Source organism: Spermophilus citellus (genome assembly GCF_964194105.1).
Source record: "Spermophilus citellus genome assembly, chromosome: 17".
Lineage (NCBI taxonomy): Eukaryota > Metazoa > Chordata > Mammalia > Rodentia > Sciuridae > Spermophilus > Spermophilus citellus.
Genome location: NC_138199.1, coordinates 11,225,257 through 11,296,869, shown reverse-complemented (window position 1 = coordinate 11,296,869; position 71,613 = coordinate 11,225,257). Strand labels below are relative to the sequence as shown.

Below are 71,613 nucleotides of genomic sequence, written 5' to 3'. Positions count from 1 at the left end.
CAAGGCTGACTTCATGCCTGATGGAGCTCCACTCAAAGCATTTAGGCTGGGAAAATCAAATTGGCACATATTTATTGAGTAGCTACTCCATGCAAAAGGCATAGACATTATTTAATCCCAACTACTTAGTTCTCTCCATTTACTGAACGGGTCCTAGAGATGAGCACTACTCTCTAGACCTTATTTTCCTCTTCTGAAATACCCGTGTGTGGCAGAGGGAATATTTTAAAATAAACACCATGGAGAAACAAAGGCATTCGTCAAAGAGAGTGTGCAGCTCCTTCAGTGGCTAAGAATAGAAGTGAGTCTCTGCCTACAGCCCCTGTGTGGAAGGTCACAGTGCTGCCACCTTTCCGGACTCTGTACCTCATCTCTCCTGCTTAAGCTTTGTAGCTTCAGAGGGCCACTGGGAAGAGGGAGTAATGGGTAACCTGGAACCACCCAGAAACTTTCAAGTAGCCCAGGGACATGGCTGATTCTTACCTGAGAGTCACACCCGCAGGAGGACAGCAGAAGGCCGCAGCAGCCGAGGAACTATGGACCTGTGACAGTACACACACAGAGGAGCTTAGGTACAGTTGGGACTGCCTGGTATAGTTCTGTTTGGAATCAGCTCTTGATGGGAGTTAACTAATAAGAATAAAGGACAAGAAATTAAAAAAAAAGAAAAGAAAGCATTAGCCCAGAGGCGAGCGGGAGGAATGGATAGGGATGACCCACAAGGAGGCCATTAAGGAAGGAAAGCCTCCAAATATCCAGCAGTTCAGCTCCCCTAGTTCATTCTGGCACCTTCTTCAGTCTGCAATGTCTTCCATTTAGAAGCAGGAATTGGGACAGAGCCCTTGATAAAAACACTTGTAGTAACAGGCTTCCTTGTTATCTGCAAATGGAAGAAATCTCTGAAATTGGCTGATTTACACCTGGTGGTCATAGCCAGTGTGATCCTCAGGGAAGAGACGCTTGACAGGTGTACAGCCCAAGTAGGGAAGACACTGGCCCAGTTCCTCTATCAGAGAGGCAACAGGAGAACATCAGCCCATGGACAGACTCACGGGGGTCCATGGGGATCCTGCCCACAAAGGCAGGAAGAGTGGGAGGAGGAGAGAGCCCCAACTTCGGTGAGGTGTTGGAGGCAGAGCATGGCTAAGCATTTGGGCCCAGGGAGATTTAACTCTACATCGAAATAATTCTGTGGAAACACTGGGGAGGAAAAGTGAGGGCCACCATATAAAAGCCAGGCAGGGCCACAGCACAGAGCAATGGACCTTTGCCAGGTTAGTATCCTCCAAGGAGCAGGGGGCTGAGAGGAGGCATGAGAGAGGAGTGTTGGGACTTACCTCCACCCACGCCCACGAGAGAGGAGCCACAGAGGGGCGGCTGCTCCCTTGGGCTTTTATAGGCCATCACTAACCCCCTCAGCTCATTCTTTCTCTATATTTGGAAAGAGAATGACCGACGCCACAAGCTGAGAACAAGCTCCTTCCACACGTATTTTTGGTTGTTGCCAAGGGAAAGGTATATATAGAAATGAGCAGGATCCATGACCATTTTCCAACTGTAGAAAGTTGGGAGTTTGAGATGCCTTTCTCTAAACTTGGGGTTGGTGCTTCCCCCACTGGATGCAAGGGAGCAGCCTCACTGGGGAGGCCCCTCATTCCCTTCCTCGGTTGTCACCTCCCTGAGCAGTCAGTGTCCCTCACCTCATGGGAAGAGGGGGCATGCAGCCAGGCAGTTTGATTAGGAATCTCATCGTATGGAAAAACAAATCTAATAGAGGATGAAAAAGTTGAAATCCTCTTGGAGGATTTCACAGAGACTTTTGTCACTACGCAGGCTGCCGCAGAACTGTGTGACTGAAAAACTTACGCCAGGAATAATAACAATCATAGATAATAATAATAATTCCTAATTCTTCCCCTTTTCCTCTTCTCCCTCCTCTTCTCTTTCACCCTGTAACTGTCTGTCTCATTAGTATCATTATTAACTAAATCCTTTCTTAAGCTCTTGTAGGACCAACAAGTAAATTAATGACAGGGAACTATGCCATCAGCCAGTATTCACAGCGACAGCTGCTTAAGGGCCCGTTGTTACTGTGATATATTACCAAGTAGCAAAGACCAGCTGCTGGCCTGGATGGGAGGTCGTGGGGGAAGGTGGTGGCCTGCAGAGGAGGGGGAACTGGACGGCTGTCTAACAAATGTGGTCATTTCTAAATCCGGATTGGAAAAATCAAGCCTTAAGAAAAGAATAAGGATATATTTGAAGCTTGTCTCCATTCCCACTCTACTTTTTATTTATTTTCCAACTGAATCTTTGGGAGGGTGCTGCGTGAGCATCCCATAGTTGACCGTTCTAAAGAGAACATGTCCCACTTCAGAAAAAAGACTGTCCCCTCCCATAGCACCCATATCCAGTTCAGACGTACAGGCTTCTCAAAGAGCGGAGGGTGGGAAGGGTAAGCAGGACAGTAGTCCTCGTGGTGAGGGGGCATTTATTAAACACCCTCTGTATTCTTGGCTCCTATCCAGAGTACTTCAAGAAGACACAAAGGAAATGGAAGATTCGGGCTTTCTCCTGAATAGATTATATCGTAAATGATGAGTCATGTGGACCATATAGACTCCCTTCCAAGATTTAGGCAATTTCAGATCAAAGCAGTGCATGGTTATCAAATGCCAGTTCTGTAAACGCTGGGCAAGGTGAGTGAGTTGCCAAGGGAATAAGAAGGGCTGGCCCCATCTCACCCACCCAATTTTATTTCAAATAGCTGTGCCTCTCTAGCACTGTCACTTCTTAAAGTACATTCATGTCCTGGACGGAAGCTGTCTCCAGAGCTCTGTCCTGCCTTTCCAGGGGCACATCAACCCTAGTTATCAGGCTATTGACTGCTTGCCTCCTTGGGAAACCTAGTCAGGACAGCCGCAGGACAGGTAGATGTCAGCTAGGAGAGCAGCAGTGTTAACAAGCCCCATGCAGCCAAGGGACGGTGCAAGGGGCCCTGTCTATATCTTGGGCAGAGACTCACTCAGGGCAGGCCATGGGATGCTTGGAGGGTGGGGGTCTGCAGTTCCTTCTTTAACACCCAGATTTGTTGGGCAAGATGTTATGGACATGAAATATGGGCTAATTCTGCTTTTTCCTGTGTGGTCACCAGTTCACCCATCCTTTTAACTACATCCATACTCCAGGAGTCTAAGAAATAATCTGTGCTTCTGAGTTTCTTGTAAGACAGAACCCATGTCATGTTACTGAACCTAGTGCAAACTTTAAATGCTGGTGGCTTCCCATCCCAGCTTTTCCAAAATTACCCATCCTTTCTTCCTTCTATCACATTTCTTATCCTCAGCAAGCAGATGTAAGGGAAACTAGAAGAAAACATGGCAGAGACATGGAACAGAATGTTCAGCTGGAAGATCTTAGGGGCTCATTTGTGAATCACTTTTCTTCTGTCTGTGAGAAAATGGAGGATGGGGAGAGGGAGGAAACTTCCGGAGGCCACAAAGAGAAGCATCAGGGATAGAACTCAACTCTATAGAAGATATCATGAGGAAGAAAGAAGTGAAGATAACTGCAGTATTAAAAAAAAAAACAATATAAAAGCTAGATGTCAGGAATCAAAGATCCAGTCATTTGGGAAATCATCTGTAGGAGAGGGGAGAATCACCACAGTGGCAGTGGCTGTAGGTTGTGGCAGAAAAAAAACAGAGTCTGCTTGTGGCTCCCAGCTCCCCCACTGCTAAGCACCACTCTCCTCAGTTTCCTCATCTGTGAAATGGGGAGGATACACCTGCCTCACAGACTAGTTATGTGTGTTCAGTAGGATATTCAAATCTCAGGCCCACCATGCTGCATTTGGCACATTGATGTTTGACAAATATAAATTTTCTTTTCTTCCTGAAGGTATTATATCCCAGTATGAGTGGCTTTCTTCATCATAATGGTGAATAGATTATACTGAATATGTTTTTATTGTCATGTGATGAGGTAAAGAGATAGTCATACATTTTTACTTTATTATTATTTTTTTAAAAGATGTCTCTCCCAAGAGAAAATCCTGAGGAAGAGAACATCTAGCTACTTCAAGAAGCAGCTTCAGGAGCAAACTGATACTCTCCTGGTGTGGAATTCTCCCTTTGATAAAAGGGGACAGATGACCTATTGGTATATTATTAGCTGCCTTTTGGGAACAGAAGGAGCCCTTGTCCTTTGAGCCATTCCACAGCCATAGCTAATCCCCAGGCAGAGCAGAGGGCTGCATTTATTCCCATGAGCTGCAAAAAAAAAAAAAAAAAATGTATTGTGTCTCAAGAATGCAGGCCCATTTGGGAAGCACCGAATGGAGCCCACTTTGCCCTTCCTGGCAGCTTCTTCCCTAGCTATTTTCCCTGTTTGATGTCTGGCTCCACAGCATGGACACAGGGGCTCCCAGCCAGGCAGCAGCATTCCCAGACCCGCTCTCTGCCAGGGCATGAAGTCAGCATCAGTGGGCACATAACCTTCAGGATCAAATGCCTTCTCCATGTCCCACTGTGAGAGGGATTAGGTGTCACTGGATATGAGGAACTCGCTTATTCTGAGCCAAGATGGTTCCCTGGCACTGAGGTGTTAGGTAGGGGTCCTGAGCCAGTATTCAGAGCCCCAGAGAGAAGTTCCAACAGGGAGAGGCCATAAGTCTTCTTTTAGTTCAGTTCAACAATAGGCATGACTCCGTATTTTTCTGTTATGAAAACTGTCAAACATACAGGTAAGTACAAAGCATAATAAACACACACTCATATCTAAATGAAACAACTGTTAACACTTGGCCAACTTGCTTTGTCCCTCTCTCCCTTTGCTCCTGTCCCTCCATCTCACTCTCCTCTTGTTCTCACTCTCTTGTCCATCATCTTTGGCTATAGCAATTGTGAATAAATAGCAGATATTATGAAACCTCACCCTTAAATACTTCAGTGTGTATCTCCTAGGAATAAGGATGGTCTCCACAATGCCATTCTCACTTAATCAAATGGAAAATAATTCTGTATCATTTCTTATGTAGTCCATACTCAAATTTCTCCAGTTCTTCCCACAAGTACATCACTGGGTTCATTCCTCCCAAAATTATGATGGAGTTTGGTTTTGGACATTATCTTGGTTTGCTTTGACTTTCTAGCTTCTTTTGGTCTAGAACATTCCTTCTATATTGTTAATTTTATTTTTTTTAATAACATAAACATTAAACTAAGCACTTCTTATGTGCCCAGTGAAGAACACGGAGGTCTCTGTCTCTAGGGATGAGCAGAGGGTAAGACATTTACCCATTTCCAGTGTAGTACAAGGTAAAAAATGATGAGTGCCACCAAAATGCACAAAGGCTATGGTGTTTGAATGAGGGAAAAGTAAGTTCCAGCTGGACACAGCGGATGAGGGCCCTGGGATCCTTTGTGAAGAGGCATTGGTCCTCCCTGGTCCATGGTTTCTCTTTCCATGGTTCAGTTACTCAAGGTCAACTTTGGTCTGAAGATATTAATGTGGCGTGTGTCTGGATTCTTTCAAGGTAGAGTCCATATTCACAGAATTTTTATTGCAGCGTATTGTTATAGTCACTCTATTGCCGTCAGTGTGTCTCCTATATAAATGCAACTTGAGCACAGGTATGCATGTGCAGGAAAACAGTGTATCTGGAGTTTGATACTCTCCATGACTTCAGGCATCCCCTGGGAGTCTGGGAATGCATCCCACCTAGATGAGTGGGAACTACTGTGATACGAAAAAATGAAGTCGAGAGAAGGTTTTTGGTGAGGGGAGCAGCAGGGCAAAGACAAAAGGTGGATACTTTCAGGGAGTGAGAAAAGCCAAGTCCATAGGAAACAAGCATTTATTGATCTCTCAAAAGTTTTCTTTCCCTGGGAGGGGGACCAGGTAGCTGAGAGGGCATAGAGGAGAGGGAGATATCCTTTTGGTTTTTTAAATTTCTCTTATAAATTTTGAAATATGTGTTTGATCTATGTGTTAGCTAGTCTAAGAATTTGCTAAGTTTCAAAAGATATAGTATGAAAAATGCCAATAAAATTAAAACGAGTTATCACGTCTGCCTTCAAGACATGATATAGCCTGTTATAAGAGGTCGCTAGTATTGCAAGGATAAAAATTGCTAGCTTTAAAAAAAAAAATTTCTGCCAGGCACTGTTCTAATGGATTTTGTGATCATAGTTCATCCGATGCTTTTTTAAACTCAGTGAGGAAGGTGACAGAGGAACTGTGATGAGCTGTGTTCCAGAAGAGGGGGCCAAGGCTGAAGACAGGAAAAGTAATTTGCTAAGGGCAGGCAGCTAGTATTAAAATTCAGTTCTATTTGATGTCAAAGCCGTGGTATGAACCACTTCATTAACTATATGAGAAGAGATCATGGGATGGATGGCTTGGGAATTATGATATTAGTTGGGAAGTTTGCAAGGTGGATCAGAGCAAACTTCTTGAAAACACCAGACCCCAATTGGTAAGTGAGACATAACTGAGGCTGAAGAATGACCAGGTAAGGTCACAATTCTGCACACCCTGGAAAATTTAAGGAGAGAACTAAGGAGGAGAGTGCCTATCGAGTTTGAGACATTCAGCTGGCGAAGAGAAGATGCTCTGCCGTGCCTAATTACTGGCAGCTACCATCGAAAGGCCTCATTAGACTCAGATGATTGATGGGCTCATGTGGTTGGCAGCATGAAGCAACATGACGGAAGCAGGGAAGAATGCTTTGAGTGGGACAGGAGAAGACAGGGATTCCAAGGGAAAGAAGGTTGCAAAGAGTCAGGCATGGCCCAGGGCCTCGCCAGGGGATTTAGAGATGGGACTGAAGAGTAACCATGAGTCTGAACAATGTCAAGGAGAAGGAAGCAGATAACTTAGTTCACTGGCTAAATGCAGGGCATGGAAGAGAAAGATCAAAGATTACCAGGACATTACCAGAGGGATGGAATGGAGAACAAATGGGACTATGACAATAGTGAACACGGAAAAAAAAGTGACAAGTTTGGAGGGTTGGGGGTCAATTATCACTTAAATCATAACCTTTAATTTGAAGGTTGATGCTGACTTTTCATTTAAAGTAGTGTTTTTTAAACCCAGCTACATATGAGAATCACCTGGTGAGCTGTTAAAAAGAAAAAGCTTCGCATAATCAATTGGAAGATCAATTGTACCAATCAAAGCAACAAGATAAATTACTTACTTAAGAATAAACTTAGCTGGGTGCGCTGGTGCACACCTGTAATCCCAGCAGCTCAGGAGGCTGAGGCAGGAGGATTGAGAAGTCAAAGCCAGCCTCAGCAAAAGTGAGGTGCTAAACAACTTAGTGAGACTCTATCTCTAAATAAAATACAAAAAAAATCAGGCTGGGAATGTAGGTCAGTGATCGAATTCCCCTAAGTTCAATCCCTGGAACCACCTCACCCAAAACAAAAGAATAAACCTAACAAGTTATGTGCAAAACCTGAAAGTATTGCTGAGACACAAAAGTGGATTTGTTCCTTGCTATCGGATAGGATGATTCAACAGCATAACAATGCTGGATACCCCCCATTAATATATGAATTTAATGTAATCCCAAGAAAAATAGCAACATTTTTCCTCTCTGAAGCTAGAAATTTGATTCCAAATTTCATGTGGTTTTGGTAAGAAAATCAGAAAAAAGAAGAGCCATAGAAAGCGTTTGGGCAGATACTAAAACATACTTTATACATATCACGAAGACTGTCTTGTAGGTGCATGAAGAGAGACTGGCCAAACAAACAGGATATAAAGCCCAGAGAGAGGCTTTTGAAAAACCTATAGAAATATATATATATATATATATATATATATATATATATATATATATATATATATATGGAAGTTTGACACACGAAAATAGCATCTTAAGTCAGTGAGGCAAAGAGGGACTTGTTAATAAGTGCTGGTGGTATCACAAGAGTGAGTTGCTAAGGCTCCAAACCCTTAGTTCTTGTATTTGGTTGAAAGAAAATTTAAAGTCAGAAACTAAAAGTTTTTCAAGAAAACTTTATTGTAAGTGAAAGTAAAGTAAGGCTCAAGCAAAGAGCACTGGAGTGTAGGGGGCAAGAGAGAGAGGGAGAGAGAGAGGGAGGTGTGTCTCTGGGCAGAGAATGACAAAGGAAGTAATACTGTCTCCAAACTTATTACTGTTTGATGTTTGCCTTGAGAACTGGGGACCACTTTCGGCACTCTTTGCCAATCAGGTGTTCAACTAACTCTTCTTCATAGTCAGGAGGTGGAATTTTGTTTTGTTTTGTTTTGGAATACTGGGGATTGAACTCAGGGGCACTCGACCCCTGAGCCACATCCCCCACCCTATTTTGTATTTTATTTAGAGACAGGGTCTCCCTGAGTTGCTTAGTGCCTCTCTGTGGCTGAGGTTGGCTTTGAACTCATGATCCTCCTGCCTCCGTCTCCCAGGCTGCTGGGATTACAGGCATGGGCCACTGCTCCTGGTGGGTAGTGGAGTTTTTGACCCCAATTATTCCTCTATGGAATTGTCATTATGGTGGCCATCCTATTAGTGTGGCTTCATCTATAAGTCAATCCTATGTTAATGTGGGTCTGGGGTCAGTGGCTAGTCTAAAGCTACCTTAGTGCATCTGTGTTCCTAGAGAAACCTCCTTTTTGAACTATATGGAAACACCTATGGCTATAACTCTAATTTTACCCTGACCTCAGTGGACTCTATCAAGAGTAAGTTCCGTTAATTCTTTCCTCTTGGATTCCCCCAATTAGCTCCTTTTGTTTCTGTTTGCTTACTCTCAAGGTCTGTGTATAGACATTTTTCTATACACAGGCTATCTTCTATAAGTTACTTTCCCATCTGCCTTAGCAGTAACTTAAAGAAAACCTTAAGAGTAAATTAAACCTTGACCTTGTTACTCATTCCACTGCTCATTACTAACTACCACCTAAGAGTGGGACAACCAGATGGCCATTTGGAAAAAGATAAATTGGGATCATACTTCATATCATATGTCAGATTAAACAACCAGTGTTATCAGATCCAAATGTAAAGAAATGAAACAAGTACTATGAAAAACATGGATGTCTTCCCATGACTCAACAGTCAGAAGAGCAGAATAAAAAATAGATAAATTGTGGGAGATCCACTGTAGGTGTCTCTACCTCCTCATCTACCCTCCTCCCTCAAGCTGTGAAAAAAAAGAAGTTTATTTCCCCATGTCATTCCAATTCTGGGTATCTTCACTATAATTTTTGCCCCTTGTATAGATAAAGATATATTTTACTGATGCTTTAATTTGCTTTTCTTCCATTATAAGTAAGGTCTGAGGTTGAGCCTCCTATTTGCTGGTCATCTGTGGTTCTTCTATGAATAGTCTTCATATCCTTTGTCTTTTTTCTCTTAAGATTTAATATTTTTCTATTTTAAGATCTTTCATATGTCAAAGATTTTAGTAATCTCTCGTGTATATTGCCAATGTTTTCCTCCATTTGTTCCTGATCTCTTTGAGCCTTGCAGCAATCCTAGGGGATAGTCCAAGCAGGTGGAATTATCCCCATTTAATTGGTGGGGAAACTATGACTCAGTGGAGACAGTTGGTCCAGGTTAACTGGGCTCTGGGAGGACCTTGGTTTCCTTGCTCTGAGCTTGGGACTCTGAGCTGTCTCAATGCTCCAACAGAGACATGGAGCCTGGATGACGTCTTTTAGGACTATGAGGGGAATCATTAACTAAAAGACCTCTTAAGTCCTCTTCAGCTCTGCTATTTTCTGATTCTGTAATCTAAGGCATAAGAGACACTTCGGCAAAAACATTGAACTTATCCTTAAGGCTTATGCATGTGTTGAAGGTGGGTGGGGGAGGCAGCTGGCTGATCCATCCCCATGTCTGACATTCTCCAGGGCAGATGTCTGCAACAGTATGTCACCAAAGGCATTTCCTTCCTGTCCTTTCCTGGACTGTGAGTGAGGAGCTTGATGCCTCATGCTGCCTCCATGCAATCAAAAGCAACCAAAGACCTAGAGCAACAAGAACTCCAGCGGCTCAGTTTTATGGCTGGAGAGGACTAGATCAAGGTAGCCATTGCCGCTTCCGCCAACCCTTTCAGACACGGTGGATCATAGCACACACCACCTGAGCTTGGCTGCAGCTTCATAATCCTGCTTAGCATTGTTTTGTAGAAAGCAACTAACATTTGATTTAAATAAACACAGGGATTAAACTATTTGTCTTCCTGTCACTCAGCTATTTTTCCTAATAGTGACTCTTCTTACAAAAGAATATATGTTCATTTAAGCAGGTTTAGAAAATAACTCAAAAATAAGAAAATAAAAAATATTTATGAGCATATTGCCATTGTTAACCACTATTAACACGGGATTATAAAAAAAAGTGGGATCAAACTTCTGCAGTTTATTTACTCACTGAAATAGCTTTCTATATAAGTAAATATTAAACCAACATTTCCCATTTAATGGACTCAGGTACTCCATTCATGAATGTAACCACTGTTTATCTTCTGTAGCTGGGCATCTAGTTGCTATTCCCATTAGCTCTATTACAAAAATGTTGTGGCAAACAAATCTTTGTGCATTTTAATGTACCCCCCACCATAGATAAACACACAAAGATAGTATAGTTGGCTCGCTCTATATTGACAAATTCCATCTAGAATGGCAGCCACACTTGCTACCAGTTCTATGTGATGGCCAGTTTCTACTCACCCTCATCCTTAAGGGCTGACATCATTCTTTTTAGTGAATCTGAGACAAAAATGGCACTGTTTGAATTTGCTAATAATCTTCCGTATGGGTATCATCTATCTGATATTTTTCTTTTGCCAATTTATATCCTTTTTATTAGGGGTTCATATTTTATTTCCTATGGGTCTGTAAATAATCCTTATATATTGGGGCTAGTAGTTCTTTGTTATATATGATTTTGATCGAGCCTAGCAAAGACTTACTTTCTGCCTTTAATGTCGGGTTTACAAAAGTATTCCCTACTATCTCAGTCTGAATTTTATGGTTGAAAGCAACAGAGGCTCATTCAGAACCTCCAGAGAAAGAAGGGGGAGGAAAAGTGTTGTAATAAGGTAGATGGGATCTAAAACTGGATGCACACACAGGAACTGGGCTTGGTGGCACACTCCTATCATTCCAGCAACTCGGGAGCCAGAAGAAGAATTGAAAGTTCCAGGCCAGCCTCAGCAACTTAGGAACAAAAAGTGCTGAGGATGTAGCTAAGTGGTCGAGTACCCCTGGGTTCTACCCCCCGAGTTCCAAAACCAAATAAGCAGGAATTTCATATAACATGGCTCTGTTTCCATACTGCTGTGTCTAATTTGTTCTTCCTGCCAAATGCTAAGTACTACATTTAAAAAAAAATCAAGGCTTAGTAACATACAATATTGATAAGGCCAGTCCTTTCTACTTGCCCTTATTTTCACTAACTTCCTTTTTTCTTTCATATCTTTTCCGTAACTATTTTTATTGTGTTTATTTTTCCAGATTGATTTCAGAATCTTTTTGTTGCACTCACCCAAAATGCCACTGCAGATTTTTTTTTTAATGCAAAGCTTGTTTAGGTATAAATTAAAATTCATCTCCAAAGAATACAGGTGGATGAGTCCTATCAGATGTATGCAGTCACACACAGACATAGGTCTTGTTCATCACCTCCCTAAATTCCCTTGTGCCCCTGTCAACCACTTGCCATTATAATATTATTGAAATTGTGTTAAAGATTTAATAGGAGAAAATTAACCTATTTATATTATTGAGTGTTCTCATCAAGGAAAATAATGCTACATCTTTATTCATTAATATCTTATATTTTCCCCCAAATTTTATAATTTTCTTATGGATCCTGAATCATGATTACATTTATTATGTTTATTATAAGTTCTGCATGGCTATTGCAAATTTAATAATCTTTTCATTACATTTACTATGTGGATGTCATAGTGTATAGTAACCTTGTTGATTTTTGCAAACTTATTATTAGATGCTGATTAGATACAAAAAACACCCCAAAGAGAATTTAACATTAGGTATACTGGTTGGCAAACTGACGGGGGCAGAATATCTAAACACCATCCTATTCTTTGTTTATGTTTTATAAGGTTATTTTATTCTAGTGGCATTCTCCAAGGACAGAGTCTATCTGTACATTCCAAGTATTTAACCTGACTTAGATGCTCCCAAAGTGTAACCTGAATCAATGATTAGTGAACTACTGCCCACATGCTTTCTGCACCTGGTTTGGTGCCTTCTGCACGTGCATGGGCCCACATGAGATCCTCAAGGCCAGCAGACAGTCAAGCAAGCCATTCAAAGAAAAGCCTGCCCTGATTTTCACACTAAAGACTTGCCTGTTCAGAAAGGGATTTGACCCTTGCAGGGCACCATGGCCCCACTTTCTTCTGTAACAAATTGTGTCTTATCAGAGCCTGAGCTGACCCAGGGATCAAATGGTCCTCCGTTTGATTTCTATTGAGTGTTTCAAAATGCCTAATGAAAGTAGGGCATTGAGACCTGATAAGCTTCCCGAGACTGACCAAACAGCATCTCTCTTTCCTTTTTGCAGAAATTATATCAACTCAGTGGAGAAACTTGCTATCTTGGGCTGAAGAGAAGTTCTGACAAGGAGTGACAGACAGGATTGATTAAAAATTTTTAAATGGAGTGATAAAGTAATGATCATAAAATGGATTTTGTTTACTTGAAAGACTCTCCAAATTGTTTTGTGGAAGAGAAATTGATTAAAGAGCTTCCTGATTGAGAAATGATTAATTACTTTATTATCTAAGTCTGGGTGGGAGGTGGCGGGGGAGTGGGAATTGATGTGCATAGGAATTACTTGGAGATCTTGTTAAAAATCCAGATTCTGATTAAAGAGCTCAGCAATGGAGGCGGAGACTGCATGTTCAGTGAGCTCCCAGGTGCTGTGACCCTGCAGGTCCAGCAAGGCCATATTCACTTCACTCCAAACTTGCAGCCAAGTCCTATTTGGGCCCTTCTTCCCCTGCCCAGCAGGGTAAGGTTTGGACACACCCAATACCATGATGGCAAAATCACCTCAAGGTCATCACAAGATCTTGGAGCCCAGCAGATGCAGGTCAAGACTCAGTACCTCTTCCTCTAGAGACTGGAAAGCTCTCACGCCTCTACAAAGCTCAGCCTGGGTCCCTTACCTTTGTGTCATCCTTGAATGGAAAACCGACAATGGACCACCAACTATGGACCTGCCTGGGAATACCTGAGGTGGCTCAGGTACGAGGGTGATGTACCCTACACTTGGTGGTGTTTTTGCTTCATAAAGTGGGACTCTAGTGGGCACAAGAATCACTGGAGTCATCTCAACTTGACCGACAAGCACCGCTGCTCACTGCAGCAGGTAACAGGGAACGGGCCTGTTCTCCCCCGGCTTGTTCTTACCTCAGTATCCTGGGTCCCTGAAAGCCTGCAAATGTCTCAGGAGAAAACTTCTCTGCCTCTCAAAGCAGGGCCAGCTTTAGTGGCTATCCTGCACATGGGGGTGGGGTAGGGTGGGTGGGCACTGAAGCTATGGATTTCCGGTACCTGACAGTGGGGTGAGAAGAAAGATCTTGAACACCGGGCTTAAGTGCAGCTACTGTGCTGTGACTGCCTCGTCACACCTCAGTCCTACTTCTCTGTCTGCATTCCTTTGATTTCCTCAGAGCTTGCTGAAGGTTCCACCTTCTGTGCATCTCCGTTCACTCCCTCTCCTCCATGGGCAATCTGGGCAGGAGCTCGCATCACTGTCCAAACTCGCAAGTCGCTGAGTGTTACTGATGCTTTCTTCATATCACAGACCCGTTTCCTTTCAAGTCTGTCTGTCACAGGAACTCATCTTCCCCTCCATTTTTTTTTTTTGGAGGTATCAATTTTACAGAGTGAAGTTCATAAATCTTAAGTTTAAAGCTTAATACACTTTTAAGTATGTAAGTCATCACATGGATCAAGCTATTTAGAATATTTCCATTGCTCTGGAAGATTCCGTTGGACACTTTTCAATCAATAACCATCCAACTCTGTCCCAGCTGAGTTCTATTTTGACTTCTGTTTCGGGAGGTTAGTCTTCCCCGTTCTCCCAGCATCTTATTTCAACATAATAGAGTTATCCCTGTTTTATACAAAAATAAATAAATAAATAAATAAATAAATAAATAAACAAACCCCACAAAACAACACACACACACACACACACACAAAAAAAAAAAACCCAAACACAAGTAGGTTGGTCTTTCTAACCAAGCCCAAACTGAATACCACCCCCCATGATTGGGAATGGAAGGGGAGATCTGGGGGATTTGCTTTCTAACCCCCTCATGTCCTCCTTGGCCTGGGTGTAAACAAGGACATACATGTCAACATGAACAGAACACACCTCCATGATGAACAGTGTCATGGCTCCTTCAAGTCCAAGATGTTCTTAAAGTCCAATAACTCATGTTGTTACTGATTGGATAGCTGATGGCATTAAGCAATTCTATGGTTTGGATTTAAATGTCCCCCAAAGGCCTTGTGCTTAAGGTTTGGTCACCAGCCTGTAGCAATATTGGGAAATGGTATCACCTTTAGGAAGTGGGAACAGATGGGAGAACTTAGGAAGAAGGGAATGTACTCTTTGCTTGGGACTGCTGGGAGGTGAGCTGTTTGGTTCCACCATGTTCTCCCTGCCATGATGTTTTGACACAATGGAGCCAAGAGACCAAGGACTGCAACCTCTGGAACCATAAGCAAAAATAAAACTTTTTTTCTTTTATTTCCTGACAGCAACAGAAAACAAGAACAAGGAAATACTAACACAAATACTAATATCTAATACAAAGCAGATTTTTGGCATTGGGATTGTGGTTGTGCTATTAAAAGACAGAAATGGTCTCTTTTAGAGATATAGGCTGCAATTGAACTATGGGGGAGGGTAGACGAAACAAGATAAGTCATTGTGTTAAGTATTGGTGATGGTGTATCAAGTTGATCATTCTATTCTTTGAATAGGTTGGAAAATTTCCAAATAAAAAAACCCTGGAGTTACATTGTCTCACATGAGCTTTGGTGGACACCTCACATCCAAACCATAACAGTCCTTGGATTGATGGACTGGGTTAGGCTCCTGTTCTCAGTGGTTCTAGGGCTTCTCCCAACACTTAAAAATAGAACCAAAGTCCGGTGATTCCCAGAATCCTCTGGATTGTGGCTCCTGGACTCTTCTCTGATCTCCTCATTCTCATGGTTCTGACTCCCTTTTGTCTTTTGAATTCTCAATACTTATGTTAAACCTAAAGAAGTATTTTTTGGGCTGGGGATGTGGCTCAAGCGGTAGCGCGCTCGCCTGGCATGCGTGCGGCCCGGGTTCGATTCTCAGCACCACATACCAACAAAGATGTTGTGTCTGCCGAGAACTAAAAAATAAAATATTAAAATTCTCTCTCTCTCTCTCTCTTAAAAAAAAAAGAAGTATTTTTATTAAAGAAAACAAGAACTACAGCTAAAACTGAATGATGATCTCCCATGACTTGAGTCATGCTGGGCTTCCTGCTGTTCCTTGAGCATCATCCCAAGCACACTCCAGTGGGTATGTGTGCATGTTGGGGTGAGGGGAAAATAAAAATTTACCTTGCCAACTACTTTTTCCTCTTGACAACCCACTATCTAGCCTTGGCAAGGGAGAGGGGGACCTTCAATACTCACCAAAACCAGTAATTATAAAAATTGAGTAGTATCAGTGTGTCAGGACAATAACACTTTTTACTAAGTCTTAGTATTAAAAATTGATCCTGGGCATCCAGCCTAAGTGGATTCTAAACATTCTGAGAAGATTCACACAGAACACAAAACAGTAGTTACTTGTGAGGAGGGGTCAAGGATGGGGGAGACAGAGACTTGAGCTCCATCTATCATGTCTAATTGTTTTAAAGGAATGCTTTTGTGAATTTCTGGGTACAAAAAAAGATTTATACAAAAATGCTGAAGACTGAAAGGAAATGCATCCAAATAGTATTTTTCCACAGTGGAACAACAATGATTTTAAGTGTTCTTCCTTCAAGTTTTCTGCACAATCCAAACTTTCTCTATTGAGGACATGGTATAATTATGAAAGCAGAATGAAAGATCTTTAAATACACTTAGAAAATAAACAAATAATTACCTCCTAACTTTTAAAAATGTTATTAATGAAGACATGGCTACAGAGGTTATTACTTGCACCTCATTAGTAACAGGAATGAATACCCATATCATCAGTCATGTCACTCATAACTAACATTACAAAGTATAAACCAAACGGATGAAAAATGCTTACATGAACAACTGATCTTTCAAAAGCAATTCATATACACACAATTTAATTTTTTATATGTAAAAAAAATAAAGTTGTTTGGGAGGTTATGGTTGAAAATTTTAATTTGTTTTAACCTTATGTTCAAAAATGAGATACTTAAATCCTATGTAGACACATTTCAATTTCATATCATATTCCTGGGTTCCTATGAGCCTCCCGACTCAATAAATCTCAGCTCTTCTACCCCAGGCATCAGTTGCCTCGCAAACCCATGTACAGTAAGTACTTTCATGCCTGTTCCATTGACAGGATTCTTATATTTTTCAAATAAACAAAAAGTATTTTAAAAAATATTAATTCTATTTAAGAGCCCAGTGAAAACACTCTAACCTACTCAGATAAAGATCTTCAAGTGAGAATCCATTGAAAGGCAGCCTGGAACCCCCAGTTTGGGCTTAATTTATGTGATCACCATATGCACACCATAGCCATGGAACATGCAGGGACCAGAATATAAATTGGGACCTGAGTTTTACACCTTTATTATCTAGAAGTGGATACTTCATGAATAAAAATTTCAGGGGCCCCCTTTCCTGCTTCTATCATCCTGACTCTAAGCCTTTAAACTCGACACTGGAATGAAGAGCAAATAAAACATTTCTTCAAAAGTTGCTGTTCCCTTTCTGGATCATTTCACAAGCTCTATCTGGCAACAGCTGAGAATGAAGGCCACATTTTATCCAAGAGCAAGCTTGCTGCAAAGTGAGCCACACAAATGGCTTGGGGCTTAAAACAGACCATCTTTTTAAATGTTTGGCATTTCAGATATTTAATATCTGTCTTGTTACCCAAGACTAGTCTTTTAATAAGTTCCTCCTTGCTTTCTTGATAAGATTACTGAGAAAGTCATTCCAAACCAACTACCGATGAGGTAAGTGAACATCTTGTAGCTGTTTAAGGAATGGGCTACTGCACTGGTTTCCTAGGCCTGCCCTAACGAAGTGCCAGTAGTTTAAACTCGTATCTTCTCACCATTCTGGAGCTTGGTATTCTAAGAACAAGGTGTTGGCAGGTTGGTTTCTTCTGGAGACCTCTCTCTCTGACCGTCAAAGGGTCTTGCTGTGCATGTGTCCCTAGCTCTTATTAAGGAAATCAGTAATATTGGCTAAGGGAGGACCTACCCTAATGGTCTCATTTTAATCACCTCTTTAATTACTATCTCCAAATACAATCACATTTGGAAGTTCGGTGGTTTGACTATGACACAGGAATCATGCTTCAGTTTTAACTATAGTTTTTTAAAATTTTCTTTCACTTTGATAAAAATACTTCTATTGTTTAACATTAAGTATTAAGAATTTAATACATTTTTTTAAAGAGAGAGTGGGAGAGGAGAGAGAGAGAATTTTTAAATATTTATTTTTTAGTTCTCGGCGGACACAACATCTTTGTTGGTATGTGGTGCTGAGGATCGAACCCGGGCCGCACGCATGCCAGGCGAGCGCGCTACCGCTTGAGCCACATCCCCAGCCCAAGTATTAAGAATTTAAAAGCCAAAAGATAGGCCTACCTCATGTGTACGTAAAACACAATTGATGTGTAAAAAGAATGTTTTTCAACTAGGCATTATACTTGTTGTAGCTTAGGATTGAATGAAAACATTCAGAGAACTTGGCCTAGAGCAGAAGTTTCAAATAGAAAATGGTAATGGTCCAACCCGGGAGCAGGGAAGTCAAAATTAGGAACAAAAGCCAAAATTCATTTCTTCACTCAAGAATCATTTTCTTGAATGGCCAACAGACATCCAACCAAAGGATGGCTTATCATTATTTCTCTATAAACTCTTACTGCAGGTGTGGTCGCCAGATCACCAGCATCTTGTTCAGCAGGGATGTCTGTTCAGAATGAAGCTCCAGCCCTGGAACCCTGTGTTTTAACATGCACCCACCCACCCACCTGAGTTTATGGGTCTCTGCCCTGAGAGATGTGTGCTGCCATTACACACCCACGCTCTACCCAGAAGAAAAGTCATGCTTGTTCAAGTTGGAAAGCTAAATATATCTTTATTTTACACTCAGTGCAATGTGGAACACATACATAGTCTGCGTCACACCTAGTATCTATGTCCTCTGATTTTCATTTGGTATATCACTGAAAACCTGGCAAATCATTTAGCTTAAAAAAAAATCATAAAAAAGACCCCTAGAGGAAATGAACTAACAGTTTAGTCCAAATGACAGATTATTCGTCTTCATTAGTCAAATCAGCATCTGCTGCCAGAGAAGTGAAGGCAAGAGAAGTGAAGTTAATGTTCGTTAACAAGGAAGACTAAGCTTTTGCTTTCAAGTATAAAATTTAGCCCTGAATGGCAAGTGCTGAACACAACTGTTACCAGCCATCAGTAGTTCAAGGCAAAAACAGCGAGAGCACTATGGAATTACACTTCTTTCTGTAAAACTCAGTCCCACAATCTGTGTGAGCAAGGAAGGGTCCAACACACAGGGGAAGTGGCAATATTGCTCCAAGGGCCCTGTTCAAGGGCATGCCGGTGCCTCTCCCTGAGGTGTCTTTCTGGGAGCTCTGCTCTCCACTGCCTTCATTTTAACTTGGTCCTCTGGACGCATGGTGGCTACATGGGAAACTTTGGGTTGTGATCCTCACAGTTCCAAGAATCTTGGCTGAATCCAAGGGGAACATCTCATATAGCACATAGATGTTCTCGTGTAGGCTGCATATTATGTACACTGGCTCCTATGGGAGACAAAGCTTCCGTCCTCTTTGGCAAGAGAACAACATCCACGATGCTGCTCTGGCTACCTCTTTTTCATGTGTGCCCTCATGTGTGCAGCAATTGAGCCAGCTATCTCTGCATTCTTCTTATTCTGTCCAAAATAATCTAGAAACCCACCATCTGGTCCAATCAAGTACATTATTATCGTATGATCCACCTGCAGAGGAAAGGTAGAGGGAGAGAGATGACAAAAAGATCAACAAAATAGACCACTTATTTTACTGAATAAATACTACAGAATAAGAGAACTAATAACCATTGCAATGCATCTATTTTTATGGAATGGACTCTTATATATAGTAAATTCATAGCAATGGATTGTCTAAACTCTGTGTTCCAAAAATCTTTACCAGCTATTGCCTGTAACGTCAGCTAGCACCCAGAGTTCTTTTGATTAAATTCTTAACACCCCCATATATCTAATCTCTAAGAAAGAACCCACCTGGTAAAAATGGCTGTTGCAGGCTTCATAAGATCATAAGTGCTTGTGGAAGAGCAATTCTACTTTTGAAATACCTTACATTTTTGAGTAAAGTATCTCAGCTAACCCCTTAACCAGGGTAATAGAGATGCCCCATGAAATTAAGTGTTGGTAAAAAATTACTTTCCTTGCAAGTTCTTGGGTGTATTCCTTTATGTTCCAGATAGAACTCATTATTGTCCAAATTCTGCTTACCATATTTTATGAGAACTCAGAAAACTATTCCCTTGTCTAATTATTTAATCTATATGTCCTAATACAATATTTAGTCCTGATATTAGTAATTCAAATAGAAACAGGAAGGCATGTTTCTCTCCCTACCACATTTTTATATATCATGAACACCATCTGAAGCAAATCACCTGGAAGTGCCTCAGGAGCTATAAATACTATATCCCCAAGGAGTCTGCTAAAATCTAGCATCTATTTTTCTGATTAAGTTCATAAAGTGTCCCTCTAACTTAAGTTCAGATTAGTCATCAATCTTTTTAGCTAGCTGTTTCCACAAAATCCAATTTTAAAGAGCAGATTCGGCACTATAAGTCGTTGGGATTTATTGCAGGCTTGATTACTATTTGACGAGACAGGAAGACAGGAATGTGCTCACACATACCAACTGGAGCACTCCCCAAATATACCCCCAAACACATTATATGTCTGTGAGATTATTATTTTTTTATATACACATTCATAAAGACATAGCAAATGGAAAGAGCCATTTGCCTACCCCATAAGGAAAGAATGCATGCAGGAGAGCTCAAACAGCTGGTGACTTCATGTGCTATGGAAGAATTTACTGCAGGACCAAGATAGGGGCTTAACATTTCTCTACATATTTGACAGAGAAATTAGAATTAAGTCTCCAGTTCTCTAGTCAAACCTTACTCTGTTGCTTATGCATCTCTTTATCCCATGTCTTCCTTTTTCTATTATTTTTCCTATATTCTCTCACTCTTAAAAACCATAATTGCAGTTATGCTGGACTTATTCTCTGAGTGTTTTCAATATAAACTACTTTCCAATACATTCTTCGATCCATATCTGTCACACTTGTCAGTGGTCACTTCTCAATATTTCATCTGAGTTGTGGGCAGGGCAAAATTGACATCTGTTAAAAGTTCTAGTAGTTCCTAGTAGAAGAATGAAACTAGCTGTAACTGACACATTCTTTCACATGTTGTTTCCACTCCTGAGATAGGCGTTTTCCTGTACAAATGGTGCACATGCTGGGGAGGGTAAGTTAGAGAATGCCAACCCTCACCTGAAACTCAAGCATCCTCCTGATTCTAAAGTCCACAATATTTTTTTTTAGTCATCATGCTGCTAATCTCTAATTCTACTGGGCAACAGCAACCAATCTCTTTTAATGCCAACTTGTGTACACACACACACACACACACACACACACGCACTTTTTTTCAAAAGGTAAATGCATGCACATAAAAATTCAATAAATTTAAGTCTTCTTCCTGTTCTGGATCCCTCAGTTCTCAGAAGGAACCACTGCATTCTTTCAGAGAAATTTTCTGCCCCATATTCATTTTTATACATCAGTAACATACCATTCTTTCTTCTCACTTAACAATATTCAGATCATTGTCCTGTATCAATACATATATAATAGCTTTTAAAATAATGGTTGCTTGGTTTTCAGTCCTTTCTCTTTACAAACAATGCTACAGTGCATAGGATAAATTCCCAAAAGTAGAATCTCTGAGCTAAAGAAAGCATTTGACTTTAGATATTGATATATACTGCCAAAATGCCCCCTTGATGAGTGTATCAGTTTTAATTCCTATCAATAATGCATGGAAGTGCCTGTTGTTCCAAATACATTCCAACAGTGTATTTCCAATTTTAACAATATATTGACAATACACTTTCAAACTTTCTGACCAGTGCTGAAGTAATAGGTTAAAAAATGGCATTACATTAAAAAAAAACTCATTTCTTTTATTATGAAATTGAATTTTTCCTAGGTTTGAAAGCAATTTGTGTTCTTTTTTTCACCCAAAAGTATTTTCCAACTAATGCTCATAAAATAAAGCAAAACTTTAATATATAATAGAGACTTAGCTTAAAGGAATCCCAAGTGTTTGCCATGCCCAATTTACATATACTCTCAGTCTAAAGAGTCCATTCAAAATCCAGAAGCTTACCTTTTATTACTGTTGTCTGACATTAGGAAAATCTCAATTCCACCTCAGGTTGATCTTTACTCCCTTACTCCTCATAGGTCCTTTCTTTTTTTTTGGTGCTTCTAGAGATGGAACCCAGGGGCACTCTACCACTGAGTTGTACTCCCAGCCCTTTAAAAATTTTTATTTTGCAAAAGGGTTTCAATAAGTTGCCCAGGCTGGCGATCTGTTCTCAGCCTCCTGAGTAGCTAGGACTATAGGTGTACACCACCTTGCCTGGTGCAGGCCTCTAGATCCTTCTTGTCTCCCATACCATCTTGTGTGTGAAAATCTGTAACTTCAGGGGATATAAGTTATACTAATGAAAAACCTAAGAAGCTGGAGAGTGTCTCCCCCTATTGGTTGATTTAGCAAAAGTATAGCAATGAACTCTGATGCTTATCAAAAAGATCAAATTCTACCTCAGTAGACCAAGCATATCTCAAAATAGAATCAAAGATACATTCTAAAGGCTCAAAGAAGTCTCCATAAGACATATATTTACATTTTAATTTTTAATATTAAAAAATTAATATCCTCATTCTGGATTAGCTGCATTATGAATACAAATTTCAGGATCCAAACCTGTGTTTGCTTTGTTTTCTGATCTTGATGGCACCTAGCTATATACTACTAGCTATAAACATGAAAATGATGTATCCTCGCTGCATCAAGACCAATCAATGAAGGCAACTACACAATCAAAGAAAATCGTAGAGGGGCAGCTAGAGTACAATTGGATATCTGATAGCAGTTTGACCCAAACCCCACTTCTGTGGTAAGCAGCATTTTGGTTTTAGCAAGAGATCTCTTGATATTTTAACTGGATATTATAAATTTAAATTTCACAAGCTATCAAGTTTCATTTGTAAAATTTTTGTTGACATAATTAGAACTGTAAGACAAGCCTAAGGAGAATTACCTAGCTTAGGTTGTACATGCTTATAAAAAAGTTCGTGTAAGGCTCCTCTGCTCCCACTGTCATATTATTTAAACTCAAAACCAGTTAAAATAACTCTGTATAGAAAAAGCACAGAAGTGTAAAAAGTCCCTTTGCTCATGACTTCCTATCTTGGCCCCGGGACCCCTTTGCTCTTCTTTCTTTTTATGTCACCAGTGCTTAAGAGGAAACCACAGGAAGGTCTGTCCACTTCCCTTAAACTCAGGGCTTAAGAAAAAATGTTTGATTTTCTCTTGTCCTCTTCTCCCATGAATCCAAGTTTCCCTAACACTATGAAGAACCGGACCTAGAAGGTGCACACAACAACTCTGTGGGCTTGATTAAGACAGAAGGGTCAAAAGCCTGCTTTTAATTTAGGCTACAAACTATAGAGGCACACAGTGTGTTCCAGGTTCAGACGATGCAGAAACCACAGTGGGCAGTAGAGACAAAGTACTGCAATGAGATATCCCTTCTGCCCGTGGCTCTAAGGATACACCATGGAGAGCGGGAGGATCAATGATTCAGGGTGTTGCCCCTCCACACACCCCAAATCAGCTTTGTAGTTGGAAAGGCTCTTATGATTAATCATTTTGCTCAACTAATACAGAAAAACCAGAGTATAACAATTGAAAAAAAATCTATGATAATATATCAATACAGTGTCAATGCAAATGTGATAGGAAAAACTGTACTGAGAAGAAAACAGTGGGTAGGAGTGGGGGCAGTGCTATGTCCATTGATGCTGCAGCACCATGAGTGCTGGTGCACATGAAGGCAGCTCTTTAATGCAAGAGCTATATATGAAGAACTTACTAGAATTTCTGTTCCTCATTAAAAACATACATTAAATCAAACTGTGCAAGGCACATAATTGATATGCAAATAAACTTCACAGAAAATCTACCTTTCGCCAGCTTTCATTTTTTTCTCCTGCTTTTCAGAACACTCACCTAACCCAAAATGCAATTCCTCATGACCTACAACTGCTTCTATAAAGAAGCTTATTTCTTACTCCTCTTCATTAAGGACACAAAGAAAACCAATATAATGTTTTTTAAACTAAAACTAAAGTAAGCCTTGCCTCCACAAAATGGCTCCTCTTCATTTGTAACACAGTACCCAGGTATCTGATTTTACATTGCCTCATAGATTTATGTGCCACTAGAAAGGATAGATATACAATTAAATTATAAAAACACCAAATATAAACTAAAGTCATTTTTAAAACATATGCTTCTTGCTGGGTGCACTGGTGTACACTTGTGATCCCAGCTACTCAGGAGGCTGAAGAAGGAGGATTGCAAGTTCAAGGCCAGCCTGGGTAACTTCCAAAACAATGAATAAAATGAACTGCGGAAGAAGTTCAGTGGCAGAGCATCTGTGAGTTCAATTTCCAGTAACACACACACATATATAAATAATTCTATTCTTTTAAATATCCCAAGGAATTTGCCATAATCTCAAGTTTTCTTTCATCTTGGAAGCCAGTCAGTCATTTAATGCTTTATAAATATTCAAGATCTAGGAGCTAGCCTGTGGGTTAAAAGCAGAACACTGACTTACTATGTAGTCTTCATCTTCATCTTTGGGGCCAGGACTATAATATACTCTATATGCTCTGGCCACTTGATCAATCTCTTCTTTTGTGCCAGTCAAACCAACAAGTTTGGGAGAAAATTCTAAATAAAACAAGAAAGAAAGTAAAAAATGAGAAGCAAACAAAATAAACATTGCTACCTCAAAAAAAAAAAAATAAAATAACATAACATCAGTTATAAAACAGTGCCATTGCTACTTTTCCCCCTGTGAATCCCTAAACACTTTTTCATGATTCATATGCTGAAAGTTTTATTTGGTTGTTGTGTTTGGTTGTTTTGCTGTGGTGCTGGGGATCGAACCCAGTGCCTTAACCATGCTAGGCAAGTGCTCTACCACTAAGCCACGCCCCCAGTCCATTTTCAAAATTCACATAGAACAAATGAAATTCTCCTCTGAACTACATACAGAAATTCAAATCTTTTTATGACTGATTAGGAAAGATCCAGAGGGAATACATTCCAATAATTTAAATGACACTTTAAATTATTGTGCTTTTATAAAATATATAGTTGAAATACAATGAAGTTTAAAAATATTCCCATGAATTAAGTACTAGTTTTTAATTGCTTATATGAAAAAAAAAAAATTTAAGATCATATTAAAATATCTGCATCTGGGACTGCGTATGTGGCTCAAGCAGTAATGCGCTCGCCTGGAATGTGCGGGGCTCTGGGTTTGATCCTCAGCACTGCATAAAAAAATAAAATAAAGATGTTGTGTCCACCAAAAACTGAAAAATAAATATTAAAAAAAATTCTCTCTCTCTCTAAAAAAAAAAAATCTGCATCTTATTTTCCAATATCTTAAAATGGATATTAGGTGCTACTCTTAGCTGATAAAGAGCTGAACAATTGATATCCATCATTTCAAGGACCAATTATAGTAAACTCAGGGATCAGGGTAAACCATAGCATGTACATGCTGTTAAAATTTTTGAAATGTATGTAAATGAGCTAATGGAAGTCATTTAAAACACTGGATTCATCGGACTACCAAAATACCAATCGAACATTTGGTCCAATGGTACACAAGCCCATGTTTGTTCCTTGGACTAATCCATTCTAAATTGAGGAATGACTCGGGTACTGAAAAAGCAAGTTGGCTTATTTTTCTTTTTTACTCTTTGAGTAAATAATGAGAAAGGTGAACAAAGCCTAGTTAGCTGCATATCCAAACTTTTTTTAAAAGTTGAACCTCTGAAACTGCAAATTTTCAAAAACACTAACTTAAAAAATTTTAATCTCTTTCATTTCCAAATGTAACTAGCAATAAATGTGTGTATGTGTTGTGGAAGAAAATTACCACAAAGTTGGTATTTCAGTTAGTTACAGCAACTCAGGAATCTATTCATCTGAGAATATTATGCTTTAGTAATATGTGATAAGAATAACTGCTAATAAACACATTTAAATTAGAGATTGTGTATTACCCCATGAGTTAATTTATAAATAGCTGGTTTTAATTGCTTTTGGACAAAACTATGCTATTGGCTAAATTTCTGAAAATCTTACAAGTTACATAAATTTGGCTTAAATGTATAAAACACCACCAAAAAACTGTAATTTTTTTCTATTCTTTTCTCCCTTTTGGCAGGGGGTACTGGGATTGAGCCTGGGTGGAATATATCACTGAGTCACATTCCCTGACCTTTTTATTTTTAGGCAGGGTAGTTGCCCAGGATGTCTTTTAGCTTACAATCCTCCTGCCTCAGCCTCCCAAGTAGTTGGGATTATAGGCATGCACCACTGTGCCCAACAAAAACTATGAACATTAAGAAGAAAACATAAACATCTGTCAATTTGAGTTAGGCAAAGACTTCTTATACACCAAACAAAAGAATCTACATATAAAAGAATAAACTGATACCCTTGGACTTAATCAGAAATTAAGCTGTTTTTCAAAAGACACTGTTAAGAGATTGAAATGACAAGCCATAGAACTGGGAAAAAATATTAGCAAATCAAATACTTGATAAAGGACTTGTATCCAGAGTAAAACTAATATACTCATATATACAATCATGCATACACACATGCAAAAACAATAAAATAGACAAAAGATGTGAACAGACACTTCACAGGTAGCAAATAAGAAATTTAAAATGCTAATAGTCATTACAGAAATGATATTAAAAGCACAATAAGATACTACCATTAGAGTAGCTACAATTAAAAACATTGCCATACAAAGGGTGGTGTAAATATGAAGAAGTTGGAACTCTCATTTGCTGCTGGCAGAAATGTAAAAGTATACAATCAAATTGGAAAAGTTTGTTAGTTTCTTTTTTCATGAATTTTTAAAAATTTTTTAGCTATAGGTGGACATGATATCTTTATTTTTGTTTGTTTTTCATGTGGTGCTAAGGATTGAACCCAGTGCTTCATGTGTGAGGCAAGTGCTCTGCTACTGAGCTACTGAGCCACAACCTAGCCCCTAGTTTCTTAAAAACTAAAATATACTCCATCTGATCTGGTCATTCTATACCTAGTTGTTTACTCAAGACAGATGAAAGCATGTGTCCATGCAAAGACTTATATATAAAAGTTATTACTTATCATAAGTAAAACTGGAAAAAAAAAAACCTGTACATCAGTGTCTACTTAAATAATAAAAAGGAGTGGATTATGATGCATGTCATAATATAGGGGAATCTCAAAATAACAATGCTGAAGGAAGGCATTCAAAGGGGGTATATATTGTATAATTACATTTTTTAAAAATGGACCTTTATTTTATTTATTTATATGTGGCACTGAGAATCAAACCTGGTGCCTCACACATGCTAGGCAAGTGCTGTACCACTGAGCCACAACCCAGCCCCTATAATTACATTTATAAAAGCCACTAACAAAGGCAACTATTATGTAACTGTAATAATAGAAAGCAGTTTTGTGATTGCATGGAGATGGGAGGATTAACAAAGAAAAAGGAAACTTGTGTGGGTCATGGAGATGTTCATTGTTTGATTATGGTGAAAGTGACATGCTCCCCAGCCACCTAGTAGCATAGCCAACTCACTAAACTCCATGAAAAGCAGAGGTAGCTGAGGTAGGCTATACAGCAGGTGGTAAGCATGGGCTGTGGCAAGCCAGGGCACTATGGCCTGTCATACTGAAGCAGTCTGATTATGGCCTGGTGCAGACACCCACTCCACATACAGCCTCAGCCTGGAGCCCAGGATCATGATCTACCAACCTCACAAATCAGAAGGAAAATGAAAGTGGGGCAAACCCAAATAGGGATCACAGGACCAATCAATAGCATTAATACTTTCCAAACCCTGATTAGCATTAATTTGGACCAACAATGATGATCCAAGTGCTACAAAAACCCCTAGACTAGCACACTCAAGTGGCAACCCCTATCCAGTTCCTTCTTGCCTTGCAAGAGCTGTATCTTTGCTTCCCACTCAAACAAATCCTACTCTTTTACACTCACTCTTCCTCTTCAGTGGGTTTCATTCTTTGAATTCATGAGACAAGGGCTGGACATGTAGCTCGGTTGGTAGAGTGCTTGCCTAGCATTCATAAGGTCTTGGGTTCAATTCCCAGAACCATCACCAAAAAAAAAAAAAAAAAAAAAAGGTAAATTGATGAGTCAAGAACCAGTAAACCAGTAAAGAAGAAATTGATGAGGCCTACAGTTTATGCAGACTCTACCCACCAGAAGGTAACCAACTACACATTTTAAATATGCACACAACTGTATGTCAATTATACCTCAATAAATCTGTTAAAAGTAATAAGATAAATAGCAGGTACTTCACAAAAAATGTTTACATAACTTGGAGTTTTAGAGAATGTGCATACTTGGTTGTTTTGACTAGGAATTAAATCAAATGCACAATAACTAAACTGTACATTCCTAATTTTTGAGTTCCTATACTGAAGAAACTTGAACCCAGAGAAATTAAACAACTTGCTCACACTAACAACTGAACATGTGTTATGAGTTCAAAATACAAATTTAACAACTCATCTTTAATTTTCCAATGTACACATTCCCAGAATACACGTTTCTCCTAATTTTACAAGAAAGGAAATGAGGTAAACTAGAACTAGAGGAAATTTGTCCTTGCTCTCAATTCAAGGCTCTTTTTAGTTCATATACGAAGGTCAAGCCAAATGCTTCCTCTTGATTAAATTCAAAGAGTGCTGCACCAGGAATTGAGAAACCTGCTTCTCATTTCTTAACTAGCCAGGTCACCACTGAGTTTCACCTTTTTATTTGCCTGTAAAATTGGTGATAATGCTGTTTGTCCTATTTTAAGAGGCACTGTAAGCTTTAAATGAGTTGGTATTTCAAAAACTGTAAGAACTAAGTAGATAAAAATTATTATAAACAAACATACCTTTCACATAATTTGCAATGGCTTCTTTTGTATCTCTCTCTGGGTCAATGGTGATGAAAAGTGGAGTTAAATTTGGCAGAGATGGAATACTATCTGGAAGAAAGTTCCAATTAGTATTCACAAGTGTTACAGCAAACTGTTAAGGAAACAAAGGGACATCTAACACTGGAGTGGAGAGGACAGGGAAGGGAGTATTGTCTGTTGTGTGGAACCAGGTAAAATATCCCATCAAATACATGTGCTGTTATGGAAACACTGTTACTCTGGATCCCAACATGTGGCCATCTTACTTTCTAATCTGATCCAGTGTTTACAGTTTTTTTCCCTACCATATCTCAAGAGCAAAATAAATATTAATAAGGATTAAATATCTCAAAGCTCTTCATTTGAAGGAGGAAGCACCCTTCCTTCTAAATGGTATTAATAAAAATACTACTAACTACAGATCATTTCAGATTTCCAAATCTAATCATCACAGGGGAGAAGGCACTATACAAAAACAGAGTTCAGGGACGTCGTCAGGCCACAGTGACAATTTTAAGTGATCTAACATTTACTATCAAAACAAGTTTCTTTCGGTAGACAGGAAGGTTACAGAATCAGAGCAAGAAACAAGCTGAATGCCGAGATTTTTATGTTCTTACAAACTAAATATTCATACTGCCCCAACTAACATAATGCAGGAAATGAAAAAAACAGTAATCATAAATCGTGTAGAGTTAGCAATGGCTTTCTTACCTATTTCATCCACGACATGAATCATTTTTTCTAGTTCTTCTGGACAGATATCAGGGCAATGAGTGAAACCAAAATAAATCAATACCCACTGGCCCAGGTAATCCTTGTCAGTTTTGGGTTCTCCTTCATGAGTTGTGAGGGAAAATGGTCCCCCAAGTAAAGGCTTTCCAATGCTTCGCTGCCTTTCCTTCTCCAGCTCTTAAAAAGATACATACACAACACCAAAAAGTCATTCTAACCAAATATACTTGATACATGGTTAGCACTATATTAATAAACCATGGGGGAGGCACAAAATGTGAACAAATTGTTTGTTTTCAATAAGTTAAAAATCTTTTCAGAAAAATAAACACAAAACAAAAAAACCAAATTAAATGCCTTGATATGTAATAAGCACTATTAGAAAGTAGCAAAACTATTTCATCCTCTTCTGGAACAATTCAGCCAGTAACATATGGATGTTATTTTTCTGGTTCTTAAGGTTATACTGTGATTACACTGGAGAATTTTCTTGTTTGAAGAAAATAGTGAAAGTATTTGGAGATGATAAGGCATCATGTCAACAAATACCATCAAATAATTTAGAAACATTTAAGGTTACCTCGTAGTAAATTTTCTAAGTACAACAAACACTATTGTAAAATGAAATTACAAACCAAAATCAAAAGCTTGCATATTTAAATTTGTCACTTATTTTCCTTGCTTTCCATATCGATAAAATACTGATCATAATGCAAAACAGTCATCTTTATCAATATCAATACAAACTTATATTCTACACTAAAATTATACAGAACCAAGATTCTACAGTCTATGAATTCTCATTCCCAGATTTAAACATTACTCTTTGTATAATGGCCACTAAAACAGGCTCTAAAGTTAAGAACTGAATCAGATTTAAGCAATATTTTAAAGATTTAATTAACATTTCCAATCCAAATCTTAAAAATCCTGAAATATTCACTAAAATATAAAATTCTTTTTTTTCTCCCTAAACATTTAAGGATGCTAATACACAACAATGCCTGGCTCTCCCTCAACCATGGTCAGCCTCTGGTGCTACTCACTGGTTTGTAGGATCTACTCTCAGGCAACCTTCTCTCACCCCAAAGTTGCGCTTTCCTTTGGGCCCTAACAGCACCTGGAGTTTCCTTCTGGTTTGCCAGAATCTAACCTAGTGAAACCCTTTCTTTCTGTGTCTGTTTCCCTGTCATGTGCACCTAAAAGACTGGATAGCACTTTAGTCATCTTTGTATTCTCTGGACTTCATAGAGTACACATTCAAATCTATTCGAAATAAGTCTTTTAATATTGTTGGAAAGTGGGATTGTGAATTGATTTGGAAAAGTAAAAGACATTGACTGAACATGTGATATTAAAATATTCTGTAGTGGTTAATTGTTCTAACTTTCAATTGTTTGGTTTTGATAAATGTGCCATGGTTATATAAGAAACTCAGTGAAAGTACACTGGGAACTTTCTATTCATCTTTGCAACTCTTCTGTGAATCTAAAATTATTTCAAAACAAAGTTTTTAAAACAACAATGAAAAAAATGCTAGTCCAGAGTTAGGATTTTATTCAGACATGACCTGATGATATCTACTTACTCTCTGTCTTTTCTTTCTTGAAGTACTTCATTCCAGCCAATAAAGCTCCTCCAATAGCAAATGTGAATGCTAAAGACTTCCAAGAAACAGGCTACTGGGGCAAATATTTAAAAAATAAAAATTCTAGTAAGTCACAAACATTTAACCATGCTGAAATTAATTTCAGGAGTTTTTAATATGCATATACTCAGGTCATGATCTTGTTAAATATGCAGAATGTTTCAGGTTACAATGGGATGATAAAATACTGAAAGTTTCTGTGAAGGCAATTATAGCTGAGTTCTGAATACAGTCAATTACAAAGGTACTCATTCCAGGGGAAAGCCCCCCCAAGTCATTTTCTGTTCATGTGGAAAATCAACCCAAAGAGGGTCAAGTACCATGACTATTAGTATGCGTGAACTTTGCTCCAACTGTTGATTTTAAAAAACAATTACCAGCCTGTGCTGAAAACTGAAAATGCACATAAAATAAGTGAAATTTTGCAAACTGCATCGAATTACTTCCAGGCTCTTTCAAGTTTCAAAATAAGATGTTTGCCACCTAGGCGGAGCTCATTAACCCTTTCCACAGCTCCGAAAACCCAGTTCTCTCACCTGTCACTAGAGGGTAGTAGCTCTCAATTCTTTTGGGGTCAGAACTAGAACTGGGGGGTGGGGGAGAGGGACCCAAGAAATAGGTGTATGCACACACATCTAAAATCACCTTTGTTTCAATTTCAGAAGGGGGATTCAACAGACAGAAATTATAGATGTGCTCTGGCTCTTCAATTATAGTGGTTTGAGAACCTTAAGAAAAAACTGGAATCTATGTGTTAAGTCCAAGCCCAAGTACCTAAACCCGCAGAGAAGGTGTTGGCTTTCAAGTTCTCGTAAACACTGGCTACTGATAAACCAGGGGAAACGAGATGACATTCCATTAGGCAGGTAAAACCGCCAAGCTGAGGACACTTTCAGGCCAGACCGAGTAGTTTCTGAGGGTTTGGCCAAATGGAACGGCTGCGGACAGCGGCGACAGGAGCTGAAAGGGCTCCAGGTGTACACTCACCCCAGGTTTGGAGGGGCGCGAGGGGTCTCTGCTGCTCTTCGGCTCGGGACCTGACGACCCCGGGGGTGGCGGCACCGCGGTACTTAAGGGCCGGCTTCTCAGGCAACTGCCGGGGAGCTTGGAGGCCAGCCGCAGCGCCTCATGCCGCGCGCAGCACTGCGTCAACAAGACTCTCGCAGTCCTCTCCGCCAGCACCCAACGCTCGATTCCGCTAGGAAGGAGACGCCAAAGTTGGCCACCTGGGGACCGGATAAACCGTCCGAACCCTAATATCAGCGCCGCCATGAGCTTTCGGTACCGCACCTCCTTTGACCCGCCCCACCACTTCCGGTGCCGCTTCCGCTTCCTCCGGAAGTCGCAAGAAGCCGCTCTTTCCGCTCTGCTCGGTGGTGGTGCCCTAGCTGGTAGTCTTAAAGCGTTTGCAGAGGAGCCGGCGCGCGGTAGGTGGTTCCTTGGGAAGCGGGCCCTGGAGCGGGCCGAGGGGGCGGGGACAGCGGGGCGGTGGAGAGGGGACGCTCTCAAAGGTCCCAGCTAGACCAGGCCGGGGCGGTACTGAGTCCTGCTCAGATGAAAGAAAACACTGGCCGCAGTCTGGCAGGGCTGGGCATCTCCTTTCCCTCCACTTTGTTGGTTATCCATCTCGCCCTGATCCAGCCCAGTTTGGACGCCAGCCAGGGGAAACTACGGGGTAGTTGATTCTTTCACACTTGCAAAGTATAAGTGGATCTGTTGCGCTTGAAATAATCCTTTGATTTAAAAAATATTATAAACAATTTTTTTTAAATTTGTGCGGTTAGGGTGGTAAAAGCGAGTTAAGTGTAACCAAAATGCCCAGCACTTCTAAGGATCCATTACTTCGCAAACTGATTATAAAGCACAGTGCTGTACCGAGTATATACTGCGTTAACCCTACTTAATTCAGTTGACAGGGGCTCCAGTCTCTTAAAATACTCTCACTGCTCCCTGCCCCCTTCAGTCTTTTGATTAAAAAAGTTGCTGATGGCTTCCTCATCTGAGACCTTTTCTGTTACTTGGATACAGGCACATATTAATGAGACTAAGGTCTATATAAGTTTATTTATTTATTTTTGTTGTTGCAGAGAACATTGATTTCATTTGCTTTTGTTAAGTCTGAGTAGCTGCAATCTTCATCACCACCCCACCACTTCTGTGTGGGGCATTTCCAAAAATGCAAGGGGGGAGGAAAAAACCCAAACCCCAAACCTCCTATCTCCTTATTTACATGATTCCTACTCTTGTGTGATATTTTCTTCAAGGTGTAATAGTGAGAGCAAGGCTTTACCCTCATGGTGCCCCATAGAAATTCCAGGGACCAGTTGAGAGGAAATTAGGTTTATCCAAAGCTGACGTTGAGTAAGACAGAGGAGACCTTTCTGTCCCAAATCTCCATCTTCAAGGACTCAGGGGTGCAGAAAGCTTTTGTAAGAGAAAAGGAGGCAAAGAGAGACAAAAGGCAGGAAATATACATTTTGTAACATCACTGGTAATATGAATATATATTTAGCTAGCCTGAATATATGTCAGTCTTTATTTCCTTGGCATTTGGGAGCTCTGGTTCAAGAGGACTTACTCAGAGCAGAAGCAGCTATTGTTCCACTGATTACTGGATTTTTGCAAAGAATTTTGTTTTCCCTGTGATTTGACCCACCTTGCCAGGGGTGCTGCTCCCCAACCCAGTAAGTTGTAGTTCAGTAGGATTTGTTTTTTTCTTCCTAAAGTTCAGCTGGAAATTTCTGAAATTTATGCTCAAAATTAGAAGAGTTGCTAAATGTTTCCTTAGCATTTCAGATCATTATTTGTCAAAACTAATTTTTCTATCTTAGTTGCCTGTGGTAAGATTTTCCTCCTCTTATTTCTATGTATTTGTTTGCCCAGGGAGAAGTTTTTTCATGTAATCGAAAAAGGGCACAAAAGCAGCTTTCTTATTAAGGCAGAATTATTGTTCATTTCTTCAAATGCTCCATTGTGAGTTAATGAGCAAACATATATTTTATTGAATTTGATGTTTTTTAGCTGGTATATTAAATTTTATTTACCAAAGTGATTCTATTTATCAGAGCAATTTTACAAGTTCTTCACATTAAGTTTATACTTTTAGATGAAATTGCAGCATCTAAATCAGTTTAAAGCAGGTATTTTAGATCTACTTTGGACAAATGCTAATAACACCTTTGAGTCTGATGGACCCTTGCTAAAAGGTATACAAAGTGTTATCTAGTGTGAGTCTATCACTTGTATCACTACTGTAAACCACTGAGATCACCAAATGAAGTTTTTGCTTTGTTCTTTTTTCTTATTTATGTACTTTCTTTGAGAAAGAAGGGCATGAATAAATACCATTTATATTTGTTCTAGTAGTAGTGTCAGGGCTTATTAAATTTTGTTCTTGATAAAACTTTAAGGCTAGTTTGACTAGGGTAGCTAAGCCTAAACATTTTGTGAAGTTCCTGGCACTGTAATATGTTTGCTTCATCTTAGGTGCAAACCACTGCCCCATGTTTGCCTAGCCAGGAACATTTCTGCCTCAACTTTCCTGTTATGGTAGCTCCCTCTCTGGTTTCAAGATTCCCTCCCTCTCTGGTGTTTTCAAAGTCTCTGCATATAAAATCTTTGCCAACTGGCCCCCTTCTTGAGACATATGTGGTTCTTTAACAGGATCTTAGTGATGCTGGAACCTCCAACCCTTTTCTTTTGCTTTGACAATGGTATAAAACATACTTTTCAGTTCAGGGCTGTCTTCTTTTACAAGTTCCTCTTAGAAGCTTTGGGGCTTATTACAAGGAACTTCAGCCTTCTGACTCTTAGGTGTTATAGAAGTTTTATTGGTATTGTAGTAAATTTTCAGTTAAGAATCCTTGGATGTATCTTACTTATTTTTAAAAATCACTTAGGTTCTTCACAAAATGCTGCCTGTATATTGCACCAAAACTGGTAGCCTTTTTTTTTTTTTTTAGAAAATACTGTTGTTATTCTGTTTTATTCTAGTTTTAATTAACTTGAGACTCAGTAAACAGATATACTCTTAGATATAAAATTTAAAAATCATTTTCTTGTTTACAGAGTAGTTGCTGTGCATTATAACTTAGCTGCATCTCACAACAACCTTATGAGGGACGGTTTTAAGTTCGGAAGCTTTCAGCAGCTCATGATTATACCTTTTTTAAAAACTAAAGCTTAAATAATTTAGCAGATGATATGTGGTGCAGACAAAACTTTAAGAATAAAGTTCACTAAAAACTTGTCATTCTCCTTTCTCTTCAAAAGCAAAATACATTCCTAATTCTTAGGTCCAATTCTTACACATTGTATTGTCTCTCTACTTCAGAAGCTCTTGAAAAACTTCATAGATTTCCTTATACTGAGTAGAGACTGAAGGGCTGCACCCCCTAGCCTGACCAGAGCTGGGTGAGACTGAGAAATTTCTGATTAACATAATCTAGCTAAATCTACGTATGTATGTTTTCTTCCTTTTATCCTACTCTGCCTTCTCTTGTAAAAGTTATCTGTATCCCTATCTCTTCTCACCACTCCAGTTCCTAAAGAGGAAGGTTTTTTTTTTTTGTTTTGTTTTTGAGACAGGGTCTCCCTAAGTTGCTGAGGCTGGCCTTGAAATTGCAATCCTCCTACCTCAGTCTCCTGAGTAGCTGGGATCACTGGCATGCCCCATTGCACCCACAGGAAGACGGAGATTTAAGACAGAAAGCTCTCCTCTGTCTTTCTCAAAGCTGGCTAAATTTTTACAGGATTGATGATCAGAAAAACCTATTCCCTCTGGTGAGATGTTTACTGAACCAGTCTTCCTGAGTTCCCTGGGCATCTTCCTGAACCATTAAAAAAAAAAAGCCAAAGAAGTCATTTTTTGCCCTCTGGTTTTTTTACTTCTGAGCTTTTCTCTCTGTCTCTGGATGTGGCTTTGTCCTCCCTCTTGCATTTAGCAGGCCCCATTGCAAATTTAAGCTTCTGTTTTTCAGAATATTTTCTTTAATAGAAGTATGTTGCCTCCCTACTTTTGACCTTATTTTTAAAAGCTGCATTTAACATTTTGGTCTCTTCTACCCCAGAACAGACTTTCAGTATGCAGTGTGTGCCCCTTGATAAGTTTTGCCACCTTCCTTTAACTTTCTTTAAAAGGTTGCCAAATCTTGGGGTGTCCTTCAAGTTCCGTAAATTGAAACTGTGGATCCAATGAAAGATGTTTTTGGTATTAATGGCAAAAAAATAATTTGATTTGGCTTTTAACTTGGGGGAATTTATTGGCTCATATAACTAAATGGCCAAGGATAATTCTAGTAGAGACAGGTAGATGCAGGTGTTTAACTGCTGGTTCCAGGAATATACTTTGTATCATTCAGATTTGCTTCCTTCATATTGAATTATTTCTCAGTTAACTTTTCTCCTTAAGTTCAAGTTGTAGTATTTGCTAATATGTCCCTGGGCTGATGCATATTGAGCAAGCTTGTGTTATGTGCTTACTCCTAAACTGGTCCGGAGGAGACTGGGCTTTTATAGGCCAGACCTGGTTTATCTATCTGTCTGCCATTCCCTTTCCCAGTCAGGGAGTAAAGGTCAAATGGCAAATGCTAAGAGTAGGGAATTGGGTAGATACCTATCTATCCAAGGAAAATTGGGGTGCTCTTACTCAAAAAAAAAAATGAAATGACTTCTGGTCAGGCAAAAATAACAGCTGTTTACTGAAGAGAAGATCAAATTAATCAGGACTAAATCCTCTCTAACTGATCCATGAACATATTATCACCTTAAAGGCTTTGAGTTTAAATATAAAAACAAATAATCTCATCTGGCAGGGGATAAGAACATTCCCAGAAACAGTTTTCTGTTAAGCTTTGCTAATAATGTTCATGGGACATACTTGCTAAATTATCTTTCTATTAATCTGTACTTGGAATCACAAATATTTGAAACTAATAAGATGTGATTTTCAGCTAACTTAGATCTGAGTTTTGATTTCTTGTAATTGTTCTCTACCTGAAAAGTCAGACTTTCTTTAATTTATAGAAAGAAGATACCACCACAGCATGCAGACTTATTGACAAGTCAGCATATTTATTGACAAGTCAGCATATTTATTGATTTGCTAACTGAACCGTTTCAGATGGGGACTGCTGGAAGAAATGAGCAAATTAAAAACAAAAAACCCCATGAAAACACCAGACCATTTTTCAGGATTTCTTCCCTTCCCCTTCCCCCCCCCCCCCCTCTCTCTCTCTCTCTCTCTCTCTCCCTGGTACAGTTTTACCTGTTTTAGGAGTACTTACAACCAATGAGATTGAGGAAGAAAGGAAAGTAGCTGAAGCTCCTAACTGGATGGATTAAGTAAGGAATGTAGCATTAGTGACAACAGTTTTGATTTGAAAAATGCTCCTTTGTTTAAATAAGTCTGAAGTCTGACTCCTATTCCAATTATAGAGTTGTATCCTCCATCTGTTAGGAGTGCTTTTACAACGGATTTACATATCTGTAGACAATTAAATAGGAACTCCATAGATATATCAGGCAGATGACTGGAGACTGGGAGTCTGGAAGTAATTTTAGCCAAATGAATTTTTAGAAACAGCTAGGTTTTAATAAATGCAGACACTACCACAAGTTAATTACGATAGACTTTGTAACAAAAGTAGTTGGTAATTGAGGATCTTGGCCTTTGATTTTTGTCTTTTTTAAAATGACAATCCCATCAGTATCAGTTAGTTTTGGTGCTGGATATTTTTTTTGTCATTGTTTAAAATTATTCCTCTCCTTTCATGTCTTTACTGCCTCCTCCAGTTACTTTAGATATAAACTATGAGACACTTATTTCATATGACCAACCTATCAGCAAAGAGAAAGACTCAGACTGACACAAAATAACCCATAATGGGAATCTGATGTATACATTACAATGAGTGTAATATATGTATACCTTTTCAAACAACCTTCAGAGATGAAATTATTTGATGTTTGTGGGGAAGGATGTATGGTGTGTTTTTTTAGGTGAGTCAGTATTTATTGTAAATTAGAAATTATTCCATATTTAAATTTGACTTTATTAGAATTAGAATGCCTGTTCATTATGGAATAGTGCCTGTTTGTAAATTATTCCTCTTCTAGAGGATAAAATTGTCTGTATTAAGAAATTGAACCATTTCAGAGGCTTAGTATTTTAGAGTTAAGACTGTCAGTTCTAAAGCTGATGGATGCTTTCTTTTTCAAGTTGTCTTGTGAATTAACTAAGTTTAATGTCCATTTTGTCATTTTCTTTAGTCCAATCAGAAAATTAAGATGTTTTTAACTTAGTTGTCTTTTTTTACTTTCTTCAGTTTATCTAGAAACCTGTTTGGAGGTTATGGCTGATAAGGCCAATCCTGGAGCCCTCACTGACAATTCAGAAAGACTCTTCTCCTTTGGAGTAATAGCAGATATTCAGTATGCCGACTTAGAAGATGGATACAATTTCCAAGGAAGCCGGCGGAGGTACTATAGACATAGTCTCGTTCACTTACAGGGTGCCATTGAAGACTGGAATAAAGAAAGCAGCACGCCCTGTTGTGTCCTGCAGCTTGGAGACATTATCGATGGCTTTAACGCACAGTATAAAACATCAGAAGAGTCCCTGGAAGTTGTTATGAACACATTCAAAATGCTTAAAGTCCCAGTTCATCATACATGGGGAAATCATGAATTCTACAACTTCAGTAGAGATTATTTAACACGCTCTAAACTTAACACAAGGTTTCTAGAAGACCGGATTGTAGATCATCCTGAGACCATACCCTCAGAGAATTATTATGCTTACCACTTTGTACCATTCCCTAAATTCCGGTTCATTTTACTCGATGCTTATGACTTGAGTGTCTTAGGCGTGGATCAGTCTTCTCCAAAATACCAGCAGTGTATGAAGATACTGAGGGAGCACAATCCAAATACGGAATTGAATAGTCCTCAAGGTGAATTATTCCTTTGAGCTGAGAATCTAATACATTGTCTTTAAATTCTTCAGCTACCTTTTATTCAGCAGGAAGATGGATGATTAAGGTAAAAGTATATTGTCGCTGTTGTTCAGGGTCAGGATTTCTCCCAAGCTTTGATGTCACATGGATTGGTTACAACATGATCGAAGCTTCATTGATTTAACAGATATTTGAATGCCCATTCTGGGCAGATCACTTTGCAAGATGTCTTTTTTAAATGGATGAAATCAAGGGAATCGGGGTAGGAGGTGGGCAGGACAAACAATTATGTATTAGTTTTCCTTCATTGTTACAAAGTACCTGATGTAATCATCTTATAAGGGGGAAAGGTTTATTTTGGTCCATGCCTTCAGAGAGTTCATCCCATAGTCACTTGGCCTTGTTGCTTTGGGGCCTGTGGCAAGGCAGCACTTTATGGCAGGGAGCATAAGAAAAAGAAGAAGCAAAGAGAAAGAAGCAGGTCTGGTACCCCAGTATTCCTGTCAAGGGCACTCCCCCCCCCACACCTAACTCCCTCCCACTAGAACCCACTTCTTAAAGGTTTCACCACCTCCCAGTAGTGCTGTGAGCTGGTGGCTAAGACTTTAACACATGGGTCTTTGGGAAGAAGACATTTCAGATCTAAACTAGAGCCACCAACAAAACCAATAAGATTCTTTCCACAAAGTACTACCAAGAAAATAAGAGTATGTGATATAGAAAAGGACTAGGAGTACTATTTTAGATTAGATGATCCAAGGAGAGAAACATTTAAGCTAATATCTATAGGACAGGAAGGAGTTATACTTGGAAGAACAAGGGTAGGGAGCTAGTAGAGGGAAAGCAAATGTGAAGGCATTAAATGGAATAAGTGGCAGTATTGAGTAACCCAGGAAGGGGCCAGTGAGGTGTGAGATGATTTTGGAAAGTAAACAGGCACAGGAGTTTGTAGTGGGGTCAGTGGACAGGGAAAGGAGGTTCTGTTTTCTTTCTAGTGTAATGGAAAGCCAGTGAAACCAGCAGAGGAATGTGAAGACTAGGAGTAAGATACAGGAACTATTAATATAGCACTCAAGAATAAATTCTTGTCATTGCCTATTTTAAGTCAATTACTGCTAATAAATATTCCTACAGAAAAAAGCAAATGTCCCTGCAGTAGGTAAATTTAAAACCCAAATGAGGGAGAAATAACATTTTCGGGGTCTAACTTACTGAATTTATTTAGGACTTTCTGAGCCCCAGTTTGTCCAGTTTAATGGAGGATTCAGCCAAGAACAGCTGAACTGGTTGAACGAAGTTCTTGCATTCTCTGACACAAACCAAGAAAAGGTGGTGATTGTGAGTAAGTATTTAAATTGTTTATCTGGTTGCAGTAGCATTTTAGAGATTGAAAAGCTAGCGTTTAAAGAATACTAATGATATTTGTGTTCTGATGTCCTCTTCCTATAAGATGGGTGCTTAGTCAATGTTTTAAATTAAAATAAAGCCTGAGCCTGAGATTAATATTTGCAAATGAGTCAGGAAGGAATTGTAAAATAACAAAAATATATTGCCATATATTAGAGTATGTGAGTTGCCATTTTAGGTTTCAAAGCAGAATTTCCTCAAGTGGGATCAGTTCACGTATTAATTTTTAAATGAGAAATTCATTTCAGGTCCCATTTCATATTTTAGCCTTGGGAGCCCTGGCTCCTAATTTCTATAAAATAGAAATTACAATTCTATTTTTAACATGTTGATCTTTTAGATGTAGTTAAAAACATGTAGATGGTACGGGGATGTTTGTGCTGCCATTTGGTTGTCAAGCATCAAAGTTTGGAAAAGATGAAGTTCCCTCACAGGTTATGGCTGTGACACACCACCATTTGGCTCAGTAATAATTAGTCTCAGAAACTGCAGTACTTGACTTATATCTACTCTTTTGTTCTTCCACTGCTAGGCTAAGAGTATGGGAGCTGGAAGAGACCTACAGATCTTGTTGCCAAACCCTTTAATTTTAAAGATATACTGAAGGCCCAAGAGATGAAATTGCATAGCTAAAGTCACATAGCTGCTGAAAGAATTGAGACTTTTTAAAAATCCCAGTCCCCTTTCCCCTCTGTCTCATATTCTTTTCATTTCTTTTTATTGATGGCAGTGCACCTACATCTGTAGTCTCTTAAATTTCTTCACCATTGCTGTAAGTTTAGAAACTGGTTAAGTAAACATTTAACAACTGAGCACCTTAGGCTCTCTTTAGTTAAGTTTAGTAGAAATTTCCTTTTGTTTTTATGTGCTTTTAAATTTATTGTGGCTACTCAGAAGTTATTTTGAGTTTTGGCCATTCACTTGGAAGGACAGAATTGCCATTAGCTGAGATGGGAGACACTGCAGGACAAGGAGGTTTGGGTGGAGAGGGCCAGGTGCCTGTTTGGAACCACTGTTTGAGATGTCTATTAGATATAATATGCATGTCATACATTAGTGAACATACTGAGTGGGTAATTTAGACCTCAGAGTCTGAAATTCAGCACAGAGGCTTAAGCTATCTATCATATAAATGTGGGAGTTGAAAGATTATAGATGATTTTTAAAGCTATATAAATCACTGAAAGATCACCAATGCATTAGGTATAGATAAAGAACTTCAAGGACCAAGCATTTGGACACTCCTGACAGGATACTGGGGAACTGAGTACTTTTAGGAGAAGGGGGCAACTAATTGTGTAATTTGATAGGTAAGTCAGTGTAGCTTCTACACAGCCCCTTTGGCCTCTTAGACCTTAACACAGTTACTGTGTGTGTGGATGGGCATGTGCTCGCACCCATGTGTTCTTAACTGCTTTAGGGTTCTGTTACCCTCACCCCCTTTTACTTGTATTATAAGTACATAATAAGCAAAAGCATGTTTAAATTTCAGAATAAAAATGAACAGTAGCAGGACAAAGAAACGATTTACTGGGAAGAAACAGAGATCAATGAGCCATGATATCTGAACTTCAAAGTGAAACTGTGGCCTGATTGTGTGGTCTAGACTTACAGATGTGTTGACATTAGGGATTCAAATTCTCCTGGCTCTACTTCCACATATCTCCTGTGGGGCCCGATATAATCCTCCCTGCTTTAATCAGTTTTCTTATCTGTGAATTAGATATGGCCACCTGATCTCATGGGGGTGTTCAAAGTCTTATGATTCAGTTCTGTGGCATTGTTTATTTAAATGACACATAATCCATAGTCAGTCCCTAAACTGTTCTTTTATTAGTACTATATCTTTCTGTATATATAACATTCGTGTTTAAGAAATTCAATAAAATTGAATTCCTGCACAGCATCTGCCTGATTTCTGGCTGCTTTTGCAGACTTTCTTGGCATAAGTGCCCTTGATCTTCCTTGGTGTTTGTGCAACTTGATACTGTGTATAGGCCTCAGCGATCTCAAGATTTTGCCTGTTCAGTAGCTTTTCCCACCTCATTTGCAAACTTTCACCCTCCTTTCTATGCTCCAGAGATCCGGGTGTTGATAGCCTACTACTTCACATATGTGGACTTTCTGTGGTCTCAGTCCATTTGGATGAGGTAGCAATACACTTTTTTTTTTTGTAAGTACTATTATTTTTTTAATGTAAAACATTTCTTAATTGGCTCACAACTTTTTTTTTTTTTTTTTTTTTTTTTTTTTTTTTTTTTTAACTAACAGGCCATCTTCCCATTTACCCAGAGGCCTCCGACAATGTGTGCCTGGCCTGGAACTACAGAGATGCTCTGGCAGTCATCTGGTCTCACAAGTGTGTGGTGTGTTTCTTTGCTGGTCATACTCATGATGGTGGCTACTGTGAGGATCATTTTGGTGTGCACCATGTCAACCTAGAAGGAGTTATTGAAACAGCTCCAGTCAGCCAAGCCTTTGGCACAGTTCACGTCTATCCTGACAAAATGGTGTTGAAAGGGAGAGGCAGAGTTCCAGACCGAATTATGAATTATAAGAAGGAAAAAGCCCTCAACTTTTAGTCTGACTTGTTTTATTTGCCTTTGAAGGAAGAGAGTGACTTTGCTTGTATTTGTCCCTACTATACAAAAAGGAAAACAAAATAAAAATTCTCAATCCCATTGTTCTGTATTCTGCTTACATAACAAAATGTATACTTGGCTTCAGTGTGTTAGTTGATAAAATATTCAGAAGTGTATTTTTGGATAATATTTCTAGTGCCGAAAGTCAGAAACAGAATAAACCAGGGAGGGGCTGATGGTGGGGACATCTGGTACTGATAAGGGACTTTATTTGACCTTACCATATTTTTAAATTCATTTTACAAGGTGAGTATATTCATATGTTAACTACAGAACTTAAAATTTATAATAAAAATAAATAAAGCTCAGGATAACTTTTCCTTTCACCTTGCAGTGTGAGTAAACTCTGGACAGTTTTAGCTCAGAATACCTATATTTTGTAGGCTTGTAATCCTGTTTTGTGAACAAAGCCCCTTTGGTCGTTATTTTACAGTTGGTATGGCATCTCCATCCCCAAGAGGGGTGTACAGAGAAGTCCTGGGGCCCTTTTATGATTCTAACCAAAGCAAGGCCAAGTGCCAGTGCTGCTGTGTCCCACCCACTAGTACTCAATGAGGCCACACTCGGGCTGGTCAGTCGATTCACCCCTACTTAGGACTTTCTGAACAAACGGGCAATGTTTGAATCAGTTGTGACAAGGCTTACTTGCAGAAACCCGTACTAGATAGAAAACGGAAACTGTTCCCAGAAAAGGTTTGAGGACTAAAAACAAAAGAAATACTAGTCAACTGTTACTGTGTGCTTATTGAGTACCTAGGTACTGTAGTACTGTAGAGGTGTATTTGCTTTCTACAGCTTCTATTACAAATTCCTACACACTTGGTGACTTACCACATGCATTTGTTCTCTGAAGTTCTGGAGGTCAGAAGTCTAAAATAATTTTCACCAGGCTGAAGTCAAGGTATTGGCTAGCTACATCCCCTCAGGAGGCTCTGGGCAGAATTTTTTTTCCAGTCTCAAGCAGCACCTTTGAATTCCTTGACTCATGGCCCCTTCCTCTACCTTCAAAGCCAGTTTCTGGTTGTCACATCACCTTCTTCTGTGTAATCACATCTCTCTGCCATAAGAACATTTATGATTACACTTAAGGCCGATCTGGATCTGGATAATTCAGGTAATCTCCCCCTCCCAGTATCTTCACATATTACTTTGCAATACAAGCTAACAGGTTCCAGGAATTTGGACCTAGATGTCTTTTGAGGCCTGTTATTCAGCTTGCCACACAGGTGACTATAATGTGCTCTTGTATTCACTGACCTTTATTGGGAGGGAGAGGCATCCATAAATACGAATATGTGAAACTGGCTATCATATAAAGAAAAGACTAGGAATGTGGAGGAAAAATACTAATTTTGTTTGAAGGGATTAGAAATGTCATGAAAAAAGGAAGAAAAATGGTTTGAAAAAGTGGGAAAAAATATAAGCAGAGGCATCAAAAGTTTAGAAGAGGCAAGTAATGCTATGAGGATTCACCCATAGGTGCTCAGGGGTTTGGTAAGAAATAAAGGAGGACAGACCAGGCTATATTGTGAAGACCCTTGAATGATGAGCCAAGAATGAAAATTTACCTCTTGTTGGACTCAGTGAAGGGTTATTGGGTTTCTGAGCTGAGAAAAACATGATTACATCTATTTGTAAAAAAAGAATCTGGTATATAAGAGGGACAATGGGAAGAAGACAGGTTTGGGAAGACAGATTTTTAAAATTTTAATTTGTTATATGACAGCAGAATGCATTACAATTTATATTGCACATTTAGAGCACAATTTTTCATATCTCTGGTTGTACACAAAGTAGAGTCACATTCTTCTTGTCTTCTGACATGTACTTAGGGTAATGATGACCATCGCATTCCTCATCTTTCCTACCCCTATGTACTCTCCCTCCCCTTTTTCCCCTTCACTCTATCTAGAGTTCACTTAATATCCCCCCCATCCCTGCCCTGCCTGCAGCATATTATGGATCAGCATCCTTAAATCGGAGAAATCACTTGGCATTTGTTTTTTTTGGGATTGGCTAATTTCACTTAGCATTATATTCTCCAACTCCATCTATTTACCTGTAAATGCCATGATTTTATTCTCTTAATGCTGAATTAAAAATAATTCCTAAATTCAGTAGGAAAATAGAGCTTAAAAATGAGTTCATTAATACAGGCTCTTTTTTCAAAAGAGAGCACTCCACCAAAAGTTAGTGTTGGGGCTTGCTTTCTTTTTTTTTTTCTGTTTTTTTTCCCAGTACTGGGGATTGAACCCAGGACCTCCTGCAGAGTAGATAAATGCTGTACTTCTGAGCTACATCCCCAGCCCTTTCTCCTTTTCATTTTGAGACAGGTTCTCACTAAATTGCCTGGGCTGGCCTTGAACTTGCATTATTCCTGCCCGGCCTTATTCCTGCCTGGCCTCATTCCTGCCCGGCCTCTGGAATAGTTGGGATTACTGGTGTTCATCTGGCTAAATTATTGTCTTTTATATACTTAATTTGAGATGCAAACATTACTATGAATATTTGCAGGATTCATAGTCTAATAAGGGAAATGCAAATGCTATGAAACTATATCTTGGATATTGCTAACATTTAAGCACAGGAATCAAGCATAACTTGGAGTAGCAGGACATACAGAGAGTTTACGAAGAGTCCATTCCTTTGTGTGTGGCTTTAATAGCTTATTTGAAAGGAGGTATAAAAGTCATAAATAACATGTAAGCTAAATAGACACTGGGAAAAAACCAAATGTATTATATGCATTTTATTGACCTTTAAAATAAATTACACTTTTACATTTTAGCTGCTTTAATACCAACTTGATTAATTTTTCGTTAATGAAGAATTTCTGACTGTTTAGTGGCCACTGTGTCAAAAACATCGCAACCCCTCCCCACTGCAAAAAATTGCCTACCTCATTTAACAGATATTTATAGAATACTTACTGTTGTATTTAAGACTATAAAAAGAAAAACTATCAGATTCATTTTTGTTTTCCTGACAAGTAGGTACTAATTCTTCCCACTAATTCTTTTTGAGTAAAGTATTTCCTAAATCTCATGAAACTGAGTATCTGGCTAATCAGATGAAATCCAAATTTGATGCTAGCATAAGCTAAAAAGTTGCCATCCAGATATTCATAGCACTGTCCAAATGAAATGCAAGGTGAACCACAAAATTCAACACACTGTATAGACACATTTAAAAAAGTAAAATTAACATATTTTATTTAACCTGATTATCATAAGATATTATCTTTTTAACATTAACATAAAAATATTTTACATCCTCTCATTTTGTACAATGTCTTTAAAATCTACTGTGTACTTTACATTTGGATACTAAAGTTTTGTTGGGAATGCTTGATCTGCATTTAGATATCAAATACAGACCAAATTGATAGTTGAAAAAGATTCCCATGCCCAAGTTGTTCTAAAACCTCTTCACAGTTTTCCAATAATTGGATGTCAATTTTTAAATTAAAAGTAAGTAGAAAAAAATTAGAAATTTACTTTCTTGGTTACCCTAGCTGCATCTGAAATGCTCAGTAGCAACATGTGACTAGTGGCTGCCATGTTGGGAGAGTGTAACTCTAAAATCCTCTCCTTGGGGTTACTTTGAATATTCCTTTTAAAAAGTAGTATAAATTTTTCATTTAGAATAATGAGTAATTATGAATAATTAATATCCTGCTTTTTTTCTTGATTGGTCCCAAATTCCTTTTTAATCCTCATTCATTTTCTTTTCAAGTTATGCCTGTTCATTGGCTTCTTGAGTCCTCATTTATTTCGTACCACAGTACCAGTTTACTATCCTGTAATTAGTTCAGGGCTATAGGCCTCTCTTGAACAACCTCTACTTCAATGTATTACCCAAACTCTGCTCCCCTCTATTTTACTGATGGATAGCCCTTTGTAATCCATAAATAGTTAATATTTTCTGGGCTGGGGATGTGGCTCAAGCGGTAGCGCGCTCGTCTGGCATGCGTGCGGCCCGGGTTCGATCCTCAGCACCACAAACAACGATGTTGTGTCCGCCGATAACTAAAAAATAAATATTGAAAAATTCTCTCTGTCTCTCTCTCTCCCTCTATCACTCTCTCTTTAAAAAAAAAAAAATATTTTCATAGTTTGATGATAGCAACTGTATAAGTAGGGCCCCATCACATATTAATTCTATTTTATAGATAAGGAAATGTACTATATATATTTGCCCAAGTCACTTAGATACTGAATTTACTTTATTATTTTTGGAAGGATGGAATCTTGCTGTGTTGCCTAGGCTGGCCTCAAGTAATCCTCCTGCCTCAGCTTCCTGAGTAGTGGGGACCACAAGCATGCATCATGGTGCCTGAAGAACTCATGGTTCACAACTTTTGTTCTAGTGCCTTTTCATTATATTATGGAAGAACACCCTTTACAAAAGGCATCCGGAGAATCCCCATTCTTACTATTTCATCCAATCTTACCTTGTACTGTAAGCAATCTTAGAAAATTCTTAAAGACTTTTTAAACATCATCTTCAGTATTAGCACAAATTACCTGAAATAAACTGGGAAATTGTCCTGTTCCCCCAATGTTTATAAAATAAAGTTGAAAATTCTCATTTAAAATTTCTCATTTAAAATACAATTCTTGGATTCATTTAAAATACTGTCTTGCAGTGCGTTGGCCAGGAAGACCGCATTTCCTTGTTTATATACACATAGACCCAGGAGATAAGTGGGAAAAGAGCAATTGCAGTAGCAACAACCAACTGAATTCTTCCACCAACTGGATTCCTATAAAGACACATAAAATTTTTATTAAAAATTTCAATCAAAGTTATACATTCTTTAGGAAACAAGTGTAAGGATTGAATTGGTTAAAGTTACATTTTAATTGGTCTTTTCTCAAATTTTAAAATATAATGCACTCAATGATTTGTAGAAATTCTTTATAGTTAAACCAAATCCTTATTTATATATGTTCAAAATACCTTGTTCTTACACTCAATGGTTTCTTTTGAAGAACATTAATTAATTAGATAATGTTAAATTGATCTTTTCCTAATGATTTTTATGTCCTGCTTAAGATCCTCAAGGTCTTGAAGATATTATCTTCTCTAGAAAGGTCTTGAACATATTTTTATCTTCTCTAGAAGCTTTATTGTTTTGCCTCTTTATAACCCACCTGGGATTGATTTTTAGGAAAGTTGTGAGGTAAAAGTTGTTTCTTTTTTTTTCCATATTGGAATTTCATTCATGGTCCAGGCATTATTTATTGAAGTCTGCCTTTCTTGGCTACGCTGTAGTACTACTTTTGCCATAAGTCAATGGTCTACATACATATGGATCTGTTTCTAGATTCTACTCTGTTGCGTTAGTTTGTTTATGTATCCTTTTGCCAGTAGTAGTTTATCCCTCTAGTTCTTCAGGTTTTCTTTATAATTTTGCATGCAATGTTTTTGTATCTCTCCTAAATTTATTACTAGGAGGTTTATTACTTTGATGTTCTTATAAATAGTAACTTTTCATTTTTACCACCTTCTGCTACATTGCTGATGGAAATGTAGTTTGTTTTTGTATATTTACTTAGAAACCTGGCATCATGCTAAACTCACTTATTAATTTTAATAATCTCTTAGTTCCTTTTTTCTTTATATGCAGTAATATCACCAACAAATAAAAGTTTGTTTTCAATCCTTGAGCCTTTTATTTCCTTTTCTTGCCTTAATGTATGGGCTACAATAGCTAAAACAGTGTTGAGAAATCGCAGAAATAACTAATTTATCTCATTCCTGATTTCACAGGAAAAGTTTACTGTTCATCAACTATCATACATTGGTGTAGATACTGTTTATCAGCTTAACTTCCCTTCTAAACCTATATTGTAAGAGCTTTTATCATGATTGGATATTGAATTTTATCAAATGCTCTTTCTGTATAGTTCAAGATACTTCACTTTCTTACTCTATCAATGTAGAAAACATTGGTAGGTTTTGTAGTGTTAATTATAATTACTAGAATAAAGCCAACTTGTTGGTTGGGTTCTATATTGTAGGATTTGGTTAATTTTTTTTCAAGATTTTTCCATCTGTGGTCATGGGTAAGAGTACTGTATAATTCTCTTTGTCTTATAATGTTCTTGGCAAGATGTGGTTTCAAGATTACTAGTTTCTCTCATAAAATGAGATGGAAAGCATTTCTTCTTTTACTTTTTCTGGAAGTCTTTGTTGATTGTGGGGTATGATTTCTCCAAGAAGGTTAGATTTTTCCAGCTATGCCATCCAGGTTTGGAGTTTTCTTTTAGGAAAAAATATAAATTCTGTATTCAATTTATTTCATAGTTATGGGATTTGTATTTCTTCTGTAAACATTTTGGTCAATTGTACTTTTAAGGAATTTGTTTTCTTAATCTTTATATTCAAATTTACTGGCATAAAGTAGTTCATTATATCCTCTTATAAATTTTAAAATATCTGTTAGATATGTCATACTGTTCTTTCTTTCATCCCTGGTATTTGTTATTTGTGCCTCCTCTTGATTTTTTATTTTCATTTTCGTCTTGCCAGAGCAGATCAATGTTATAAATCATTTTAGAGAATCCATAAATTTGGCCTTGTTAATTCTCTCTCTTTTTTTTTAGGTCAAGTTTTCATTTAATTGTTTTCTCCTTTTCTGTTTGCCTTGATGAGGGGAAACTTTTGTCATTAAAAAGTGCTTTCGCATCTTAAAGCCAATTTTTAATAAATGGTGCTGAGATAAACAGAAAACTATATGCAAAAAGAAAATGTTGGTCCCATTCTTTATCTCATTACACCAGGATAAATTCTAAAGACTTAAATACAAAAGTGAAACCACATCTGAATTAGAAGAAGATGTACGGAAATTGCTTTACAACTTGAGAGGGAGGTATGTTTTCCTAACTATGGCTCCAAATGCAGAATTAATAAGGAAAACAATGGATAAATTTGGTTTTACTAAAACAGCAACAAGCTTTTTATGCTACTTTTCAGAAACAAAATAAAGTGCAATAGCAAATACAATTAACTTAGAGAAAAAGTTCACTAGCTATAATATATAAAAAGTTTCTAAAAATAGAGAAGACTAATAACCTGAGGAAGACTCAGGTTAATCCTGTATCTCCCAGAGATAAACTAACATTTCATAGAAAATTCAAAGTTGTTTTAAAAATACACATAGGTGCTATGTATATTGTGATAGAAGTATATAACATCTTTATTTAACATATTAACCATATGAAAATGTTCCCACCTTTGCTCTTCATAAGAGAAATACAAGTTAAAATGATACCTTTCTTAATTATCTAATTAGTAATGATTTAAAAATTTGATAGCATTCTCTTTTGGAAAAGCTTCTGAGGATCAGGCACTTTCACCCTTTGCTGGGGCGTGGTGGGGGGATACAAAATGGAACAGCTCCAATGGAGGAAAATTCAAGAGCACACTGAAATATTAACTCTGCAGTTGTACTGGAACCCAGCAGTCCCACTTCCAGGAGTTCATTCCAAAGACATGACAGTAAAAATATGTTAGATACAAGAATAAAGATATTAATTTTTATTTTTTTAAAAGTAGTAATTATTGAATGCTTTCTTTGTATCACAGTGCAGCACTATTTTTCAATAGCAAAATACTGAGTATCATCTAAAGAAAAAGCTGAGTGAATAATCCAGGTATCTCTCAAAGGAATATTCTTTATGTAATACTATAGGATGAGCTCCAAGATGTAGTAAGTGAGAAAGCAAAGGGGATGCAATTGAGATGAGTAGGAATACAAATAAAAGCACATAATTTGCTACACTTATAAAACCATGGGATATATAGGGTCAGGGGGATAGAGAAGCTATATTCTTTGAATATATCTTATTTTGTAGATTTAGCTTTGGAACCATGTGGGTATTTTACATAATTACAAAAATCAATAAATTTTAAGTAAAATTATCCTCAGAAATAAATCAATCTATGTATTCACTTTGGTGGCATCAATACACAGAGCCACTATCCCTGAACTATCCTGATAATTTGAATGTATCTGTTAGTGAGATATACCCTAATGACAAAAACAAACACAAAACCTGTTTTCAGTAGCCATACTTGTTATTTTGAGAATTGTTATTAAAGTGTTGTTTTGTATGGGAAGCTGAGGCAGGAAGATTAGAGGAAGTTAGAGGCCAGCCTCAGCAATTTAGCAAGGCCTTCAGCAATTTAATGAGACCGTCACAAAATAAAGAAGCCTTGGGGATGTATTCAGTGGTAAAGTGCCCTTGGATTCTATCTCCAAACCCAACAAAAATTTGCTATTTTAAGATAAATCAGCTATGTTGAAGTCACAGACACTACAGATTTTGCCATGATTAAAAGGTGATGCAGATACTCTTAAAGCTTTCCTGAATCTTCAAGCTTCCTTCAGAGGTCATTTTCCTTCTTAAAGAATGCTCTTTAGTCTGGCAACTGGGTACATAGGAAACTATGGTTTTCATGATCATATGAATTATTATGAACATTTGAATCAACTATTATTTGATTATTGATCAGCTTTCCTTAGGAAAAGGAGTAATTTCTTTCAGAAGATTCCTGTTTTCATTGATTGGTGAAGACTCACTTACTACCTGATTTTATCAACCCTAGGGGTATCTGACTTTAATGCCTTGAAAACTTACTTTGATGAACTGTGGCAGAGGCTCATCCATGCTGTGATAATCACCAGACCAGACAGCTCCCTGTAAAAATAGCATATATTTCAAATTTTTGAAGTGGCTGCAAGTGAGAAACGTATTAGCACACTGTCTCCATGACCACTTGATAGTGCATTCTGATTAGGTAACTTTCCCTCAAAATACGTAGCATCTATAGGATATTTTCAAATATGCTCATGATTTATAAATTACTTTATTTCAGAATTTAAAGTCTATATAAAGATGTTTCAAATAAAGGGACAGATATGAGATCCATGATTGTTTCCTAAATTTATAAAGTGTGCCCTCCAGAATTAAGTATCTAAAAACCCACTCAGAATTGGGCATAATGGCTCATGTCTGTGGATCCCAGCAACTCAGGAGGCTGAAGTAAGAGGATCACAAGTTCAAGGGCAGCTTCAGCAACTTAGCAAGGCCCTAAGCAACTTAATGAGACCCTGTCTCATAATAAAAAAATAAAGAGACTAGGGATATAACTCAGTGGTAAAGTACCCCTGGGTTCAGTCCCCAGTACCAAACAACAAGAAAACACTCAGATTCTTACTCTAGGTTACTGGAAGGACAGTAAAATGCAGAAAGTAATCTCATATTTGAGTAATCATTATTTTTACATGTTTTACAGCTTTCAGTGTTAGGCAGGATGAGCTCAAACCAATGCATAATTTATAATACATACTGCAGGAGATTGGGACACTTCTTATGGCAGAGGAATGGGTTTTAGAATGAATCAGACTAACAATTTGGGGGTGGATATATGCTTCTAGATATGTAATATTATAAGCACATACTTTTTACAAAGAGTACAAAATAAAATCATTTAGCCATAGTACATTGGAAGCCCCACCTTGAGTTCAGCATAACTCCTGGGCTTCAAGTTGGAAGCAATTTAACCCATTTGGTTGACAGACCAAGCTGGAGTTGCTCTCCAGTTTTCCAGTAAGAGATCCTAAATAAAGTTACCATGGCAAAGCCACACCATATCAGGGATGCCTTACAGGTCTCTGAGGGTCAATGTTGGCAGATGCCAACAGGGTGTAGAAAATAAAATAAAGGGGCTCTTAATATGACTGAGAATCAAGGGTGGAAGGATGTGAAGGAACTGTTGCTAAAATAGGAACAAATGGTTATGACAAAAGGAAGAAATGACACAAGACATAGCAGGGCAGGGCTAGCAGAGGCTGATTTAAAATATTGTCCTCTGAGGTGGCTGCTCACAATTGTAGACATGATTTTGACTTCATCAGAATTGAGTCAGAATACTAGCAGTTATCACCTTATCAGATTAGACTGTTATTGTATTGTAACCTTGCTCTTTATAAGGAGATCAAGGTCAACTGCCTGACAGTTATATAATGGATTAGGTAATGACTATGGGTAATGGTGATCATGGAGTCTCACAGGCAGTGCTGGGTTTAAATCCTGGCTACACCACTTCCTCAGTTTCTGGAGGATATAATACCTTCCCTGCTCCTTATGGTATAGTGGTGGGGGGAATGAAATCATCAGTGTGCATAGATAAGGTGGCATTGTAAAAGAATAAAAGATCTCTCAGTTCTGCTACACCCCTCCAAAGAGCCAAAGTCCCTACTCACCTGCCTTCCTCTTCGTCTAAGATGTTATGTTGGGTGTGAAGTAAGAAGTGGTATGCCAAGCCGGCGGCCCACACCAGGCAAAACGATATGTGGACTGCAGAGACACTCTTCCAAATAAAGTGACCTAAAAATTCATATCTTGATGACCTGTTTGTGCTTGTATTGTCATAATCTGCTTTCAAGAAAGGCATTCAGAAACAACAACAAAACACTTTCTTTTTGAGGGACAACATAGGTTAGAGCATTAATTGTAAACACCAATGGACTTTTCTTGGTTGGTTGCCTAGCATCTCTCCTTCCTATGATGCCAACCCTTATTTTGTTTGGGGATCCATCCTTCTCACACCCCTAGTCCATGTGTGCCAGCAAACTGGACCTTAGATAGGTCCACCAAAGCATTCACTCCCTTAGGCACGGTGATTCGGTTCAGGATAAACAGATGACGCATCAGGGCCAATAACACAATTCTGAGATGTTCATAGGGTGCAGAAACAGAACATCTATTCTGTTGGACTTAGTGTGCTGATGTAGTGAACAGGGAGCTGCAGAGCTACCAAGTGGAGCCCAGGAGTGAGGTCAGATCTGCAGGTGGTGGAAAGGGAGATGGAGAAAAGTTCTGGGTCCACCACCATCTGCAGCCTTTCCAGCAAACTATACCAGTATGTTTCTTCTTGGGTCACAACACTTGAGAGTTCTGTTCCTTCTGGCTTATCACTAAAGGAGCCCTAACCAATTCACCTTAAAGGTGCAGACACAGATCTAAGGGCCTATAGGAGGAGCCCAGAGCTTCCAAGGAGTTAGACTTTTTCAACATGGCAATCATTAGTCTTTATTCTAAAAGTATCTGAGCCCTACTAGTTAGAAGCTGTTGTAGAGAAAGTAAAGAATAAAAAAAAAAACCACGCACACACATTTTTTTTCATTATAAGATACTGTTGCATCGAGTTAGGTAGTCTATAGGCAATACAAACCAGTTATTAAAATAAACCAGTTATTTTAAGTTCATTTTTTTTACATATATACACCCCCGGGATATACCCATATCTATCTATCTATCTATCTATCTATCTATCTATCTATCTATCTAGAGAGAGAGAGAGAGAGAGAGAGAGAGAATTTTAAGAAGCTGGTTCCAGAATAAATATATGACAAAGCTCTGCTTTACAGTCATTCTTTCATTCAGCAACCATTGAGTACCTTCTGTATGCCTGGCCATATAATTAAGGACTGAATACTTGTGTCTCCCTCAAATTCATATGTTGGAACCCTAACCCTTAAGGTGGTAGTATTAGGAGATGGGCGTTTGGGAAGTAATCAGTTCATAAAGGTACAGCTCTCATGACTGGGATTTGTGCCCTTATAAAAACAGATCTTAGAAGTTTTCTTTGTCCCTTCTACCATGGAGGGAGAGTTCTCATCAGACAACAAATTTGCTGGTGCTTTAATCTTGGACTTTCCAGCCTCTGGAACTGGGAAAATAAATTTCTATTGTTTATAAACTGCCTAGTCTTTGATACTTTTGGTATAGCAACCTGAAAGGATTAAGACTTGTATACATTTAGGTTTATGCAAAAGCATATGATATAAACCTACTTTTAAGAAGTGTGGTAGGAAGAAATATAAAAATGTACAATACATTGCTACAGGTACTATGATGATATTTAAGGAGATTAGAAATAATATACATAAAGATTTATGATACACATTATAAACAATTTATTCATAAGCGGCACCTCATACATATAGATTTTAAATAAATTCAAAGTAAGAAAATAATTCATGGGAGTGATATTACCCTACAAAGAACTTGTAAGGAAAATGAGTTCACAAAGGGTTATAAATAATAAACATATAGTAGGCATTGATTGCCACTGAGTATGAGAACACAGGATAAGCATTTATGTCTGTGCTGGTTTTATATTAGTTTGGTGGCTTAAGAAATCAATGCAGTGATTGCAATTCTTCTCTCTTATGGGCTAAATGACATAACCACTATTCTATGTCAGCATGAGAAGTCTTGGGTTCAAATTGATAAAGAATAGCTTACTATTTCAAGTCCTTGTGAAGTTTTCCTAAGACTGGTAAGGATGATCTAGATTAGCATTAGCCCCTTCTTGTTATCAGAAATGAGAAGAAATCCCTAGAGAGTCCTGTGCTTTTCCTGGGAGATTAGCAGGTAGTTTAGCACTATTACAAGAAAATCTGATTTGCTGAATCTCTATTCAGAATCCAGCGGTCATACCTGTGACAAGAGGGTTAACTCCTACAAGCAGGGTCAGTACTGCAGGTACAGCATATACCACCTGTTAGCAAAAAAGAGGAGATATATGGGTTAAGATGTATGCCCAGCATATGAGATGTTCAGATGTATCTAGGAATAAAAACAAAGATGAAATCAGCTGTTATTCACCTCTAGGTTTCAGAATGAATTGCTTGTATAACCTGATGACCGTGTTGGGTTGTAATTTTACCCTCAGCTATTTCAGGAAAGGCTCATTCATCTTCAAGTTCTATCATTGAGCATAAAATCTGGATCTTAAGACACGCAGACTCCCCAGTATCTTCTAAGAAAATCTGAGGCCCAAATGTGTGGGAGACCAACCTCAACCTCGCACACAAGTGACTGAGTTAACTCTCCTGCTGGGCGATGTGGCGTCAGGCACCCATGCTGCTACACTGCCCTGCTCTTCTAGGGTTTGAGTGACTGTCTTCGTGCCTGGGCATGTCTTCCTATAGCCCCAGGGGTGGAGCTATGCTCACCTGTTCTTTTGTATTATAACCCCTTGCCCTGTTTAGGGTAGAATCTTCCATGGAAGTGCCTCGTGTGTGTGTCCCCTTCTCTTACTGTGCCCTTGGGTGTGGCCTAGCCAGGTGTCAGTCAACCTGCTGACAGTGGACATCATGAAGATACACTCAGCCCCCTGAAACCTGACCCCTTGCCTCATTTGAATAGCTTCTCCTCTATAAAAGGGGTCAGCACGTGCTCTCTCTCTCTCTTCCTGCGGACCCTTAAGGTCAGAGGAGCCGTCACAGCGACCCCAAAGAAAAAGGTATTTGTGTCTCTTGTGTGGTTATTTTGCACAGCCCAGTTAACCCAATTTTCCTAGAGTGACCCCTGAGCCTTTTAGTCTCGAACAGAAACCTGGCACAAATGACCTTCCCCACTTGTATAAAAGAAATGTTCTTTGAAAAGTAGAGCAAGGATAGCCATGATTAGCTAGATAGCCCTGTTGGGATAGACCAATAGACCATCTCTGTGAGACCACATCAAATATTCTAAACATTTATGGATTGTATCCAACATTAAGATCAGGTTCTTTTGGAAACAGCTAAGTTATTTGAAAATGAGAAGACTGGCCCTAAAGAGGCTTGTTCCCAAGCCTCATTCGTAGCAAGCAGACTGTGGCCAAACTTACTACCATGTATTTGTGTCAAGCGACACAGAGAAAGTAGGAAAGGTAGTCTTATAAGAAGCATGGGAACTTTCCCAGAAATGTAGTTGCTTACCCACATCAACTGCAATGCTTATGTCAAACCTTTAGTTTATTTGGAAGTTGTGAGAGCTGTACATTTTACGTGATTTGTTTTCATTTTAAAAGTGTCTGTCTTGTGCATGGGAAGAAGAACATTTGGATTACAGACCCTGTGTTCATCTTTCCTAATAGTGATATTTGCAAGTTAGCTAATCTCTTACAGGTGGAGGATCATGCTACTTAGGGTTAGAACAGCACTGTCCAAACTTTAATGTGCCTAGGAATCACCTGGAGATCTTCTTAAAATTACAGATTCTAATTCTGGAGGTTTGGAGGAGGGCCCAGGATCCTGTTACTCTAACAAGGTCCCATGGGTGCTACTGCTGTTATGCCAAGGACCACACTTAGAGAAGTAAGGGGTTAGTTTTCTCCCTTGGAAAATTACATGATAGCTACAGATACAGAAATTAAAAAAAGAGAGACATAGGGAGAGAAAGAAACACGAACATCATGTTTGGCAGAGATTTTTAAAATATTCATTCAATGTATTGGAGATCTGTCATAAATAGATTAAGCAGGCTAAAACCTTATTTCGGTGAATGGAAACATAGGAACAAAACAGTCCTTTAAATAACAGTTTCTTGTGGCAGTTGTGACACATGAATCCTTATTTAGATGCTTTTCTCTGTCTTGAATTAGATAAAAAATTATGGAGAGCAGAAAGACTGAAAATAACTGTTTCCAGTACACAAGTTAAAACTGCACAATAAAAGTAATCATGAACTCAGTAGAACCCACTTGAAATGGTCTTTTATATTTTTGCTGAAATTTTAAAAAATAACGAAGGGTATCATGTTATTCATTTGCAATAGTTAGTTTAATTCAACACACAGTTAGTACCATTGCAGTCATTCCTAATATGGCTCTCCCTTGTCCACCTGTCCCTACAAAAACCGTTTTCCCAGTCTATTTTACAGCTCTGAGTGTTCATGTTCCAGCAATGAAATATAAGGAGACATCTTCTAGGTGTAAGGCTAATAATATACAAAAAGCATTTAGCAACCAGTATGTATGGATGCTGCCCAATCAGAATGGAGCCCTGACAATATGCAATACTGATATGTACAAACTGTCCAAGGGACTTGTTGGAAAACATTTTTCTCTCTCATAAATGTGACGAAAGCACAGGAAGAAAGCTTATTTGGCTCTGCTTTGCTTCTTCCTACTTGGGATATACTTTTCTGGAGATGAGATGTTTGCAGAGTTGCAGCAGCCATTCTCTAAACATGAGGATGGAAGAAAACTCAGACCCTTGATGACACTGTTGATCAGCTACCTCTGGACTTCTTAAGTGAGATATTCTAATCAGATTTTCCATCCTAGGGAATGATGAAATGAGTTGGATGCAGTCCCAGCCTGCCAGGTACAAGGACCTAGTAATTGCTCATCTGTGCATCTATTTATTCTCCCATCCATTTAAGGGTCAATGCAGAAAGAATTTCTACAATGGAGGCTCTATGTTAGGTTGCCTAAAGGGTCCCAAGGAGAGGAAAGAACTGCCCTTGTCCTCCTGGGATACACAAAACCAACTGTAATGCAAAACTGAATGTGTTGGTGCCGTAATAGGGTGCAAAGGAAGAATGGTCAGACTTTTGGGAAGGTGACAGATTTTGTCAGATAAAATAGCATTTGGAGGACAGACAGTCCTTGAAGTTTGGGTAGAATATGACATACAGAAATTGTAGGGTCAAGGTACAATAATCATGCTTGCTGGACCATGACTGGAAGGTGGACTGAGCCATACTATGATGGACCTCAAATCCAAATTGGGGAGTTTTGACTTAGATGGAGAAATGACAAAAGTTTTTGGAGCAGACAGTGACATACAGGAGATATTCTAGGAATAGAAGATTAGAAGTAAACAGAAGAGTTGGGAAGTCAATCCAGGGGTCCACAGAGGAAGTAATGGGGCTGGGGATATAGCTCAGTGGTAGAACACTTGCCTAGCATGTGCAAGGCCCTAAATTCAATCCCAGGTACTGCCAAAAATAAATAAATAAATAAATAAATAAAATACCTACAGAAGAAGTAATGGAGGACTGAATTGGGAATGAGGGAGATTTTTGGAGACATGAAATTTGTTTTTCATATTATGTCTCCTAAACTTTAAGTGAAAGATAAAATGTACAGGCACTACACAGGTAAGCAATTGGACCTAGATTATTTTTCTGCTTTTTATTTTTACACTGCTTTTTATTTTTTTTGTTGAGGGGATTTCAAAGATAGTCGTAAGGAACATCGAGATGTCAAGGATGACTCAGTGAATGATTCTGCTAACAGACATGGCTAAGTCAGGAGGAGGAATGAGTTTTGGGGGGGAAAGATATGGGTAGGAACTTGGGCATATTTGAGGAGTAGCATGATATACAGGCAGATATATCTTGCAATCTTTCAGAAATTCAACATTAGGTTTGAAATCTGACATTTGTCTGCAGGGAAATAATATTTGGAACTCAGGATATGAACCAAAGTGCTAAGGAAGAGACAATTTGATTTGATTCAGGGGAATGTGAAATTGGATTATAAGCAATATGAGAAGGTGGTTCTCTTCTGCACTAAAAAAGGACTAGAATTTTACATATAGTTCCCAGAGCTCTCATTGGCTGCTCATTCTGTACACGGTCAACATTATTCCAAAATCTAAGAATCATTTCCCCCGTGATGCTCTACAGCTTTGTGCTTTTATATTCAAAGACACTGGGCAAAATTCAGATGTTTCAGGAAATGTAATAGATGATCTCTCTCTTCTCCCAATTCAGGAGCACTGGTTAAATGAATGCTATAGGTTTTGTGGAGTTTAATTAGTTTCTATAAAAATAATTCACTCAGTTAACAGAACCACAGAACTAAAGCCTACCATTCCCCATTCCAATGCTTGCTAGACTTTCTGGATGGTAACTCATATGGAACAGTTAGTTTACTGGATGCTGAGAGGTCTCCTCTAGGCCCTAGAACAGGGTCGTCAGGCCATCTATTCAAAGGGAATACAGCTGTCCCTTGGTATCCATGAAAATTGGTTTTAGGACCACCCCTACCTTCAGCCCCAGGATACTAAACATCTGTGGATTCTCAAGTGATTGCCTATAATCTACACACACCCTCTAGATGATTATCATAAAGGTTAGCAACAATGCATGGAAAGTGACTAGAACACTGTAGGCACTTAGCAAATGATCCTAGTCATACTGTTATTAAGTCTAGTATAATTAAGGTGATGTGGAAAAGACCTCTGTCCTCAGAGTCTGGAATTCTCCACCCCTAACCCCGCCCCGCCCACCACCACACCACACCACACCTTATCACACTGATTCTCCCCCCTCTAAAAATACGTGGGAAAAAGAGCTTGACAAACGTTTTGATTTCTAAGTTTTTAAGTAAGTGAAGCAGAGAGGAGAGACAAACAGATAAGAGCGCGTGTTTTTTGCAGCCACACAATCCTGTTGAATGGAGGAAAATTTTGAAAGCGGCTCATACTCACCACCCACAGTTCTGCGTCTGGATCATTGACCTAGAATGCAAAACAAGGACACGTTAGCAGATGTACCGCCCTGTCTATTCCTGTTTGGTCTGCTCCTTTATTCATGTGCTAGTCTAGCTGATCAGGACGGCTGAAGGGGTTTCTGGCTGAACACAGCAGGTTTTAAAAAGAAACTGCACGGGAACTCTGAAGAGGACGCACCAAACCTAGAATGGGTATTTTTTAAGGACCCTCCAGTCTCAAGAAATGAGGCAAACTATCCCTTTCATAAAGGGGATCCGAAAGCAGATTTCCTGAGGCTGTAAGGAGTTTTATTCTGCTTCCTCTTCCCAGCCCTTGGATCTGTTCAGGCTCCCCTACCAAGAATGTCTCGAATAGCACTAGTGCAGCTTCCCCGAGGTCCCTTTCAAAGTGACATGCGCTGACCCTGCTCCTTCCAGCATTTGAACCAGTCAGGCTCTCTGGTGTGTGGCTTGCACATGTGAACACATCCGCGACTTTGGTGGGGAGACCCTGGGGTTCTCCAAGCTTCGATCTCAGTTCCTGTCCTCCCCACAAACTGACCAGTCCTGCCACTCAGCGGACTGGTCGGTCACTACTGCAGGCTGGGCCTGGGGGCGGAGCGCGGAGCCCGACAGGTCCCGTTCCCAGCCGCCCAGCGCCAGCCTGACCTGCACGAGGGCCGCCAGGGCGAAGAAGGCGGCCATGAGCCAGTTGCAGGCCCTCCACAGGGTGCGCGCCCCGGACCCCGGCGCAGGCGTCATTGCTCTGCGCGCCCGCCCACTCCTCCCTTCCGCCGCGGCGGGCGCCCCGCCCCGCCCCCGGTGCCCCGCCCCGCCCCCGGTGCCCCGCCCCGCCCCCGGTGCCCCGCCCCGCCCCCGGTGCCCCGCCCCGGGCTCAGTCCTCGGGCGCCGGGCGGGGCTGTTGATTGACACGCGCCTAGAGAAGGAGCGCGGCCCCTGCCCGGACCTGCTGTCCGGTCCAGCCCTTCTCAAACGTGTGGAGGCATCCTGTCTCCATTTCACAGATGGGGAAAGTGAGTCCCAGAAGGCCTGGAGGACTTGCCAAGGTCGCGCCACTTGTGGCGAAAAGAAATCATATTTGAACCCATAGAGGTCCAACTCCCAAAGTCGTCTGGTTTCACTGAAGTGAAGGTTATTTTTCTCTCATTAAAAAAAAAAATTAAAATTAAAAAAAAGGACAAAAAGATACAAAAAAAAGAGGCTCGTGTGCGTGTGTTTTCTGGTATTTATGCATTTTTTCTAAGTCCTGTAAGCATTATGGTAATTTCTAGAATGACGGCAGTTATATTAACATCTTATACGGCTCACATCTCTATGGCAGACAGGCTCATTTATCTTCATGAGCTTTTATTATAAGAGGTATTTACATATTATACATATTTACAATTCTCTCCCACCACCAAAACCAACAAAATTTCCAGCACAAGTTGCTCATGAATTTCTTATGAACGAAAGACACTGAAATATTCACTGTTCTCCCCTCACTTGTTTGAGTCTTTTTCTGTTTTGTAATTTGCCCTTCTGATTAGTTCTTCCTGGAGCTCATTTACACATCCATAGGGCTCATCATTTTTCGCCTTGTAAAGAGTCTTTATCTCTTCAAATCATGAGTTTGTGTGCCTCTCCTCTTTCCCTTTTAGTTAGATCTCTTAAAATTGTTTAGAAGGATTTTTTTTTTCTTTTTTTCTTTTCTGTTTCATCCCTTTCAAGAAATAATTTCAAGAGCATCATCTGCTGGGTGTCTGGCTTTGTGCTAGGCGCTGAGACAAAGGTGGATTTACAATGTGCTCTTCAGGAGGGGGAGCCTGGTGACTGGCTTAGTCAGTGGGCACGCACATTATCAGAGTGTGGTGGGGACAGCAGGGACCACCTCTGGAGTTCCACAGAACTATACGGCTAATTCCATCACCGATCAGCCCTGGGATTGGGGACAAGGCACACACATCCTCAGTGTCCTGTTTCTTACATGGATAAATAAAGGAGAGAGGGAGTGTAATGGGCTGAATTGAATCAGCTTTCCAAATTTATATGCAGAACTCTAATCCCCCCACCTCAGAATGTGGCTTTATATGGAAATAAGAAGCTTTAAAGAAATGATTAAGTTAAAATAAAATCACCAGAGTGCATCCTGCTCCAATGAACTAGTGTCCCCATAAGAAGAGGAGGGTGGGACCCAAACACTCACAGAGGAACAATATTAGGAAGACACTCAAGGCTCCAAAGAGCACCAAGGGGAGACAGGTTTCAGAGGAAACCAGTCCTGCCACATCTTGATCTTGGACTTCTAGCTTCCCCAGTTATTGGGGGGGGGGGGGCGGAATCTGTTGTTTAAGCTCTGAACCTATGGTACTTTGTTATGCTACCTCTTGCAAATTAATACAGGGAATAATTATAGACCTACAGAGAAAGAATGGTATAAAGGTGCATTTAGGCTTTTGTGTGCCACACACCATCTTGGAGCTATCCCAGATGATAGTGGGACTTTCCAGGTCACCATAGTGGGCACTGGTTGTTTTTTGTGTGTAGGGTTCATTCCTCTTCTAGGATCAGCATCGGCATCTTGGTTATTCCGGAGGACCCTGCTTCCCTGTGATGGTAATCGTGAAACATGGGGCTGACCCTGCTCCCTCCATTTCCGGATTTAGCAAGTGGCCCTAATTTGCCAGTTGGCCTATTCCATATTCCGGACGGCTGGGTTTCCAACTATAATCCAAATTGACCTGTACTGGACTTGGGTTTGCCAGATTAAACACAGGATGCCCAGTATTATAGTTTGAATGTGGACTGTACCCCCAAAGTCTCATGTGTTGAGGGCTTGGTTCCCAAAGCAACACTCTTCAGAGGTCAGCATTTGAGAAGTGACTGGATCATGAGGGGTCTGATCTTACCAATGGATTAACCCATCGATTGATTCACAATTAAATGAACTATTGGAATGGGGCCTGGTTAAAGCAATAAGTCACTGGGGGGTATGACCTCAAAGCATATATTTTGTCCCTGACCCATCCCTTGCTCTCTGTGTGTTTTCCAGCTGCTATGAGGTGAGCAGTCTGTTCTTCCAATTCCTCTCCACCTCATCACAGGCCCACAGCAATGGAACTAGCTAACTATGGTCTGAAACCTCAGAAATTGTGAACCGAAATAAATCTTTCCTCTTCTAAGTTGTTTTTCTCAGGTAAGTTGTTACAGTGATCAAAAGCTGCCACAACCAGTTAAATTTGAATTTCAAATCAATAAATGAATAATTTTTTTTTTTTTAGCATAAAGGTGTCCTAAATATTCACTACATCTGGTCACTCCAGCTGGACTGTTAAGGAGCAACTTTGTTTTTGTTGAATGTGTTGAGCTGGTACAAAGTGATCTTCACAGGAGACTCTGGATCCAACCGTGCTCAAAGCTGGAACTACTTTTCAACTCTTCAGTTTTGTGGGTTGACAAAGTCCCTTCTTTATACAAGTCCCTGTGAAATGGGGAGGGGGGGGTGTCATTTGTAACATAAAAATGATGACTCGTCAAGTCAGTGTTCCATGCTTGAAATCCTCCAAAACTTCATACTATAGGTTCGTCCAGACTTTGCACAGTTAGGGAAGAGATAAGAAGGCTCAGTCTGAGAAGTGATGAGAAATAAGTTTAAATGACTCGGTCTCAATTGCTCTTCTCAAGGAGGACTTCTGTTTTCTTTGTTAAAGACAATGTAACAGGACTGCAGAAATGATGGAGTTTTGCAAGAAAAAAAGGGCCCTTCCAATCCAGCTGGGTACAGCGGTACACACTGGAATCCTAGTGATTTTGGAGGCTGAGGCAGGAGGATTGCAGGTTCAAGGTCAGCCTCAGCAATTTAGCAAGACCCTGTCTCAAAATAAAAAAAAATTAAAAGTTGTAGCTCAGTGGTAGAGCATCCCTGCCTTCAATCTTCAGCAGGGGGCAGGAGATGGGAGTGCGTCCCCTCTGAAGAAAGGGTAAAACAAAGCACCCTTTGTCCTGCTGAGCACTCCCTGGTTGCAAGGTCGGTGACCGCATCATGAAAGCAATCAGAGCCATGTGCAAGGCATGGTAACCTTGCTTATCTGTCAGAATCCCACAGTAATTGAGCAGCTAGTGGACTTCTGTCCTCCAAGAGGTTGGAAAAAGGGGTGTGCTTGCTTGTTTTCTGTGAATGGGGTTATAATTCAATACTGAGAGAAGGAGCATGTCTGTTGGGAAGGTCACATAAAGACAGAGATGGCCTCCCAGGGATGTGGGTGGGGACTGGGGAAGAGCTGATAGTTGTATAAACACATGTAAAAGAAGAATTTCAACAGAGAGGATTGGTGGGCTGTAGAAGCCCAAAGGCATATCCCTGTGGAAGGCAAGTGCAGGCCAAGTCCATCCCCACGAAGGCCAGAGGGTGTCTGGCTCCATCGGACCTGGACACAGTTTTCCTTGGTCAGACCGACCTCATGGGACTGATATAAGCAGAGAGACACTTCACAAGCTCTGCCCCTTCATGACTGTAATTCTAGAATATTCCACAGAATGTAGCTTCCTACATTCAGCTCTTCTGAAAAGAGTGGAGACAGCACTGACCTGCTGGTCCAACACCGGCCAACAAACTGCGTATTTCTCAGGGTGTATTGACGGAATGTTATTGCCTGCACCACAGGCTCAAGGAGCCAGCGGTATTTCTAAGTGTGTATTGACAGAAGGCCTTTCTCTTCTGTAGCCTTGTTTACCTCATAGCTGCATCCATTATCCTCCCTGCCAGAAGTTGTCAGTCACTCTGGAATGTGGTGCTAGGTAGGCAAAGTCTGAAGCAGGGTATCAGAGTGTGGGTACTGGTGACACTTGGGAAGCAGGGATGACAGGGATCGGGAATCCTTGCCTGTGCCCAATATGTCCTCTGTTCATCACACCAGGTCCTGTTCTCTCCAGCCGGCTGATCCCAGAAGAAGAAAACATTGGGGGAGGGAAGGTTTTGGAATAGGACCGTGAAGGGGGCTACTCAGGGCCGAAATCAGACACACACCTCACCACCCCAAGGACTGATGTGCTTCTGCAAAACTCATCTGGTCTCAGGCTCTACTTTTAGCAGAATTTACACTCACTCATATTGATTGACAATGAAGGACACCTGTCTCGTTCTTCAAATGTCCTCTTACACCAGTGGACAGGGAATCCAGTTCAGCGCCCCCTCTGCAGGGTACATATTCATCCTATACTTGTCACTGGTGTGAAGCACTCCCTGGGCCTCGTAGCTCCTCCAACCACTGGATATTCAGGACCTCCCGTGCATCAGGTGCTATGCTGATCAATGAAGATGGTTCCCCGAGAAAAGGAGATACAGTTTTGCCCTTGTGGCACCTACAGACTAAGCACTCATGACACAAAGAAGCAAGCAATCACAGCAGGCGATGGTGGTGAGTAGAGGGAAAGGGTGGGCTTCGACCCAGGCATCTGACCTCCTAAGAAGGTGACGTTCAGTTGTGCCCTGAAAGGTGCGTTGGTGAAGGTAGGTGAGGACCACGTGGACCAGTGCCCAAGGCAGAGAGAAGCGTGTGTGAGAAAGCCCCAGGTCCTGAAGATCCCTGGGGCTGGGCAGTGAGCGAGGGCTGCATTCGGAGAAGGATGTTGGACAGGTGCAGGTGAGGAGTTGGATCTTGTCCTGAGTATACTGAAGAGCGGGGATGATGGAAGGCATGCTTTGATGGCAGTGTGAAGGAACCACTGTGGGGACCCTTGAGGAGAAGCAGGGATTGGCCATCCGTCTCTTGGCCAGGTAAGAGATGATGCTGGTTGAGTAGCAGTGATCCTGGAGAGAAGGAAGCTCAGATGAGCAACACGGAGGAGATAAACCCAAAAGGATCACGTGTAAAAACAGGTCCAGTCTTGGGTAACAAAATGAAGTTTTTGAGCCAGGCCTGGTGGTGCTCACCTGTAATCCCAGAGACTCAGGAGGCTGAGGGAGGAGGATCACAAGTTTGAGGCCAGCTTCAGGAACTTAAAAAGTTCTTGTTTCAAATAAATAAATAAATAAAAAGGCTAGGGATGTGGCTCTGTGGTTAAGTGGTTCAATCCTCAGTAACAAAAATCAAAACAGTTATTTCTTCTGGCTTTTTGAGATACACAGACAAGAACACTATATTCACTCTAGTGTGCAATGACACACTAGAACTTCTTACTCCTACTTAAATACAACTGATCAGCCTTTACGTGCACTGATCAGCCTTTCCACATCCCTCCTGAACTCCCTCCTCTGTTAGAATGGCTTTTAAATACGTAAGTGGAGCCTGAATTCAGACTCTCCAAACCTACGAAGAGGACTCTTATGGGTTGATGAAAGTGGTACATAGAGCAGACCTTCTCTCCCATGAGAATGAAGCATTTCTCTAAACCACTGCTTTCCTTCCATGACCTGGAGAGAATTTGGGGGTCATCTATAGACCAGAGTCTCAATTTTGCCAATATTGGGGGGTGATACCTCAGAGTCTGCTTTGGTATCATTTTTCTTACCCTTCAGCTATTTTAAATACCAGGATCATTATTCACCCATGCCATTTTTTTAAATGAAAAAATACAGTTAAATGAAACTATATTTGCAGGTAGGAAAAAACGTTAAGCCACCTAAGCCTCCACCTCCTCTCCAGTCTTGACTTTCTGGTTTAGGGCCGGGCTGTTGGAATCACATGTATCCACAAGATGGCACACGTCTGCTGCGGATGGAGCCCTGTGGGTGGGGAAGCAAGGAGGAGGAAATGGCGGGCTTCTGCTTTTCCCTGGCTCTCCCAGTTTTTGTGATGCAGACTTTCCGGGTGGATATGAAGTTGTTATCAGCCCGAGGTGAAGAAGTACAAATAGAACTTTGTACCAGGATTTTTTTTTTTTTTAATTTAACGTTCAGAGACAGGTATTGCAAAGAACAAGCTAAGCTTTGCTGTGGTGTTAGCAGAACTTAAAACTTGTTTGCAGTCCCAAGATTCCAGGACAATTAGATATGCCTGCGAAGAGCAATCACTTCCTCTAATATAAAAGTATATATGATAATAGCTGTCAATTGTTGAGTGTGTACTATAAGCCGGCTACTGCCCTTTATCTCTTGGACATCCTAAAGCTACCACGATTTCTACATTTCTAAATCTCAATTCCTGCTTTTCCTCTTATCTGACAAAAACTTGGTTCCTCTAGTCTCCCGCTTTCCATGAATGGCTGGAATACCTATAAAAGTGCTTTTCTCATTAGTTGCTTAGGGTTGCTTTAGCAAATTAGCACAAATTAGCTGGCTTAAAAGTAGAGAAATTCATTCACAGTTCTGGGGTCCAGAATTCCAAGGTCAAGGTGTCAGCAGGACTCCCCTCCTTCCAAAGGCTTTGAATCCTCTCTTGCTCTTTTCAGATTCCGGTGGCTCCTTGGGGCCACACCACTCCAACCATCCTGTCTTCACTTTGCCTTTTCTGAGTCCTGGAGACTTGTCCTCCTCTGATTTTTATAAGGAGACTCATCATTGGATTTAGACCTACCCACATAATCCAGGATGATCCCATCTCTCGATCCTCAGTTGAATTACATTTTAAAGACCTTTTTTTACAAATAAGGTCATGTTCACAGGTTTCAGGGATTAGGAAACAGGCGTATCTTTTGGGGGACTACTATTTGATCTACTATGCTTATTGTAGAAAGCTAGAAGCTACCCTTGACACCTTTTCCTTCCCACCAGGCCCCAGACAACCCATCTTTGATTTTGATACACCCTGTGGCTCAATGCACACGCCCCCCCCCCCCCATGTCTTTACTGCCAGCAGTTAGTCCAAGCCACCATCATGACTCCTAGACTGCAGAATCCCCCTGTTTCCCCAGCATCCTTGTTACGGGTTGAATTGTGCAGTCGAGGGAGGGGAGCAGGGGGATTCATATGTTGAATATTCAGAGACAGGACTTTTTAGGAGATAACAAAATGTTGTCGGGACAGTCGAGGCAAGGCACCGAACATAGCAGGAAACAGTTTTATTTGGCTGCAGCCAGGTTCAGAGGGCACAGTTTTTGCTGTGATCCATCAATCCCCCTGAACCCCGATTTCAGGGAGTTTCAGAGTTTTATACCCAGCATGTCAGGGGAGGGGCTCAGAAGTTCATGGTCTGCAGAAGTTCACATAAAAGCAGCTTCTTCTTTCACTGTTCTGGGCAAGTTAACCCTTCAAGGACAACACCTGAGAAGGGGAGAGCTTCTTCTCCCCTTTCTTTCCTCCCCCTGCCAGCTGTTACCATGGAGCCCAGTTGGTAACTTCTCTTATCTTAGAAATGTAGACATTTCTGTGAAGCCCAAGCTCAAGGCCAGAGGCCTTGTTTGCACATGTCTACCAACTACTATACTGGATACATAATTTTGGAAAAGTAGTCAGGGGGTGTCCAGTACCTGGAGTGCTCATTTCTTCCCAGCCAGTGGCCAAGTAAAATGGGACAACACGAAAATAGGAAGTTTACCTACATTGAACTCTTTTGTAAAGACTCTTTTGCTGACAGTCCCCAAATCGGCCATGGTGAAGATTTCTGGAGAAGCCCAGTTAAGACTTTTCTGTGGAGAAAGGGGGTGCCACTTCATAAGGATAAGTGAGGTCAGTAAGTGTGGGACCTAATCAGAAAGCACAAGTGTCCTTAGGAGAAAAGGAAGAGATGTCAAAAATACCTTTCTCTTTCCTCCTGAGTATAAAGGAAAGACCCTATGAGGACTCTGAGGAGGAGGCAACCAGGAAGGGAGCCCTCACCAGACAACGCCTCTGACGGCACTTAAATCTTGAACTTCCGGCTTCTAGAACTATAAGTCTGTGGACTTTGTTATGGCAGCCTGAGCAGGCCATCCACATCCTGGCCTTCCCCCCACATTGAAGCCAGTGATACAAATAAGACAGACATCTCAGACTTCTGCTTCAAGCTAACCCTCCCTCCTTGTCTGCTTCCCTACCCCTTCCCTTATTCCTTTTCTTCCCCTTCCACCAACTGACCTGGGGCACAGCTCTAGGGATTTGGCAGCAATGGCACAGAAAACTGCCATTGGGCATTCCCATGAGCCTTCCTGGCTGCCCAGAGCTCCCAGGTTAAAGACCAACATTTTGAACACAGTCCCCAAAGTCCTGCCTGGTTGGAGCACTGACTGGCCTGGTCAGCTGCACCCCTTTCCTGCTCACCTCTTTCCCTGCTCTTCACAGGTACCCACACCTGGCCCTCAGGTTAGCTGCAGTACTGCCTCCTACAGAGAGCTCTTGGTCACTGGGTCCTTCTCCCCACCACCTCCTTAACTCCCCCTCATCTTCTGAGCTCAGCCTCCTTGAGCAACCCCGTCACACACCCTTAGCATCTGTCACATCTCCCTTTTGCTGATCACAATGGCGACTGAATAATGAATTGTGTAATTAGAAGTGGTTTGGCATCTGTGTAACTCACTGAAAACCCCGTGAGCACAATCTTTTTTTTTTTTTAGCTTCCGGTTGCTTTCCCAGGTTTGGCACAGTGAGAACATAGCAGTGCTATTTGTAAAGGAATGAGTACAGGGAATGAATGAACTACTCTGATCCTAGCTAGCATTTCACATCCTTTACTCTCTCTCTCTCTCTCTCTCTCTCTCTCTCTGTGTGTGTGTGTGTGTGTGTGTGTGTGTGTGTGTATAAAATTCCAAATGAATCAGCAGTACCATAAATTCTTATTTTGACACTTACCAAAATAGTCACCTGGAAAAAACCACTTTTTTTGTGACAAAGTACAGAAGGCTTAGTCTCATTTAAATCACTCAGAACTACAGGGAAAATACTATTTTTGACTGTGATAGACATTATATTCACAGCAGTTTTCCAGTCCTTAGGTCAGATTGTACGGTGCCATTGCTAGGTGGAAATCTCTAGATATTTTTTTAATGTATTCATTTATTTTAATTAGGTGTATATGACAGCAGATTGCATTTTAATTCATTGTACACAATTGCAGCACAACTTTTCATTTCTTGGGTTGTACATGATGTAGCATCACACCATATGCGCAGTCATATGTGTACCTAGGGTAATGATGTCCATCTCATTCCACCATCTTTCCTGCCCCCCCTCCCCCTCTGCCCTCCCCTTTGCCCAATCAAAGTTCTTCCATATTTCCCATTTCCCCCTCCCATTATGGATCAGCATTGACTTATCAGAGAGAATATTCAGCATTTGGTTTTTTGGGATTGGCTTGCTTCGCTTAGCATGATACTCTCCAACTCCATCCATTTACCTGCAAATGCCATAATTTATTCTTTTTAAATGCTGAGTAATATTCCATTGTGTATATATACCCTAATTTCTTTATTGGTTCATCTATTGAAGGGCATCTAGGTTGGATCCACAGTTTAGCTATTGTGAATTGAGCTGCTGTAAACATTGATGTGATTGCATCACTGTAGTATGCTGATTTTAAGTCTTTTGGGTAGAGAATAGACCAAGTAGTCAGATGGCTGGGTCAAATGGTGGTTCCATTCCAAGTTTTCTAAGGAATATCCATACTGCTTTCCAGATTGTCTACACCAATTTGCAGTCCCAATTTGCATGTATGAGAGGGACTTTTCCCCCACATCCTCACCAATACTTATTGTTGTTGTATTTTGATAACTGCCATTCTGACTCATGTGAGACATAATCCTAGAGTAGTTTTGATTTGCATTTCTCCAATTACTAGAGATGTTGAACATTTTTTTCATATATTTGTTGATTGATTGTATATCTTCTTCTGAGAAGTGTCTGTTCAGCTCCTTAGCCCATTTATTGTCTGGGTTATTTATTTATTTATTTGGTGTTAAGTTTTTGGAGTTCTTTATATATCCTGGAGTTCTTTATATATTCTTTATATATATCTGATGTGCTTATTGCAAAAATTTGCTCCCCAAGTGTAGGCTCTCTCTTCACCTCATTGATTATTTTGCTTAAAAGAAGCTTTGTAGTTTGAGTCCATCCCATTTATTAATGCTTGATTTTATTTCTTGAGCTTTAGGAGTCTTGTTAAGGAAGTCAGGGCCTAATCCGACATGATGAGGATTTGGGTGTACTTTTTCCTCTGTTAGCCACAGGGTCTCTGGTCTAATTTCTAGGTCCTTGATCCACTTTGTGTTGAGTTTTGTGCATGAGAGAGATAGAGTTTTAGTTTCATTTTGCTGCATGTGGATTTCCAGTTTTCCCAGCAACATTTGTTAAAGAGGCTATCTTTTCTCCAATGCATGTTTTTGGCTCCTTGTCTAGTATGAGATAAGTGTATTTATGTGGAT

The 71,613-nt window shown here is 39.8% G+C and overlaps 4 protein-coding genes across 9 annotated transcripts in view; 1 reads left to right on the top strand and 3 right to left on the bottom strand.

The window, feature by feature from the left end:
• Positions 1–1,393, bottom strand: part of LOC308635928 (myosin-3) — a 22,848-nt gene extending 21,455 nt beyond the window's left edge. The window contains exons 1-2 of the mRNA XM_081270818.1: positions 1,338–1,393; positions 484–542 (exon numbers count right to left, since the gene is read on the bottom strand). The gene's annotated coding sequence lies outside the window, so the exon portion shown is untranslated. The remainder of the gene's footprint in view (positions 1–483; positions 543–1,337) is intronic.
• A 16,956-nt stretch (positions 1,394–18,349) lies between these two features.
• On the bottom strand, positions 18,350–32,321 carry SCO1 (synthesis of cytochrome C oxidase 1; the record flags this gene model as incomplete). The annotated part of the gene is made up of 6 exons (XM_081270824.1): positions 18,350–19,248; positions 24,256–24,371; positions 28,643–28,735; positions 29,381–29,578; positions 30,990–31,080; positions 32,037–32,321. The coding sequence occupies 6 exons, from the start codon at positions 32,319–32,321 to the stop codon at positions 19,114–19,116; spliced, it is 918 nt and encodes a 305-aa protein (XP_081126950.1). The 3' UTR covers positions 18,350–19,113.
• Positions 32,320–43,108, top strand: ADPRM (ADP-ribose/CDP-alcohol diphosphatase, manganese dependent; the record flags this gene model as incomplete). Of its 4 annotated transcripts, none has more annotated exons than XM_081270821.1 (5): positions 32,320–32,476; positions 38,375–39,001; positions 40,230–40,346; positions 42,492–42,561; positions 42,683–42,945. In XM_081270821.1, 5 exons carry the CDS (start codon positions 32,320–32,322, stop codon positions 42,804–42,806), a joined length of 1,095 nt encoding a protein of 364 aa, XP_081126947.1. In that variant the 3' UTR covers positions 42,807–42,945. The 4 variants fall into 4 exon arrangements, with proteins under 4 accessions (XP_081126947.1, XP_081126946.1, XP_081126948.1 ...); XM_081270823.1 differs by lacking the exon at positions 42,492–42,561 and adding an exon at positions 35,383–35,462 and having other exon boundaries at positions 32,456–32,476; positions 42,683–43,108; XM_081270820.1 differs by lacking the exon at positions 42,492–42,561 and having other exon boundaries at positions 42,683–43,108.
• On the bottom strand, positions 39,105–61,149 carry TMEM220 (transmembrane protein 220). Of its 3 annotated transcripts, XR_014019295.1 has the most exons (9): positions 61,012–61,149; positions 60,341–60,370; positions 55,572–55,632; positions 53,330–53,453; positions 51,702–51,761; positions 47,667–47,818; positions 47,580–47,622; positions 43,885–44,110; positions 39,105–39,435 (listed from the first exon to the last, which is right to left on the bottom strand). XR_014019295.1 is itself a non-coding variant. In XM_081270826.1 (7 exons), the coding sequence occupies exons 1-6, from the start codon at positions 61,102–61,104 to the stop codon at positions 47,683–47,685; spliced, it is 504 nt and encodes a 167-aa protein (XP_081126952.1). In that variant the 5' UTR covers positions 61,105–61,149; the 3' UTR covers positions 47,161–47,622; positions 47,667–47,682. The 3 variants fall into 3 exon arrangements, 2 of the variants coding, with proteins under 2 accessions (XP_081126952.1, XP_081126951.1); XM_081270826.1 differs by lacking the exons at positions 39,105–39,435; positions 43,885–44,110 and having other exon boundaries at positions 47,161–47,622; XM_081270825.1 differs by lacking the exons at positions 39,105–39,435; positions 43,885–44,110 and having other exon boundaries at positions 47,161–47,818.
• Positions 61,150–71,613: the final 10,464 nt, after the last annotated feature.

Bases quoted from the DNA above. Each gene is read 5' to 3' on its own strand.
- TMEM220 (XM_081270825.1), bottom strand. From the start codon at position 61,104: ATGACGCCTGCGCCGGGGTCCGGGGCGCGCACCCTGTGGAGGGCCTGC. The intron at 55,633-60,340 runs GTGAGTATGAGC...TTTTGCTAACAG, and splicing joins CAGACGCAGAACTGTGGGTG to GTGGTATATGCTGTACCTGC. The intron at 51,762-53,329 runs GTGAGTAGGGAC...CTATTTTTACAG, and splicing joins TTAGACGAAGAGGAAGGCAG to GGAGCTGTCTGGTCTGGTGA.